The sequence below is a fragment of the Eretmochelys imbricata genome, chromosome 3 (assembly GCF_965152235.1).
Source record: "Eretmochelys imbricata isolate rEreImb1 chromosome 3, rEreImb1.hap1, whole genome shotgun sequence".
Lineage (NCBI taxonomy): Eukaryota > Metazoa > Chordata > Testudines > Cheloniidae > Eretmochelys > Eretmochelys imbricata.
Window position 1 is genome coordinate 11247780 of NC_135574.1, and position 72089 is coordinate 11319868.

At 44.6% G+C, this 72089-nt stretch overlaps 1 long non-coding RNA gene across 1 annotated transcript; it reads right to left on the reverse strand.

Annotated features, from left to right (window-relative positions):
• Positions 1-32161: 32161 nt before the first annotated feature.
• On the reverse strand, positions 32162-44501 carry LOC144261936 (uncharacterized). Its single transcript, XR_013345477.1, has 3 exons — positions 44414-44501; positions 37363-37493; positions 32162-32352 (listed from the first exon to the last, which is right to left on the reverse strand). It is a non-coding gene; the product is annotated as an uncharacterized LOC144261936 (long non-coding RNA).
• Positions 44502-72089: the final 27588 nt, after the last annotated feature.

The following is a 72089-nucleotide window of genomic DNA, read 5'->3' on the forward strand; positions in this document are numbered from 1 at the left end:
GCAGCCTCGTCGCCCACCCAGGGATGCCAAAAGCTGTTGCCGGCACCCGGTGCCGAGAGGCTGAACAACAGCTTGAGTGGTTCGTTACCCGGTGTGCTGCACCCAATAATCACAACGGGGTGGAGAAGCAGAAAAGTTTATTTGAAGCTTCAAAAAGGTACAGGGAGATTTGAATCTCAAATCCTGTACAACAAAGCAGGAAGTTACACAGGCTTTTATACATCCTTTTTCCCAGCATACTTATCCAATAGTAAGCTGCTCCAAGTATCCATATAGCCAGCCAATCCAGTTCCCAGCTAGTTCCCTGATTCTCTGTATCATTTGTTAAACTATACATAAAGCTGCTTTATTCAGCATTGTTCTTCCATATCTCCCCTGTTTGGCCTTGCTTAGTTTCAGGCAGTCTGACTCTACAACATACTGTTGCAGATTCTCAGCATAACTGCTGTGTGTGCCTCCAGGCGGGGGGGGCCAAGGACACTTGGGCCTAGCACGCAGAGCTGCTGCGAGTGCCTCCAGGCAGGAGGGGGGCCAAGGACACTTGGGCCTAGCGCGAGGGGGCTTCATCGACACTCGTGGTCTTCCATCCCCTCGAGTTACCTAGTGGCCATGCCCCAGTGTTCCCAACAGGGGCATGAGATATTACTTAACAAAAGGGACATTAAAGCCCTGAATAATTGTCATAAATATAAAGGGAAGGGTAAACCCCTTTAAAATCCCTCCTGGCCAGAGGAAAAATCCTCTCACCTGTAAAGGGTTAAGAAGCTAAAGGTAACCTCGCTGGCACCTGAACAAAATGACCAATGAGGAGACAAGATACTTTCAAAAGCTGGGAGGAGGGAGAGAAACAAAGGGTCTCTGTCTTTCTGTATGCTGCTTTTGTCAGGGATAGAACAGGAATGGAGTCTTAGAACTTTTAGTAAGTAATCTAGCTAGGTATGTGTTAGATTATGATTTCTTTAAATGGCTGAGAAAAGAACTGTGCTGAATAGAATGACTATTTCTGTCTGTGTGTCTTTTTTGTAACTTAAGGTTTTGCCTAGAGATATTCTCTATGTTTTGAATCTAATTACCCTGTAAGGTATCTACCATCCTGATTTTACAGAGGTGATTCCTTTACTTCTATTTACTTCTATTTCTATTAAAAGTCTTCTTGTAAGAAAACTGAATGCTTTTTCATTGTTCTCAGATCCAAGGGTTTGGGTCTGTGGTCACCTATGCAAATTGGTGAGGATTTTTACCAAACCTTTTCCAGGAAGTGGGGTGCAAGGGTTGGGAGGATTTTGGGGGGAAAGACGTGTCCAAACTACGTTTCCCAGTAAACCCAGTTAGAGTTTGGTGGTGGCAGTGGATATTCCAAGGACAAAGGATAAAATTAATTTGTACCTTGGGGAAGTTTTAACCTAAGCTGGTAAAAGTAAGCTTAGGAGGTTTTCATGCAGTTCCCCACATCTGTACCCTAGAGTTCAGAGTGGGGGAGGAACCTTGACAATAATTAACTTCTATAATCTCCTTTAATTTCATTAAAAACTTATCTGGAGTGCTTTGCAGCACCAAGAAGAGGACAGCAAAGAGAAGGTAGAGAATCTTCATAGTTGAAGTTTGGCTTGGAACTCACTGTCACTGGAGAGAAGAGACACAAAGATAGACAGGAGACAGAGTCTCTATTTATAGGGTGCTGGGAATGGTGATATGCTGACCAGCTGAAATCTTGTTTTGATGTAAATCACATTTATAACATGTATGCTGCAATCACTAATTATAATTATTATTTGTACAGCACCATAAAAGTTCCTTGGGAATTTCAGGGAAATACAAAAGATAAGTCCCTGCCTTCAGGAAGTTACTAGAAACAAGTTATACCTAGCAAACAGGTACTTCTTGGTCGAAAGCCCTTTTAAATTCAGTGGGAGTCTCCCTGTTGTCTTCAATGAGGGCCCTACTGCAGAGAGGAATTCCAGAACACAGTTCTACCTGGGAAGTGATTGGCAGTAGGGAGTATGTGTGTTGGTTATTTATTTTGAAAAATATAAATATTTCTGTGGATGGAGTCTGCTGTCTGAAGCCCCTCGGCCAGAGCCTGCCACCCCAGGGCTGAAGCCCAAAGCCTGAGCCCCACCGGCCCTGGGAAGGTGAGGAACTCGCTGGCTAACTGCTCCTCCAGCGTGGTTCCCCAGGTGTCTCCAGAGCGGGGCAGGGCCCAACCCCTGCTGCTGGCCCCAGCAAGCAACACCAGGGCAGTGCATCCAGGAGCAACAAGCAGAGGGAAGGAGCTGCTACTTTGCCCCCTTCCCTCAATCACAGCCAAGGAGGCTGTGGCCACAAGAAAAGACTCTAGTGGCCACATGTAGCTACGGTGGCCGCATTTGAGAAATGATGTGCTATGTTAACTGTGTCTCTGTCCATGGAGGTTACAGGTCTTCTCACCTGCCACTTTCTCCATGGAGAAAGGACACGAGGCTCTGGATGCTTCCCTGCCCAGTGGGGACACAAGGCGTGAGCACATCACCCTGGCTGGCCACCTCACCCTTCTTTCCCTGTCATGTTCTTGCCATACACACAGAGAAGTTAGATAAAAGCAGCAATTCTCTTACAGGAAGGTGGCTGATAGAGCCACAATTGATAATGGGTTTATTTGATCCTGTATGATTTATACTGTGGTTAAGGATAAACACTGTACACTGCTTTTATAGATTTAAAGAAGGGCATTTGATTCTATTAATCGAGAGAAATTAAGAAGGACAGGTATCAGTCTAAGACTTCTGCATATTCTGGAGGCTCTTCACCAGGGTAATAGGGGTAGAGTAAGAACTAAAGCCAATGGAAAATGTACTAATGTTTTCCCTATTTCTGGGGAAGTGAACCAGGGATGCCTCCTAGTAACTCTTCTTTTTAATTTATATATTAATGATGGGTGGATGTTTTAAAGGAAGATCATTTTTTCCACCACATCTTAAGGGTGGATCTACCCTGGTATTGTTATATGCCAATGACATGGTTGTTGTATCACAAACTCCACTAGGCCTCTGAAAGCTGTTATACCATTTTTCCTCTTATGGTAACTCTCAAGACCTGATTCTCAATTATAATAAGACCAAGGTCATGATTTTGGGGCAGAACACTCTGCAAATGTTGTGGAAGATAGAAGACCACCTGTAGAACAAGTCTCTGCTTTTATTTATTTAAGGATAAAGTTTCATCTTTCAGGCTGTTGGTCCCCTTACCATAAAGACTTAAAACAAAAGACCCTTAACTCTGCTCAAGGGGTGCTCTGTTTTACCTGCTCCTATGGTGGGAACAGAGTTGCCCCAGCACTAAGAATTTATAATACAAATATATTATCACAGATGCTCTATGGGGTGGAAGTTTATTTTGGGGGCCAAATTTCAGCCTTAAAGATCATTCAAACTAATTTTTGAGGAGACTTTTAATTCTCCCAAATGGAGGAACAACCTGTGTACTCCTTATTTCCTTGGTATAAGACACTCCAATGTACTATAGCTACATGGGGTTTCTCTATTACTCGCTTATTGTTGATACCTTTTAATCAACATAATCAGCTACTCAAACAGAGAGTGAGATATTATCCACCAAGTATATCTGGCTAGGATTGATTATGCTGAGTTTGCCTTTTGGTTTTCTTCTTTGAAGATGGCTCATGTTTTTGAATCATATTTGAATGAGATATCAAATCCTCATTTACGTGTAGCACCTGTCATCCTCAGGCAGAGGAAGTGCTGGTTATTCCAAGGGGAGGAAGTGCTGGTTGTTCCAGGGGGGAGGGGAATGGAGAACAGGAGAGCGAGGGGCCAGTGTGTGTCTATAGCTCCAGACGAGAGGGCTTATAGCAAACAGGCCTTCATGTAGCAAAGCAGCTGAGAATCATCCCAAAGCCTGTGAGGGACAGAGCAGCTGACGAGGGATGCCCGAGGATGGGAGCCAGTCAGTAGCACCGTGCCATGGAAGAATCACCTGAGAGGAAAAACCGGAGCTGGATCCAGTATCACTGTCACCCAGAAAAGTGGGGCTTGTGACTTTGCATTAGGAATAAGGAGGGAGGTTGCAGATAGTTCAGTGGGGAGGTTGTCGCTCTGTGTGGGTTTGCAGAGAGGTTGGAAGACGGCACCAGAGGGGTTTGCTGAGGAAAGTTCACTGGTGCTGAAGATGACCAGGAACACCCAAAAGTCACTGCTGGACTTGAACTCTGCCCAGGATTCCTGAACTCTGAGTCTAGATGCATTGTTCGCAGTCTGTCCTTCTGGAGTCCTCGTGGTGGATGTAACCCTGCTTCCCCTATTGTTTTTCTCCATTCATCCCTCCATAAATAAATATCTCCCTTTCTTATATTCATTGTACTATTCCAGTGTGTGTGTGTTTACTCCAAAGGTTGGGAATAAGTGCCCCTGGGGTGGAAGGGAGTTTCCCTGCTGCATTCCTGCATGAGCCTTTTCTTCGCTGAAGCTGCCCTGCAGAGTGGACTCCCTTTTGTCCATGATAGCACTACAGTTACATGCATAAGGCATATACTCAGTAACAATTCAAAACCATAGAGCCTGCTGTCCTTAGAAGTAGCTGTGGAAAATTTCTTCACAACTTTATTGTTGCCCATGGAAATCTGGAGCACTGGAAGATCTACCTCATTATCTTTTGGACTGTAGAATTCCAAGCTTCAGAGTGCACACTGGATTTTGCCTCTCATACACAAAAGTATTTTGTCACTATCTCAACTGGTAATGTTTTTATTTTTTTCTGAGTCCCCGTCATAATCACATCAGTGGCAATTTTTGCTCGTTTGGCATAGTGCTGAAGAAGAGAGTTTTTATTACATTCTGAATGACATTTTAATGTATTATATGGATGTTACTGTTGTTTTAGATTGTGCATGTTTTTCTTTTTATATTGCCAAAAGACATGTCATATGCAATTTAATAAAATTGCATTGAATTTAATTGAAAGAAGGTGGCAATATAACAGTCCTTTACTTTCAGAACAAGAACACACAAAAACTCAAAAAGAGAAGGACAAAGATAGCTGCTCCCTAAAACAGAGTGACACAACTCACCCCAAATTTCTCGAAGATGGCTGGCTGACTTTGCTAAGCCCAGAACACATGCTTCCCTATAGAACCCTCTAGCCTGAAAGCAGGACCAAAGAAAAACCCTGAACATTTAAAGTGATAGTTCTACAATTGTAATACAATTTTCAATACACCATTCTTTCCCCACAGATGACAATGATCCATCTGGGTCCCATCCAGCTGCTGACTGGAACTCAAAGATCTTCCCTTAATTGGCACATGGCTGTTACACTGATGACCACACCTGGCTTTGGGAAAGGCTGGAATATGTGGGGTTCACAGGTGGGGATGATTGAGGTAAAAGAAACACCTCCCTTCACAAAAAAATAAACAATGCCTTCTCTTCCCCTTCTGCTGCCAACAAACCATACCTTGACCTCTTTTCAGAGCCAACTGCAAGTTGGAGTGAAACTTGGCTGAAGTTTAAGGAAGATTCACTTACCCACAGGCACCCATCCATCTTACTTACCCATAGCTCTATCCCTAAGGGAGACAGGGAGTCTAAATATTCTCCTTGTGTCCCATAAAACCTCATCTCCCATAGGTTTTTGATGGTGGAACCCTCTCTCCCAACACCTCTATGTTTCCTCCTTGCTTTATGCCCTGCTCTTGAGGGAAGGCCTGCCTATCTCCTACCTCCCCCACAGCATCTTGAGGAGCTGGCCCATCGTTCTGCTGACTTTCCGAGGGTGGTTGGTGGCCTACTCCTCCTCCCACTATCTTAGAGGTCTGGCCAGACCCCCTTCACAGACTGAAGTTACCAACAGTTTCTCAGGAACAGGTGCCTTCATCCTTTAGTAGCAGGATGTGGCTATTCTTTTGCACACCAACATCAGTGATTGATTGACCAGATCAGCTATTTCCTAATACTCTAATGCACTGTCAGTATTGAACCCAGGTTATTGCAGATTAATTTGAAAGGGGAAAACAGCACTGGGCCTCTGCTCTTTTCTACCTTTTTATAAGGTATCAAGAGACCAGAAGGGATATATGTTTTATAAAGTTTTTTTGTTTTAATCTGTTTTGTTTTTTTCTCCTTGTTATTTACCTTAGAAGTATCAGGAAAACAAAGTCTGATCTTCCATCTTTTGCTAGAAGGTTCTTTGGAAGCCCCACAGAAATGTCTTCTGGGTTCCTCAAACCTGAACTGAAGGGTGGGGTTCTTGAATCTTTAACAAGGAAAGTTTTTCGCTCAACTGGTTCAAAAACATTTGAATAAAATAGTTGTTATTAACAATACAAAAATATACAAAGAATTTTAAACTCTTCTGTAGTACCTGTTGTGTCCTGACCTTACTGGTTCTCAGCAGTGTCATGTCATAGCCCCCTCCACATGGTTCTGGTGTCCCTCCATTGGGAATATTGAGTTGAGTTGAGTTCTGAATCACTCCTTACCTGACTGCTAGTCACAAACTGGAGGGAGCTCAGAGAATAATAAAAATTACCAGAGTGCTGGAGAGGATTTAACTGGAATTGAAAACAGAGTCTGTACATGTATTGCTTGACAAGGCAGCCCCTAAAGCAGGGTGGGACAATACTAAAAGCCTACAGTTCTTTAGAGGATGTAAACACCAAGCAGGGAGAGCAATTATTTTTAGCCTGATATAAGGGGGTCTTCTGAGAATAATTAAGACTGGGAACATTTAGGCTGAATCTCAGTGAGAATTCATTGAGTTCAGTGACATCTGTGAGTGGGGGAAGAGTCCCACAAAGCAGACCCTGATACTGGCTCCCTGGGAGCTGTGGCAGCCAGGCCCTGTGGTCCCTCTCTTTATGTTTGAGACTCTCCAGCTCTCAGGGTTGGGAGGCTGAAGCACTCAGCCACTGCTAGATCTTCCTCCATGTGGGCAGCATTTCCAGCAGTCCTCTGTTTCCAGGTCTGGCTAGTCCATGCACGAGTATCTGGGGGGTCTCATTTCACACAGGTCCGGCCCCACTCTGATCTTCAGGCCATTGGCAGCTATTGAATATCTAGCTTTAAATGTACCCTATGATGATTGTTCACTACCTCCTGGGGGAGGGGAGGAAAGGGGGCAGCTGGCCTGACCTCAAGAACAGAGCACAAGGTGAGGGGGAAGCATGGCCTGTTGGCAGAGAGAGCTCTGTTGGGCGTGGCCTATGGGACAAGAGGTTGGGAAGGGACAGAGAGAATGTTTAGATCCCGACCACCTCCCTGATGGGCTGGAGATGTGAGTTGAGGGGTCAGTGAGTAACTAAAACAACTTCTCAAACTTCAGCCAAGGTTGGCTCCAACCTCAATAATTGTAGATAATCCTGTAATAAACTATCTAAAGATTTATTAATTAAGACAAAGAAATAAGAGATTTATTTATATGGTTAAAGCAGGTACGCAACACACAAAGGTACACAATGAAATTGTAACAGGAGTTTCTGTAAGAAGTAAACTCTGTATATCCCTTCTGTTACCCGGGGTTCTTTCAGCCCAAAGCTCCTGGTAACTTTTACTCTGTGTGAGGTGGTGTCAGGAAATAAATCAGGGGAGACGTGGCCGTCAGACCGATAAATGGCTGGCACAAACAGGACAACACAAGAGTGCTTTCACTTAAAGCTAAACTTTACTTAGTCTCAAGCACTTCATAGAATCATAGAATATCAGGGTTGGGAGGGACCTCTGGAGGTCATCTAGTCCAACCCCCTGCTCAAAGCAGGACCAATCCCCAATTTTTGTCCCAGATCCCTAAATGGCCCCCTCAAGGATTGAACTCACAACCCTGGGTTTAGCAGGCCAATGCTCAAACCACTGAGCTTACACACGTCCGCAACAGGTTAATAAAACACCCCCAACCCTCGATAATTACCGAAGCTGAGTGTGGCTCTTGAGTGGCACAGAGGCAGTCCATCTGCCGGTGGGGAACACAAGATGCATCCAGAGAGAGAGTCCAGTCCTGAAGAGTCCCCCTACCTCAAACTTTCCCCCCTTATTTATACATGAGTAATAGAATGACATGTCCCTTAAAGAAAACTTGTTAAGCAAGCAGTTCCAATGGGCAAGCAAGAGGCTCCTTCTGATTATTGATTAACCAGGTGTGGGTTTTTCCAGTGTTTGCAGCCTTGAGGCCCCAATAGACATTCCTGGGGCACATCCTGCTCTTCTAAAATGCATGTATCAGCAACTTCAATGCAATTCTTATCAGGAAGGATGCAGGGTCAAGCTGCCCGCTCTCTGGCAACCCAAACCCCCTCCCCTCCTGCCTTGGTCAAGCTGAGGCTGTGACATGGCCAATTTACAGCCTGCTGACTTGGTTGCTTTTAGCAATAAGCCATCGTGGTTTCAGGCACTCTACTGGTTTGCCAAAATCTCCCCATACGCTTCAGGCTAATCCAGCAGCTCGAGATCCCTTGAATTTACGTAGAAATCTTGTGTCAAGTATCAGGGGGTAGTCGTGTTAGTCTGAATCCACAAAAACAACAAGGAGTCCGGTGGCACCTTAAAGACTAACAAAGAGTTATTTGAGCATAAGCTTTTCATGGGATGCATCTGAAGAAGTGAGGTTTTTATCACAAAAGCTTATGCTCAGATAAATCTGTTAGTCTTTAAGGTGCCATCGGACTCCTTGTTGTTTTTCTAGAAATCTTGCCCTTACAGAGGCCAAACAGCATAGAGATACCATTTCTTCTTGTTAGGGATTTTTATTCCCTTCCCTCAAGCTGAAGGGATGAGTCCATTTGCATGTCTTCTCTTTGGGTGGGAGGAGATAAAGCAATTATCAAAGCATTTGTTCTTTGATGTTCCACAACAGCTGGTTTGGTTTCAATGGGCCTTCCTGGTGGGGAAGCACCTACCAGCTTCTGGAGGAAGCCAGCATTTTACATACATTAATGTTTCTTTCCTTTCTGGTGATATACACAGTTCCCGAGGTTTACAGTGCAAATGCTTAAATGTTACCCTACAATATGGGATACAGATGTTATAAGTGAGATCAACACATGCAGCAATTTACAAGCATTCGCATCTTTATGATCCTAATGCATATTTTAACAATACTAACACAGGTGAGCCAGAGTGGTTCTAGGTATTGTGAGGGGGCAAGGCCAGATGGCTATAGAAAAGTAGTGGGAGATAGCTATATTAGCTCCAGGCTAAACAAATCCTTGGTACCAGGATAAGTGAAATGGCAGCTGCTCCAGGTCAATTAAGACACCTGGGGCCAATTAAGAACTTTCCAGAAAGCAGGGAGAATGCTAGATTGATAGGGACACCTGAAGCCAATCAGGGGCTGGCTGAAACTAGTTAAAAGCCTCCCAGTTAGTCAGGTGGGGGTGCACGTCAGGAGCTGTGGGAGGAAGTTGCGCTGTTGGAGAGGCTGAGTAGTACACACCATATCAGGCACAAGGAAGGAGGCCCTGAGGTAAGGGTTAAGTGGAGCTTGAGGAAGTGAGGTCTGCTGTGGGGAAAGTAGCCCAGGGAATTGTACATGTCATGTTTTTAACAGGTCAGATACCATAGCTGATACTATTAGGGTCCCTGGGCTGGAATCCGGAGTAGAGGGTGGGTCCAGACTCCCCCCCCACCTTTGCCCCCTGATTAATCACTGAGACTGGGAGACAACAGAGACTATGCAAGGAAGGATAACTTCTCCTTACCTCCCTTGCTGGCTTATGATGAAAATGGCTCAGTAGACTGTGACCCTTGTCTCTAGAGAGAGAAGGGTTATGTGGAGGGTCACAGTGAGCCTCTGAGGCTAGCGAAATCCGCTAGGAAACGTGGGACCCACGGAGGCAAGGACAGAGCTTTGTCACAGTATGTATTTGTTAGCGTTCAGTTGAGACACAGGGACCTTGGCATGAGCTGGCACCTGGTTTGCCAGCATCATCACAGTGTCAACAGGAAAACTTGAGTGAGTGAGGGGGGCAGAATGCGGCCCTTTCAGGGGAGGCTTTCCTGAGATGCTGCAGTAAATGCCTTGAAGAAATTGAAACACGTTACCTCTATTGCGTGCTGCTGGACCCCTAAGGTTATAACCGGTCAGGTGTGTCTGGCAAAGATTGTTCTTTCCAAACCCAAGTGGTGCTCCTGCTCATGGTTCCATTATCCACTCTCTAGAAGTGTTCTTCCCCTCCCCCCCACCCCGGCTTTTACAATTTGATAGAATTGCTTCTCAGATAGTAATTTCCAGGATGGCTCTGTTTTCCTTTTCTGTAAAGCTTAGGAAGGAAGGATGGTCTCATTGTTCAGTCATGAAATGGGAACTTCTAGGGAAAACAGACCCATGACTCCTGCCAGTCACTGAGGGGGTCATAATGGGTTAGCCAGGAGATGACCAGAATCAGGGGAAAATGTGGGAAGTGTTTCCCATTAAACTTCAGTATCCCTCAGTGCCCCTGGATTGTGATCTCCAAGGGGAGTGTTTCAGTGACTCAAGACCTGGAGGATAGGGGGACCCCTTAATCATTTCTATCAGATCTGAGATGGACTTGGACTGCAAGGGGACCAGTAGGATCTGGGCTGCTCTCATCCATAAAGTTATCTGTGGTGCCAGAAACAATGAGGTCCCACTGCACAGATAGTTACTGAGGCTGGCTCAGGATCCTTGGCCTACTGGGTACTTGTAGCTGTGGCATCACCTGACAGGATCTGGTGCATGTCCTGGTCAGGACTAGGGTTTGGGACTCGGGGTTATGCCTGGCTTGCATGCCCATCTTGGACCAAGACTTGTGTCAGCTTGTTCTCTGCAATCTTTAGGTCCAGGCTTCAGGCCAGGCAGGTGGAGATGGAATGGCCCAAGTGCCTGCAATTGAAGCACAGACTGGGATGTTGCTGACTGTCTTTTTCTTTGGGAGTAAGTTGCTGGTGGGCAGAATCTATCTGCCTGTACTCAGCATGCTGAACAGGGTGTGGTGCTGGTGGTAGGCGCAGGCCAGGCAACTGGAATCACCCCTTCTTTCTTCGTGCCACTCACACAACTGATTCTCTGATCATTCAGTCAGCTCAATAAAGGCATCTAGGTTTGCTGGGGTTTCCACTTCGGCCAAACTGTCCTTGAGCTCCTCAGACCCCATCAGAAGTGGGACAGCTGGGCAGCTTCATTCCACTCTGTGTCTGATGCCAGTTGGCAGAAGTGGACCACACAGGCCACAGCATTACCCTGCCCCTGCCGGAGCTTCCTCAGCACAGCCTCAGTTGCATGGCCAGAGCAGGGGTTGTCGAAGATTGTTGACATTGAATGTAGGAAGCCATCCCAACTGGTTAGTACCAGGCTGTTGCCCTCTAGTAGGCAGAGGCCCAATCCAGTGCTGCCCTGACTAGCAGGCTGACTACCAGACCTACCTTGCCTGTGGGGAGAGTGCACATGGAGGTGCAGTAGGAACTGGAGGCAACACTGATTTATAAACCAACAGAATATCTCATGGTGCCCACTGAAACGTTCTGGTAACGGAGTCACGTGTCCCTTCTCCAGGGGCACTGCAGTGGGATCCAGAGACCAGCATGCTGTGTGAGGAGTTGAAGAGCCTGCAGGCATAACACCTGATTCTCTGCAGTCAACTTGGTAAGATGGCCCTGCGCTGCCTGGTAGACTACCCAGAGCCAGGCTACCTACTTGGGTTTTCCAGTTCCCTTTGGGAAGGAAAGGTGAGCCCTGCTGGTTCTATTCTGCAGGACCCTCCCTCAGGGAAGTGGTCTGAGCAAGCTGTTAGGTACTGGGACATCGAAGGTCAGGCATAGAGGTCAGAGAAGTCAGGCATCCACCTTAGGGAATGAAGTGGCGGGTCCTAACCAGAGACAACTGCTGATTACCAGAGCCAGGGGTCAAAGCTGAGGGTTCGCGCTGGGATCAGATACCAAATGCCTGAGTCAAGGATCAAGCCAGAGTCAGTCAGAAATCAGAGCTCGAAGTAGTAACCAATAGCTGGAACAGAGGCGTAAGGGCAGGGACTGGAGGTGAGGCAAGGATCAGGCATGGAGTGGGCACACGGTGGGAACTAGGAATGAAGGCAGGGGTGAGGCAGGAGCTAGGAGCAGGTTGGGGTGGAGTGGGAACCAGGGATAGGGTTGGGTGTGGAATTCAGGAAGCAGGAACAAGTAGCAGTAACAGGAAATCACCTCTAAGCACAAACCATAATATTAACAGGTGAAAATAGGATTTGACTGTAGAGGATCCCATAGTGGCGTAATAATCACCATTCACCATGACAAGTTAATGAAACAACAGCTGGGATAAAAAAAAGGAGCGTACTAAATATTTCTGCTCACACTGTAACGTCTCCCATCTGGAATCCTAAACTGACTTTTGCTTTGTACGGCAATAGCTCCTTCAACTGCAGCATCCAATCAATACGGTTTGATGGGGGATGGGGGAGGGAGGAGGGTTGACAGGCATCATGGTAACAATTACCTCCTACATGTGTACATTACAAGATGTCTCCAGCACTCTGGGTGAATCCCACAGAAAGAGAAAGAGTCTAATTTTCATACACAGAGCAGCATTATTAAGAGTTGTGATTGTAGCATCCCTGGCATTTCCCCTTCACTCAGACTCAGCCAAGTCAGCCCAACTATCTTCCCGCGCACCATTTCACGACAGCTTGAATTCGTCAGGAACAGCCGTGATTCAGTACAATTTCAACGGCCACCCCTTAGAAGAGAACAGAGTGAGTTAAACAGACAGGTGTGTTGGCTTGGTGGCTGCAGAGCTGAGAATCACAGATGTGAGCATGAGTGTCTGTCACCTCTCCATGCCTTTTAGGGATGGAAAGCAGGTAGCTGCCTGCATCACCAACTTCCCTTCCTGGATGCTGTCTTGATCCATTCTGACTCCTAACAGTGATATACCAGGCAGCATCATAAATGCTGATTGGCCTAGCAGGGTTGAACTGGCTCAACACAGCATTGGATGGTGACAACTTTTAAAAAGAGAAAGGTTTGAACAAGGCCCTTCCGGTCACATACCTGATTGTCTGTGACTTTGTGAAGATGTTCTTGTGAAGATGCAGCTCTCAGGAATAGTTTCTTCATGGCCAATTGCCAGTTATAGAGATGCCAAAAAGGCTGGTGCTTGTGAGAATGTGGCTCGAATGTTCATCTCCTCGCCCTTTAGGGTAGGCAGGTTAGAATATTTTAAACTAGATTTGAGCTATGCTGTCATTAACATCTGAACAGTAGCCACAGCCCAGGAGTGAGCTGGACTTACACCACATAGACAATCTGCCACCCTAGGCAGAACATCAGTGTGTTGTCCCTTTGCTATGAACTCCTTACAGCAGCATGCTCCTCCATCAACAGGCTCCCCTGTAAGGCCCCCCACTGTGGTCCCCCACACCAAGGAGCCAGCTACCTTTCCCAACCCCACATTAGGGATCGAGCACCATGGGCTGGGACTCGATCTGCCCCCCACCCCAGTTGGATCTGTCCCCCACCATCCAAAGCAAACACCTCTGGGTGTCCATCTGAAGGGCACCAGGCCAGGCCAGGGAGGACACAGGTGACAGCTAACATGGGGTTCAAGATGAAGTGGAGGATGGATGATCTTGCACACACACATACACACACCTCTGAGGTGTAACTAAGCTCAAAACTCTTAGACTTTTCTTTTTTGTGTTCTACAATTTAAGTTCTAAACACTAGCTAACATACATATCTATTAAACATTAAGAACACATTAAAATATAGAAGTTACATAGCTCAAATTAGCCTGTACATTTGTTCACTTATGCTAAGCATCCCATGACCTTGCATTATCTAAGGTAAGCTTTGCTTAAGTAGATAGGAAAACAGTCAGTATCAGGACATACAATAGTTTCCTTATAGTAACAGAAAGGGTGTTACCCTCACAAACCTATTTATCGTGGTAAAGACCTAGGAGATGTCTTCATGCACCGTGGTACCTGGAATGCATGTACCCAAAACAAAGATAAGGGTGCATCATGACCTGGAATGCATGGTTGGTTCAGAACAAAGATAAGGGGTACACATGGTACCAAAACAAATGAAATAAAAGCTAGTTGGTTGAATCTACTTTCCAATGACTCATACATTACCTTTTACAGGTAAACAAGTAGGGTGGCTTTAGAGGCATAACTTTGGTGGAGCACACCTGCATAAGGTGAATGTGACATCATTGCACGGGATGACTCTTTGGAGACTGGTTCATAAAGAACTGCACCTTATTAATAAACCTGACTGACATTAGTTATTTGGACTCTTAAGTATATTTCATAACAAACCAAAGTGTGGTCAAGCAATTGAATATACAATTTATCAACAACACACTGCCTATCTACAGAGAGCAGCCACTTTGGTCTCAGATTTGCTGCAGACTGGTCCTGAGGTGAAACACAACCTGCACAATGTGCTGGGGATTTTCCTTTGATTCTTCCTTATTGCTTTCTCTATTCTAAACAATGTAGACAATGGAGTTGTTTCTTGCCCAGCCTGTGTCTGTATAAGATGCTCCAGCAAAGTATTAGGGTTGAAAAAGTCCGGAAAGGGGCTGAGAGAAGAGTGGCATCAGTGCATGAGCAGGACAGAGTTGTAATTGGCCCTACATGGCCAGTCTTGCAGCCCCTGGCATACAGAAGCTGGGGTTGGCAGGTCTCAGAGGGCCTTTCTCTATAGCACTGAGCACTATGGAAATTCTGGGCTCTTCCAAGCTGTGGAGCCGGCCATAGGTAGCCTGGGTAAGGAAGCAGTAAGAATAATTGCCAGGGTTATTCCAACATACTGGAGACACTGCAACCCCAAGGCATCCCAGAACCTGGGCACTTGAGAAGTAGCTTAAAGCCTCCTTTTCCACCTCTTTCTGTGCGGAGCCACTGACAGCATTAAACAGAAAGCTTGGTTGGAAATAGGAGAATAACAAATATTGCTTGCAATGCGGTAACGTCTCCTTTGTGCCATCCTGAATGTACATTACACAGCAAATGCCCAGTGGCGTGCAGCATCTGTAGGGTTGCCCTGCAACATTCACCCCCAATGACATTGCAATAGGTAGCTCTGAGCTTGGATGAATCTTGTACAAATAATGAACCTTAGTTATACTTCAGCAAAGCAGGGCAAATAATAATTGCTATTTTAGCATACAGAGCATTTCCCATTTACTGATTTTCCCCCCATTATTGAGACTTGGCATCCTAAACTGTATTATTCCATTGAGCCTCTAGGTGGTGCTGTGTATCACCTTATTTAAACTAACCTCCACCACACCTGGCAGAATATTAAAGGATCTTACAGTGAACACATCTGGCTTGTATCTCTCTGAGAAGGAAGCTCTGTGGCCAGTTCATATCTGGTACAGAAGCCTGACCTGCTAGTAGCAGCCCTGCAACCTACTGTTTACAAGAACTACATGACCTGGTATCAGAAGTAAATTAGTGGTACCAGAGGAGAACAGAAACAGAAGGAACAAAACAAGAAAGGATCCGGACAGGAAAGAAAAAAGCAACAAGGGTTGCAGTATCTCATAAACATGCCATTCTTCTATGCCCCCAGAGAACTTCAGCTTTGATAAATCTTCACAATGGACAGACTGGAAACAGTATTTTGCAAGATTTCAAATGGCTACAAAATGCCAAAAGGAAATTAAAGTTATATAGGTATGTTCTTTAATTTATGCTGTGGGGAACCAGGCACAGCATATCCTTAAATCTTTTGACTTTCCTGAAGACAGTCACAAAGATGACTATGAAAGCATTCTGGCTATGTTTGGTGCATACTTTATACCTCAGGAGACGAGTCTATGTATAACAAAATAACTCTTTTATTAAAAGGAGAGGGAACACAGCATTTATTTGGGAAAGCATGACAACAATTATTCAAAAGTATGCAAATAATAAATAAACACCCAACCCAAAGTTTGCTGGGTAGTACCCTTTGCCTCAGTTTCCCACCTTGCAGTGTGAAAGTCTGATGTATGAATATTCCTCTAAAATTCCATTAACCTTTCCTTCCACTGCACCCACACTCACAGTGAAGTTGTGCAAAGTCAGAGGAGTCCTAGAATTCAGGGGTGAGTTCACCTAGGTTCCCCCTAAAGGGAGGGAAGGGTCAAATAATGTCTTTTTTGTTGGCTTCTGTCTCTGCTGCTGCTTGCCACTCACTGCCGCTGTTATCTCAACCACTGTTTGCTGCTGCGTTCTAAGGGTCCACAACTTCCCTCAGATCTTCGTTATTTCAGCTGCTAGTTATCTCACTGAGGGAACCTCACTACTACTGTAGCCTCTGCCACGTTTCTCACTACAACACTATCCCTTTAGTATAGCTAAGGCTCAGTTTCTAGATCTGCTCATCAGCAATTTCATCTGTAATAATCACTAAGCAGAAATAAGGACTCTGAATTGAATCTGATTAGCTCCCTCTTTAAACACTGAGGAGAAAAGGATCAATTAATATCTAGAACTTTTTCTACAAAGTCCATACTACCACACAAAAACAGCTGTTTCTAAGACCATCTGACTTTTACTCAGCATTGGCATTGTGACGGGTTCGGTCACAGAGACCCCCTTGGAACTGTCACCTGATGTGCTGAGATTACCTCTGAGCCCGTTTTCCCTGTCAGCTTGGGACTCCAGAACCTTACTTTGTTGAACCAGACACGCTAGTCTGCTGCAACACAGACCCAGGTCTGGTCCACGCCCCCAAAGCTGCAGACTTTAACCAAAAACTGCTCAGCAGGTCACCTATCTCTAGCACCCAGACACCCAGCTCCTAATGGGATCCAAACCCCAAATAAATCCGTTTTACTCTGTATAAAGCTTATACAGGGTAAACTCATAAATTGTCCACCCTCTATAACACTGATAGAGAGATATGCACAGCTGTTTGCTCCCCCAGGTATTAATCACTTACTCTGGGTTTATCAATAAACAAAAGTGATTTTATTAGGTATAAAAAGTAGGATTTAAGTGGTTCCAAGTAATAACAGACAGAACAGAGTAAGTTACCAAGCAAAATATAAGAAAACATGCAAGTCTAAGCCTAATATATTAAGAAACTGATTACAGGTAAATCTCACCCTCAGAGATGTTCCAATAAGCTTCTTTCACAGACTAGACTCCTTCCTAGTCTGGACTCAATCCTTTCCCGTGGTACAGTCCTTGTTAGTTCCAGCAGGCATTGTAGGTGAAAAGCAGGGGCTTTCTCATGACTGGGACCCCCCTTGTTCTGTTCCACCCCCTTTTATATCTTTGGCACAAGGTGGGAATCTTTTGTCTCTCTGGGTTCCCATCTCTCCTTCTAAATGGAAAAAACACCAGGTTTAAGATGGATTCCAGTATCAGGTGACATGTTCACATGTCCTGTGAGACCCCCTCCATTCTTCCAGGGCTGGCCCTCATGTATACAGGAAGGCTAGCAGGTAAATAAACCATTTACAACCAATTATCCTAGTCAATGGGAGCCATCAAGATTCTAAGCCACCGCTAATGGCCCACACTTTGCATAATTACAATAGGACCTCAGCGTTACACTTCATATTCCTAGTTTCAGATAAGAATGATACTTTCATACAAATAGGAGGAACACATTCAGTAGATTATAAGCTTTGTAATGATACCTTACAAGAGACCTTTTGCATAAAGCATATCCCAGTTACATCATATTCACACTTATAAATGTATTTTTATATGGAGTGCAATGTCACAGGCATCACTACCCCCTGCTTAGTGAGTGAGGTTACTTTTAGGGTGACCTCTTCAACTAGGACATGCTAAGAACAGTTCTGCTGCCTTTTATTTATGCAATAAGGATAACAACATTTTACTACCCCTGCATTTTACACTAATGTGAGTTTTAACCTAAACCAGCTGTAAGCAGGGTCTTACTGATCTCTGCCCTGATACCTAGTGGCAAACTGGTGGAAAAGACATCAGGAGCAGACTGTATTTGGATAAACGCAACCACTCTGCCCAGCGGATCAGCAGACAGATGTTTGTTTCCAAACTGATCAATTTTGGCTGTTTTGGATTAAAATTCACTTTAGTATGCTAATAGCTAAACTGTATCATTACTTTTAAAAATCTAAATTTGGGTTATTGCTGATTATGTACTATATGTATTGTATAACTTTTAAACCAATCTTTGTACTTTTGGATAATTTAAGCACTATACCCAGATGTAGAGACATTCTTTCCTTAACCTGTGTATTATGTAATTTTAACATTAGCTTTAATAAAAAAAATTTTTGAATGCAAGAGTAATGAAATGTTTTTATCCTTATTGTACGAGGAAAGGGAAGAAGCCCTAATTGAGGAGGTTACTCTAACATGAACATCACTTGCTAAGTAGTGCAGTGAGCCAAATCCAAGTAAGTGCTGGAGAGTATTAGAGAGAGGCTTTCCATCCTGGAGAATCTGGGTCATTTTAAGGAGTTTAGAAGCTATTTGACTTTCCCCCCAGTGTTTAAAGAGAGAGCTGAGTAGCCTCTTTTGAGAGCCCTGATTCTTCCTCAGTGATCACTAGACCTGAACTTGCTGATAAGCTCATCTAAGGGGATTGGATCTTAGATGTGATATGGAGAGAGCATTTTGGTGAAAAGACAAGGTGGAAGAGACAGCTGTAGGGAGGTTTTCCACTACCCCGTGAAAACACTGAGACTTGGGCTAAATGGTGGAACCTCAGAATGCAAGTTGTGGAGAGAGAAGGGAGTGATGGTGACTGCAGAGACAGAGGCAGAGATGAGCAGAGGTGGCATCATCACTCAACCACCATCTCCCCTCAGGAGCAGGAGACAAACCCACCGAAACACACTCCTGGACTTTGGGGCCATTGCTGCTCTTTGACAACAAACTGTGAGCGTGGTGCAGTGGAGGGAAAAGGGGAGTGGCATGTTCAGGAGACATTCCTTCCATGGACTTTCATACTGCGTGGTGGGAAACTGAGGAAAGGAACACTGATCAAGATAATGCGGGATGTCTGTTTTACTTATTGGTTGGATACTTTCAAATCCTTGTTGCAATGTCTTCATAAATTACTGGCTGTGTTTTCTTTTGTAATAAAAGATTGTGGGTTTTTTTGTTATAGATGGACTTAGGGGCTGAAATTGGGGAAGTATTGCCTCTTCGAGGTACCTAGGGGTGGTTATTTTCCCTAGATGGTTGGGTGGGGGCTTGATCCGGTTCTGTTTCATATTGGTAGGAGGACCCCCTAGATATTGAACCTGGCCTTTTTTGCTGCCTACGCCATGTGGCAGAAGGGTTTCACAGCCAAAACTGATCACTTTGGCAAAGCTAGGCTGTCTGCTGATTACCCAGGCAAAATAGGTGTGTCTATGCAGATACAGTATTCTCCTGAGATCTTTTCCCCTATGGGTTTGGAGAGAACTAGCTTTGCCAGGCACACCTCACTTTATTTCTTTTTTTTTAAATAGAATTATATACTTGTGGCTGAGCAGCATACGATAAATGTAATGTGTTTGAATTTCTCCAGAGAATTTAGTCCAGTCAAAGGGACATTGTCCATTGACTGCAATGGACTTTGAGCCAGGCTGTAGGTATTTACCAGGTATATTCAGAGTGTAACTTACACAAGAGAGGCACTTGTGAGATGTCATTATTAAAAAGAAAATATGGAATGTCATACTACTAATGATGTCATACGCATCCATGAATAGGCCAGAATCCTTGGCATGATTTAGCCCTAAACCTTAAAAACACGTCAGACTACAGAGGCTGTTTCTGATTTTCATGGTAGGGTTAGACTAAGAAACAGCAACAGCTGCTATCTAAGCTGACCACACACTCTTGTTAAAATGGGAAATGGCTTCCTCCTTTATCTTTTTTCTTCCAGATTGTATACTATATAACAAGAAATCCATAATAGAAATACAGTAGATCCAGCTCTTACTTGATAAGGCAGTATACTGCATCAATGTTTTAATAGGAAAAGAGAGATATAAAGGTTGTCAATAAAAGTTTAAGGAACGATATAGAAATGTGAAAGCTCTAATGAGGGTTCTGTAACCAGGGTGCGCAGTTTGAGGAAGTTTTATTACCAAGGTCATGCTGGTGGGGGAGAGACAATATATGTGAAAGAAAGCGCAGAATCAAATGAAGTAAAAATCTTAAATGAACCAAACTGTATAATAGACTCTCTATTGATAGTAATTCTATGCTTGAATAAAACGAATATAGCAGTAGGGATCTATTACTGACCACCTGACCAGGATGGTGATAGTGACTGTGAAATGCTCAGGGAGATTAGACTATTAAAATAAAAAAAAACTCAGTGACAATGCGGGTTTCGACTATCCCCATATTGATTGGGTACATGTCACCTCAGGATGGGATACAGAGATAAAGTTTCTTGACACCTTAAATGACTGCTTCTTTGAGCAGCTAGTCCTCGAACCCCCAAGAGGAGAGGCAATTCTTGTTTTAGTCCTAAGTGGAGCACAGGATCTGGTCCAAGAGGTGAATATAGCTGGACCGCTTGATAATAGTGATCATAATATAAGTAGATTTAATATCACTTGGCAGGGAAAACACCAGAGCAGCCCATCATGGTAGCATTTTATTTCAGAAAGGGGGACTACACAAAAATGAGGAGGTTAGTGAAACAGAAATTAAAAGGTACAGCGCCAAAAGTGAAATCCCTGCAAGCTGCATGGAAACTTAAAAGACACCATAATAGAGGCCCAACTTAAATGTATAACCCAAATTAAAGAACATAGTAAGAAAACCAAAAAAGTGCCACCGTGGCTAAACAACTAAGTAAAAGAAACGATGAATGGCAAAAAAGCATCCTTTAAAAAGTGGAAGTTAAATCCCAATGAGGACAATAGAAAGGAGCATAAACTCTGGCAAATGAAGTGTAAAAACATAATTAGGAAGTCTAAAAAAGAATTTGAAGAACGGCTAGCCAAAGACTCAAAAGGTAATAGCAATTTTTTTTAAGTACATCGGAAGCAGGAAGCCCACTAAATAACCGGTGGGGCCACTGGCCAATCGAGATGCTAAAGGAGCACTCAAGGATGATGTGACCGGAGTCCTAGGGGTGCCAACTGAAGTCACTCAATTAGGCTGAACTGCAAAGAATGGGGCAGACAATCCCCAAATCTGATGAATATTCCAGTACTTAGATTTACCAAACCAGCACAGAACAGCTTCTTTATTACCTTACTGGTTACCCAGAAGTCAATAACACAGTTCCCTTAAAGTAACCCAGCATCAGGCCTCCACCCAGACACCCAAGTCAGATATGATGAGGATTACTGAAAATCTTATCCATCATATAAAAAAGTTCTACCAATCCCAAAAGATAGGACACATTAACTCCCAGGTTAATAAATATTCCAGATCTTACCCATATACATGCTACAGCCAATTCTTATTAACGAAACTAAAATTTATTAAAAAACAAAAGAGAGAGAGAGTATTGGTTAAAAGATCAGTGTACATACAGACATGAGTACAATCTTGAAATTCAGAGATGCTGAGCTTTGTAGCTGCAAAGAGTTTATTTAGAATTTAATCGATAGGTTATAGTCCAATGTCCAATATGGATATCAATCTTGCGACTCAAATTTCCCCTGATGAAGCTTAAGCAGATCAGAGATGACAGGATCAGGACCCAAGGGTCTTTTATAAAGTTTTCCAGCAGCCACTTGACCATACAGTCCTGGCTGAACAACTGTCTGTTTACATGGCTTATCATCTAAGATAATAGTAAACACACACAATTAGTATCACCTTTAATTCTCTAATCATACAGGTTTGCACTTCAAAGTTCTAGCCTATCTAGCAGAGAATGTCCTTAATTATCATTTCTAACATGTCTCTTTCAGCTGGGTCAATTAGCTTGCAGGATGCTTAACCCTTTCTGGCTATGTGTTACACTTTTTATAAGTGGGGAGGGATTGCTCAGTGGCTTGAGCATTGGCCTGCTAAAACCCAGGGTTGTGAGTTCAATCCTTGATGGGGCCATTTAGGGGTCTGGGGCAAAAGTTGGGTATTGGTCCTGCTTTGAGCAGGGGGTTGGACTAGATAACCTCCTGAGGTCCCTTCCAACCCTGATATTCTATGAACAGGCCAGGGAAACATGTAAATACTTTGTATAAGAGTCATTGCAATTATATAACAATGGTACTAATAATGATTTGCACAATTATATTTTAATTAGATAACATCACAGATGATAAGGACGTTGCGGAGAAACTAAATGAATTCTTTGCATCGGTCTTCATGACTAAGGATGTGAGGGAGATTCCCAAAGCTGAGCCATTTTTTTTAAGTGAGAAATCTGAGGAACTGTCCCAAATTGATATGTCATTAAAGAACGTATTAGAACAAATTGATGAATTAAACAGTAATAAGTCACCAGGACCAGATGGTATTCACCCAAGAGTCCTGAAGGAACTCAAATGTGAAATTGTAGAACTACTAACTGTCATCTGTAACCTATTGTTTAAATCAGTTTCTGTACCAGATGACTGGAGGATACCTAATGTGACGCCAATTTTTAAAAAGGGCTCCAGAGGTGATTCTGGCAATTACAGGCCAGTAAGCCTGACTTCAGTACCGGGCAAACTGGTTGAAACTATAATAAAGGACAGAATTATCAGTCACATAGATGAACATGATTTGTTGGGGAAGAGTCAACATGGTTTTTGTAAGGGGAAATCATGCCTCACCAACCTACTAGAATTCTTTGAGGGGGTCAACAAGCATGTGGACAAGGGTGATTCAGTGGATACAGTGTACTTAGATTTTCAGAAAGCCTTTGACAAGGTCCCTCACCAAAGGCTCTTAAGCAAAGTAAGCTGTCATGGGATAAGAGAGAAGGTCTTTTCGTGGATCAGTAACTGGTTAAAAGATACAAAACAAAGGGTCAGTTTTCAGACTGCAGAGAGGGAAATAGTGGTGTCCCCCAGAGGTCTGTACTGGGACCAGTCCTATTCAACATATTCATAAATGATCTGGAAAAAGGGGTAAACAGTGAGGTGGAAATATTTGCAGATGATACAAAACTACTCAAGATAGTTAAGTCCAAAGCAGACTACAAAGGGATCTCACAAAACTGGGTGACCTGGCAACAAAATGGCAGATGACATTCAATGTTGATAAATGCAAAGTAATGCACATTGGAAAACATAATCCCAACTATACATATAAAAATGATGGGGTCTAAATTTGCTGTTACTATTCAAAAAAGAGATCTTGGAGTCATTGTGGATAGTTCTCTGAAAACATCCACTCAATGTGCAGCAACAGTCAGAAAAGCTAGCAGAATATTGGGAATCATTAAGAAAGAGTTAGATAAGACAGAAAAAGGCAACAAAAATGATTAGGGGCATGGAACAACTTCTGTATGAGGAAAGATTAATAAGATTGGGACTTTTCAGCTCGGAACAGCGGCGACTAACGGGGATATGATAGAGGTCTATAAAATCATGACTGTTGTGGAGAAAGTAAACAAGGAAGTGTTATTTAGTCCTTCTCATAACACAAGAACTAGGGGCCATCAAATGAAATTTATGGGCAGCAGGTTTAAAACAAACAAAACACACAGTCAAACTGTGGAACTCCTTGCTAGAGGATGCTATGAAGGCCAAGACTATAACAGGGTTCATAAAAGAACTAGATAAATTCATGGAGGATAGGTCCATCAATGACAGGTTTCAGAGTAGGAGCCGTGTTAGTCTGTATTTGCAAAAAGAAAAGGAGTACTTGTGGCACCTTAGAGACTAACCAATTTATTTGAGCATAAGCTTTCGTGAGCTACAGCTCACTTCATTGGATGCTCAAATAATTTGGTTAGTCTCTGAGGTCCATCAATGGCTATTAGCCAGGATGGGCAGGGATGGTGTCCCTAGCCTCTATTTGCCAGAAGCTCTGAATGGGCGACAGGGGACGGATCACTTGCTGGTTACCCGTTCTGTTCATTCCGTCTGGTGCACCTGTCATTGGTCACCGTAGGAAGACAGGATACTGGGCTGGATGAACCTTTGGTCTGACCCAGTGTGGCCATTCTTATGTTCTTGTTTTAAGGAGATCTGACCTCAAAGAATATTGCAAACACCTCCTACAATGCTATCTTATTTAAATACAATTATGATCATTTAATATATATTTATGTCTGATAAATCAGAAAGAGAAAAGGCCTCCGTTTTATATTGTAGAAAGTGATACATTCAGTCGATATGTTGAGAAGTGAAAATCTCTAAAAATGAATCCAACTGAAATGTTATAAAGTCTAAACAACCTAAAGGCCTGATCAGCTGTGGACAATCACAAAGGCAGAGCTGTATTTATGAGGTGAACCTACCGTACGGAGGGTCTGAATGAACCCTCCCCTCACATCGAGTGACGAACCGGGGGAAAAGATCTCAGGAGAAGATTAGTTGCACAGACTCTCCTATTTTATAGGGAGAGCCTGATATTTGGGGCTTTTTATTATATGGGCAACTATTACCTCCCACCCCATCCCAATTTTTCATACTTGCTATCTCATCACCCTGTTCAGCAGTGAAAAGAAGGCCTCGGTTGCCTGATTTCCAGCTGACACACCCATGACCTCAAAATGCAAAAGAGTCCTCCACTCATGCATGAGACGAGCCCCTGACTACCACCTCCCCAACTATCAAGCCCTCCCTGCCTCTTCAGACAGGACTCGAGCACTTCACACCCCCCTCCTGCCTCCACCTCTATTCCCTCCTAATGCCAATATGCCCTGTTCAGTGTGGGGGTTGAGAAGTTCTGTACATCTGGGGAAGGGAGAGATTATGGTCTCCTCATTAAGGGAAGGGTGGGGGAGGTGGAATCTATCTACATTTATAATGTGCTCTTTACTTGCCCTCTGACTGTGAGTGCTGTGTGCTAACCATTAGACCAAGGTGGCAGAAGGCAGCTGCTCCTCTATATGGAATATCTGTCTGGGAGGAAGGACCAGCACAGTGCAGCCTGCTGGACTTTAGTGGCAATGCAATGGAGACAATCATGGAAAGAGGCACCCTCTGCTAAGTTAAGTCTGTGATAAGACATTCAGTTTATAACCCATATTTCTAAATTTTGTCTGCTTGATCCAATGGCAGAGGTTAATTTCTCATCACCACTGGTCTGACATTATCAAGGGTGCAATAGCAAATATCCCAATGTACAGGAAAGACGGTAAGAGACCACCCTGGCTGAACCAGGAGATCTTCAATTACTTGAAATTCAAAAAAGACTCTCACAAAAAGTGGAAACCAGGTCAAATTACAAAAGAAGAATATATAGAATCAAGCCATCTGATGTTTCTCATGCGTTTTCTACTGACAAGGAGCTAGCTAATATTTTGGGTTTGGTCCCCAATTGTGGTATCCGAAAATCACCTTCTCAGCAGACATTACAGGGGGGTTCAAATTCTTGTGTCTATACACGGACATTGTAGAACAACTGTTTGTGGGGGACTTTTCCATCCCCCTGTTTATCTGCATCCCTATCCGAGGAAGGAGCAACAAGTTTGTCACCATCATATATGATAAACCTCATTACATCCCAGTCAGTAAACACCACATTGACACCATCACCACTGTCAGAACAGACACGTCTCATTTCACTTTGAGAAGGTGGTCATCAAGCTACACCTGCGCTCCCAGAGGCAGCAGGGATTTTAAAAAGCAAAACATTACAGTGACCTACACTATTAAGAGGACCCCCTGAGTACAGAAACTATTACAATGCAAGGCTGGATATGCCCTTTCTGGATATCACGGAGGCCCCATGATGTACAGGGCTGGCGTGGGTGGAATAGTCCATAGACTCTTTCAGAAAGCTGTACTTCTTCGAAGACTACTAAACCTCATTGAAAAAGAGATGCTCAAAACACAGCCATTGTCCTAAGCTGTTCTGGAGAATGTTAATAAACAGGGTACACCGGAAGGATCAGGTATGTTATATATTGAAAGGAGGAAGCTTTAGAGAAAGAGAAATTCATCACAGCTGCAATACAGAGGTCACCCAAAATCTTTAATAGAAGGGCATTGACACAGAGGGCCAGCCATAAGTGAAAGACTAAGAGGAAGACTGGGAGAAAGAGGAGGCACTTTCCACATGTTAAAAGAGAGATATTTTAATCAACCTGGCTTTAGTTCACTGCAGGTCTGAAGACTGTACCAAAATCAAACTAGACTTGTTCTAAATAGCCCCTACAGAGACCAGCATCAAGAAAAGCATCTACAGCCATTATGAATGCTGCCCACCTTGATTTTCTTATAGCAGGGAATGGTGTAGATTATATGCATGTAAACAACGTGCCACTGTACCTTTGTTGAGATATTGTAAAAGAAGATGGAACCACTCTCAACAGGGGGGACTCTGGCCTCTGGTTGAATTACCCTGTGGCCTTATTTGCAGTCAGTTGGATGTCACATTGGCAGACCACCTCATAAGACAAAGCAATATCTGTTACCCTAACAGGGTCTTTATCGAATCAGTACTAAATTACAGCGACGACACACTTACCACACAATCTTCCGCTGGCCTGTTATACAAAGACATTCCTGGACAAGGTGAAGCAATGGAGCTGGATGGTGAGAATCAAGTGTTTGTGAGACAGGCAAAGCAGATGAACCAGAAGAGGAAGCTACAGTGGATTGGTCATCTACATAGCAACCTGTTTTCTCAAGGAAAACTTCTGTTGAACAGTTTGAGTGTGAAAATTAAACTGACACACAGTAATGATGCCTTCTGATTAATGGGTGATGAAATCAAAGTTAAAAACTGCAGATTATATCAGCAACCCATTTTTTGAAGAAAGTACCGGTGGCCTTGGGTACCCTCTGGATCACGTGGAGGCCTGCTTAATGCTAATGCTAAAACGATAACTGAGAATGAGGAAATGGCAGAAGTGCTAAATGACCTTTTTGTTTCGGTTTTCACCAAAAAGGTTAGTAACGATTGGACGTCTAACATAGTGCGTGTCAGTGAAAATGATGTAGAATCAGAGGCTAAAAGAGGGAAAGAACAAGTTAAAAATTTCTTAGACAAGTTAGGTGCCTTCATGTCACCAGGTCCTGAAGAAATACATCCTAGAATATACTCAAGGAGCTGACTGAGGAGATATCTGAGCCATTAGCGATAACCTTCAAAAAGTCATGGAAGACGAGAGAGATTCCAGAGGATTAGAAAGTGGCAAATATAGTGCCAATCTGTAAAAATGGAAATAAAGACAATCAAGGGAATTACAGACCAGTCACCTTAACTTCTATACCCAGAAAGATAATGGAGCAAATAATTAAGCAATCAATTTACAAACACCTAGAAGATAATAAGGTGATAAGTAACAATCAGCATGTATTTGTCAAGAACAAATCATGTCAAATCAACCTAATTGCTATCTTTGACAGGGTAACAAGCCTTGTGGATGTGGGGGAAGCCATAGATATGGTATATCTTGATTTAGTAAGGCTTTTGATGCTGTCTCACATGACCTTCTCATAAACAAACTAGGGAAATACAACCTAGATGGAGCTACTGTAAGGTGGGTGCATAACTGGTTGGAAAACCATTCCCAGAGAGTAGTTATCCATGGTTCACAGTCAAGCTGTAATGGCATATTGAGTGGGGTCCAATAGAGATCTGTTCTGGGTCCAGTTCAGTTCAATATCTTCATCATTAATGATTGAGAAAGTGGCCCAGAGAGTACACTCATAAAGTCTGCAGATGATACCAAGCTGGGAGGGGATGCAAGTGCTTTGGAGGATAGGATTAAAATTCGAAATGATCTCAACAAACTGGAGAAATGGTCTGAAGTAAATAGGATGAAATTCAATAAGGACAAATGAAAAGTACTCCACTTTGGAAGGAACAATCAGTTGCACACCTACAAAATGGGAAATGACTGCCTAGGCAGGAGTACTGCGGAGAGGGATCAGGGGATCACAGTGGATCACAAGCTAAATATGAATCAACAGTGTAACACTGTTGCAAAAAAAGCAAACATCATTCTGGGATGTATTAGCAGGAGTGTTGTAAGCAAGGCATGAGAAGTAATTCTTTCGCTCTACTCTGCGCTGATTAGGCCTCAACTTAGGGTTACCAGATAGCAACTGTGAAAAAACGGGATGGGGTGGGGAGTAATAGGCGCCTATGTAAGAAAAAAATCCCAACAAACGGGACTGTCACTTTAAAAACGGAACAGATGATCACCCTATCTCAACCGGAGCATTATGTACAGTTCTGGAAAGATGTGGGCAAATTGGAGAAAGTCCAGAGAAGAGCAACAAAAATGATGAAAGGTCTAGAAAACATGACCTATGAGGGAAGGTTGAAAAAAAATGGGTTTCTTTAGTCTGGAGAAGAGAAGACTGAGGGAGGAACATGATAACAGTTTTCAAGTACATAAAAGATTGTTACAAGGAGGAGGGAGATAAATTGTTCTCCCTAACCTCTGAAGACAGGACAAGAAGCAGTGGGCTTTGTCAGGGTTCCTTCCCCACTCTGAACTCTGGGGACCTGCACGAAAGACCCCCTAAGCTTATTCTTACCAGCTTAGGTTAAAACTCCCCCAAAGCACAGATTTCTTTTTTGCCTTGGGATCGCTGCCACCACCAAGTGATTTAACAAATAATCAGGGAAAGGACCACTTGGAGTCCTATTCCCCCCAAAATATTCCCCCAGGCCTACACCCCCTTTCCTGGGGAAAGCTTGAGCATATATCCTCACCAATTGGTTACAAAGGGACTACAAACCCAAACCCCTGGGTCTTAGAGCAATGGAAAATTCAGTCAGGTTCTTAAAAAGAAAGATTTTATTTAAAGAGAAAAAGGTAAAAGAATCACTTCTGTAAACTTAGGCTGGTAGTTAGCCTTACAGAGTATCAGAAAATTCAAAGAGCACAGAGGAACCCCCTCTAGCCTTAGTTGCAAAGTTACAACAAAATAGGGATAAACCTCCCTCTAGCAAAGGGAAAATTCACAAGTTGAGAAAAAAAGATAAACTACTATGCCTTGCCTGGCTGTTACTTACAAGTTTGAAATATGAGAGACTTGTTCAAAAAGATTTGGAGAACATGGATTGATGTCCGGTCCTTCTTAGTGCCAAGAGCGAACGGCCACAGAAACAAAGAACCCCGAACAAAACCTTCCCCGCCCCACCCCAGATTTGAAAGTATCTTTTGTCCCCATTGGTTCCTTTGGTCAGGTGCCAATCAGGTTACTTTAGCTTCTTAACCCCTTACAGGTAAGGAGGAAGTTAGGCTACCCCTATGGTTATGACAGGCTTAATTTGCAGCAAGGCCAGTTTAGGTTGGACATTAGGAAACACTTCCTAACTGTCAGGGTGGTTAAGCACTGGAATAAATTGCCAAGGGACGTTGTGGAATCTCCATCACTGGAGTTTTTTAAGAGCAGATTAGACAAACACCTGTCAGCAATGTCTAGATAATACTTAGCCCTACCATGAGTGCAGGGGACTGGACTAGATGACCTCCCGAGGTCCCTTCCAGTCATACGATTCTATGATTCTAAATGCTACGTGGACACTGTGACAATGAAAGTGTTTAGTATCCCTGCAGGAAGCGGGGTCAGTAACCAGGAGAACCTGTTCTTGGGGCAGTTACCCAAATTGCTTGCCCTTGCCTTTGTGGACAATGATCCCTTCAGTGGAAATTACACTAAAAACCCCTTTCACTTTTAACATTATGATATTAGTTTTGTGGCTTTATACGTGGATGGTGAAGAGATAAGAGCTAAGCTTCTGCAACCACACTTTGTGGGTGGGAACTGTTGAGACAAATATGGTACACACAGACAGCTGGTAAACACATGAAAGATTCGCAAAAAGAAAAGGAGTACTTGTGGCACCTTAGAGACTAACCAATTTATTTGAGCATGAGCTTTCGTGAGCTACAGCTCACTTCATCGTTCTCTGTTCATCAACCATGAGGAGTTTTCACAGGGTTACATATGCTTTGCCTGTGGCCTGTCTCCCAACCAGGAATGTGCTGATCACTATTCCCTGATTAAAACTGGGAACCTGAGAGGGAAACATGTTTTGAAAAGGCTTAGACAGTCACAAACCCACCAAATACCAGCATCATGGGGGATCCTGACAAACTCTTTCAATACCTATTTTCCCCCAATTAGGAACTTTCATCCTGTGACTTGACTGTAGAGTGGAGGGAACAACATTTAGTAGAAGAACACATGAAAGCTCAAACGCATCCCGTAGTTCTTTTGGATGGATCAGTCCACCCAGAAACTTTCCCTGTTGGCTCAGACCTGCTCTTGGGGTGGTCCTATTGTGCCACCTGAATGTTTGGATCTAATTATATCAAGCCAATTATATTACCTAGAAACAAAGCTTTTAATTTGAAACCTTAATTTAGAATTTATTTGAATTGGTAACAAAGGTTGTGATCTGCCCTAATGGAATTTCCAAGATATTACCAGGGTGCTTGTCTCTGGGCTCCTCAGAGCAAGTTAGCCTTGCTGTTCCTTGAAAGGTCACGGATACAGCCCTGCGATCAAGAATAGGCACACAAGCAGTAATTCTTCGAAAACGGAAATAATATTTATTTAGAAATGAGTGGGAGGAGTTTTTAGAGGGATTCACATGCCACCTCTTGATTCAAGGTACATGTCAGTCTCTGCCTCGGGACTTGCTCTAATTGTTCAAAGTCCTCTTGGGGCAGGCCTGTGGGTCACCGAACAGTCCCCAAGACAGACACAGAATCCAGGTCGTCTATGTCCCAGGCCTGTGCTGTAACCACTAGGCTGCACAGTCTTCCCAGTTCATACATTAAGCCCTTTTCTCACACAATGCCTTTTCCCAGTAAAGACAAGTCCCTCCAGGGCTGGTCCCTGAAAAGGTCACTGGAAGAGCTGTGAGGGGGTAGCTAGCAGCTGTGTGCAGGCATGGAGGTACTCAGGTTCCAGGAGGGGGTGTACTTCAGGGGCCAGGCAGGAGGTTGCTAGGGGCTGTGTTCCTGGAGGGGGGTAGCTCAGGGTGCAGGTAGGGGGCAACTAGGGGCTGTATACAGGCAGGGGTGTAGTTCAGGGTGCAGGTAGGGGATAGCTATGGACTGTGTGCAGAGAGCGCGTAGCTCCAGATGCAGGGAGGGATATAGCTCTGGGTGCAGTGAGGGGGTAGCTAGGGAATGTTTGCTGGGAGGGTGTAGCTCAGGGTGCAGGCAGGGGGTACGTAGGGGCCAAGAAGGGTGTAGCTCAGGGTGCAGGCAGGGGTTGTGACCAAGGAGGTGCTGTTGCTTCAGAACCAGCCATAGATCAGTCCCTAGTTGGCAAAGTGGGGGCAGCTCTGCGGGTCAGTGGCTGGGGTGAGGGGCGTGCGCTGGCCACCGACTTCCGCAATGGGTGGGGGGAAGGGAACACCCCAACATCAGCCCCCACCCCGTTCTACACGGCATATCAGCAGGCGAGGAGTGATGCCAGTGGTGGCCCCATGGTGGGGGGCAGGGAAGCATGGCTCCAAACAACAGCGGAGCAGGGCAGCAGGGGGTGGGTGGGAGGAAAGGCAGCATCTTCCCTTCCGCTGCACATTTCCCTCAAATCTGGTACAAAACTGGGGGGTGGGAGGCCTCCCCTAAATGGGTAACAATATTTTGCTGCTGTACGAAATGGCAAAGCAGCTGGGAGCTCCATGGTTTCTCCCTCTCCAGGGCAGCACCCCATGTGGATGCCTCAGTTAAACGCTCACTGGCACATTTATTCAGGTTTCTAAGCCTGGGTCTTTGGGATTTGTGCTGCCATTCTGGTTCCTGCAGAGGAGCCTGCTGGACAGGGCACGGTCTGGATGCTCAGGCATAAGAGAAGGGACCTCGCGATGGGGAGGCGAGGGGAGCAGAGGGAGGGTCGACATGCCGTGGAGCACTGCTGTGGGCGTTGCACACTGTGCAGCCAAGCTGGGATGGAACCCAGCTCCTCGGACAACCCCACCAACCAAATGGCTTTGTCAAAGGACCAAGGGAAGGGAAAAGATTTATCCAGGGGAGCTCCCTGAAACAGATAAATATGTATGTTGCCTGGTCTAGGACATCCCTGGGTGGACTTAACATATGGCAGGGACCATTTATTTTATTTATATTTCATTAAAATAAAAGAGGGAAGGGATATTTGTGGGAAAGAAATACCAAAACAGCCCCCGTGTGCCAAACAAAACACTCACAGGCCTGTTTGCAATGCACCACAGCAACTAGCTACTTTTATTAAAGAGAGAAGAACAAACTCTTAGGGGTGACACAAGGGCTCCCTTGTGGGTTTTTTCCAGCTTGTGAGATTCTTTGCAGCCCAGATGAAAAGCATCCAAGGATTTTAGAAGCAAGGCGCCGCCTGCCAGATTCTCAGCGATCCTGCATTGACAATTTCTGCTGCCATCGCTCACTCTCTCTATTGCAAAAAGGGAAGAAACTCTCACATTCTATGTTTATAACCATTAAAACAAGGACAATATAACATTCCATTTCAAATGCAAGGTAGAGCAGGAATTTCCCCATCATTGAATAGTGTGTGTATATGAAACACCAACAGACCTTGGTCACTGTCTGGTGGGATTGAATCTGGGGTCTCTGGAGCTTTGTGCATGAGCCTCTTACCACATGAGCTAAAAGTTAACTGGCCATTAGCTAAGGCTGCGGAGCAGACTCAATCTATCTATTATATCTAAATGTGTACTGGCTGTCCACCTGGCTTCTGAAGTAAATATGCCGGACTTCTGAACATGGATCTCCCCTCCCTTTGCCCCAACTCTCCAGTAAAGGAGGCAGATTCTCATTTTCTTACAAAAGTCCTTCCTATTAACAGTCTACACAGTTAAAGTGATAACCACAAAAAATTAAGTCACTGGGTGATTTAAATAAGAACCCCGGCAAATTAAATATAAAAACTCCTGGAAATATGATGTACAATATCATAGAAGTGTTGAAATTTGAAATTCCATTGAGGGAATTAATCAAAATTGTGAATTTTAAAAATATTGATGATCTCTATGATAGATAGAAAAATAAAACCAAAAACATGTAAGATGTAGAACAACGTGACTCATGTCCATGTTCAGTTTTCCTTTCAAACACATTTTTCTCCATACCTAAAAACTAAAAGCATAAATATTTAATTAGAGGATAAATAAGTTATTCTTAAAGAATGCATGGACTATTCTGTCTGCCAGCTCATGTAAGCCTGAAGCCTGACCCTGTTCGCCTGGCAGTTCCCTACCTGATGATGATCTCTGTAGGTGCTCAGTGAAGCAGCCAGGTGAGTAGCAGCGCATGGAGCTCCTATCTTCACATCTCCTACCCCAAACTGCCTCTCTGGTACTTTATGCACACTTCAGACAGCACTGGGTTGATGGGAGCATTCTCCCATTGACGCACCTCCGGGGGAGGGGCCGTGCCTACACAGATGGGAGAACCCCTCCCCTCGCTGCAGGTAACGTCTCCACTGCAGCGCTTTGGCTCAGCTGCAGCAGTGTTGCTGGGTCACTGTAGCAGTTTAGATGTAGAGAACAAGCCCACGCTGCCTGGGAAAGCCTCTCACCCCTCCCCACTTCCTCTCTGAGTCCTGTCCCTGCTGCGACACTAATGTGAGCATGCTGGGCACCTTGTACAGGTTATGGGGAGATCCAGCAGGTAACAAGAAGAACACGAATAGAATTGACTACAGAGAAGCAATGAGACCAAGTTAACTTAACTGGAGGAAACATGATGTTTAAACCAGTAAAAGGAAATTCGGAGCAACGCAAGCACTGAAGTCACCAAGGTTTGTAATTGCTCTAGAATTCTAAAAGGAGAAATGCAAAGGCTCCAAGTATGTGCTGAGCTACCTTAAAGACTGAACGTAGCATCAGTCCTTAAAGTGCACTAGTGCTTATTGAATTGTATTGCAGAGTGAGCGCATCTGAAAATATACGTGTGTGACCCACTGGTCAGTGTGTGTTACAGATTCCCCTAGGTGGAGGCTGTGAGTCTGTTACAGGCTCCATCTAGAGACTGGCTCTTTTGTTCAAGCTGAAGATACTTGCACATTTAGCTCCGGAGGTCTCTGGTTCAAACCACAGAGTCCTGGTCCCAGAAGGCATGGCTGCCTTCACACGTGTGCTCAAAATCGCCTCTGTCCCACAAAAACACACAGGGGCAACATTATGCTCAACATGGCTCCTCATGTTTGCAGCATCTGGACTCAGATGTTCTTTAACACAGCTCCAAGATTACCGCAAAGCACCTGGTTATCTGAAATCCTCACATGTTCATCACTGTGTTCATTTCCAGTTTTTTACACTGTGTCATTCTGGAGGGACCCTACAGTGAGGTCCAGGTCACAAATTGAGTTTAATTGTTCTTCCATTTTTGACTGGAATGATTTGAAAAATACCTTTTCTTCTATGGGAAAATCAGGGTTGTATCTATACTGTGTGGGTGCAGCTTACCTTCTCAGCATCAGACTTGGCCAGTGCCTCCGTTTCTCCTGTTGGGTCAGTAGTTTAGCCCCCATGATGAACCAAAACCTCCCCCATCTGGGGCAAAATAACATTAAAAAGAAAAACAAAAAAAATCTCTGGGCTAGAGATGCTTCCTCAGGGGCTGAGTGACCATTTCCTCCCCTCAACTGCTTTCATGTAGGGCTCCCAAATTCTCCTCTGTTCAGCTCTTCTCTGAGCTCCTCTCAGTTTGCTTTTGCAGGCTTCATTTTAAGTCATTTATTTTTGTCAAATCACCCTCCCTGCTCTCTTTCTTGCCAGAGACTCACAACAGGTCCTACCAACTCTAGTAAATCTGAGGACAGCAGGCCTTTCAAATGCAAAAATGATATCCAGAAAGGAGACCTTTCCAGAAAAGGATGAGTGTGTGAGAAAAAGGGGTTATAATGGAATCAGATTGGCAGCTGTCATTATGGTGAGTGCTCCCAAGAAAATTCCATGCTTGAATGTGTCCTCGGGTAGTTATTGAAATTAGGATCCTTCTGTCAGTGACTGGAAGAGTGACATAACATTTCTGAACGGCTTAAAAGTATAAGAGTCAATCTGAAGCCGTGTTGCTAGTTATTGTAATTTTTCTGTGACAGATTTGATCATTTTACACTGGGATATGACCCCTCCCCCCCCGAAACATAGCTCCACACTTGTACACATTTCTTTTTGGTAAATGAAGTGCTAATGTTGTAAAGAGCAGCCATTTTGATCTCATAGGTGGTGCACAATGATACAAAGGAGACACATCCCCCACACTCAGTGGTGAAGCAGTTTTAGAACCGGTTGTTAACCCGCTTCCCTGGAGGGGGCGCTGAGGTTTTGATGGGCTCCGGCCAGGAAGTGGTGTAACTCCTCCTCCGGCCGCCAGGGGCGCTGCGCTGCGGGAGCCACGTGGGCTGCCGCCTGGCCCTGACCACAAGCCCTGGTGCTGCTGCTGCTCCCCCGACCCCTGGCCCTGGGGCTCCCGCTGCTGCCTGGTGCGTCCCCGGCTGCTCTGCTGGGCCTGGGCTGCTCCGAGCCACTCTCCCCGCGAGCACCCACCACCCTGCCCGCAGCCAGCCCCTGCCTGCTGCCACCCCCTGCCTCCAGCCAGCCCCTGCCCTGCCCACACCAGCCCCTATCTCCAGCCACCGCCGCACCTCCTGCCTGCAGCCAGCCCCTGCCTCCAGCCACTCCCTGCCCTGCCCGCAGCCAGTCCTGCACCCCCTGCCGTGCCCGCAGCCAGGCCCTGCCGCACCTCCTGCCTGCAGCCAGCCCCTGTCTCCGGCCACCCCCTGCCCTGCCTCCAGCCACCCCCGCACCCCCTGCCTGCAGCCAGTCCCTGTCTCCAGCCACCCCCGCACCCCCTGCCTGCAGCCAGCCCCTGCCTCTAGCCACCCCCGCACCCCCTGCCCTGCCTCCAGCCACCCCCGCACCCTGCCTGCAGCCAGCCCCTGCCTCCAGCCACCCCCGCACCCCCTGCCCGCAGCCAGCCCCTGCTTCCAGCCACCCCTGCACCCCCTGTCCTCCCTCCAGCCACCCCCGCACTCCCTGCCTACAGCTAGCCCCTGCCTCCGGCCACCCCCTGCCCTGCCTCCAGCCACCCCCGCAACCCCTGCCTGCAGCCAGCCCCTGCCGCACCCCCTGCCCTGCCTCCAGCCACCCCTGCACCCTCTGCCTGCAGCCAGCACCTGCTGCACCCCCTGCCCTGCCTCCAGCCAGCCCCTGCTGCACCCCCTGCCCTGCCCGCAGCCAGCCCATGTCTCCAGCCAACCCCGCACCCTCCTGTCTCCAGACAGCTCCGCACCCCCTGCCCTGCCCTCAGCCAGCCCTGCACCCCCTGCCTCCAGCTAGCCCTGCCCCACGCCCCTGTCTGCAGCTGGCCCCACGTCCACTGGTGCCCTGCAGTTCCCAGGGCAGTAACCCTGCACACCTGCTTCAATGAGGGGGGCAGGGAGCAGCTGGGACCCACACATGTGCACATCCTAGGGTGACCAGACAGCAAGTGTGAAAAATCAGGATAGGGGGTGGGGAGTAATAGGAGCCTATATAAGAAAAAGACCCCAAAATCGGGACTGTCCCTATAAAATCGGGACATCTGGTCACCCTAGCACACCCCCAGGGAGCGGCGGGGACCCACACATGTGAAACGGAGCTCATTTCTAGTTCTGGCCCATCTTTTTAAAAAAGAACTTTAGGCAGGGTTAACACACATCCATATTTTCCCGGACAGGTCAGACTTTTTGGTTCTTAAATCGCTGTCCGGGAAAATTTAAAAATTCCTCCTGGGAAAATACGGACGTATGGTAACCCTGTTGGTACAACAAATACATACTGGGGCACATCCCTTAAATCAGAACTTTTTATAGGGAACTGGTTGTTAAGATTTTGGCAGCTCATCACTGCCCGTACTCTTTCCTGGGAAATTTACTTTAGTCCTTCCCCGTTGTTTTCCAAATTCTTAAATGAAACACCAGTATAGACGTACGCCACAGACTGGCCACAGACCCTGTCTGTGATGCCATGTTGGCAAGCCAAAGGGGCTTCAAAATGGGTTGGGGAGAGAAACTGCAATACAGGAGCAATACCTGGCTCACAGAATTGCCCCTATTCTGCCCTCCTTGCAAGCACTATCCTGGGGAGGTGCTGGATGTTACTGGGTCTCACAGGGGCAAGCTCTGTAGCACTGAACACGATGGAGACTCTGGGCTGCTCTGGGTTGTGGACAGAACATAGGCAGCCTGAGTAAAGCAGCTATAAGATTCCTCTAACTCTAACATTTAAACCTCAGATAGTCCAGTATCCGGACAGCACAAAAGATTTCTTTGTCCCATGTCCCAGGGTTTTGCCGTGTGCTCTGAGCCTGCAAGGTCATTAAACAGCAGCTATAGAAAGGAGAGACACAGATATTCTGTTTACACAGTAATGTCTCCCTTGTGGCATCCTGAACTTACCCATCTCCTTCTACAGCATGTCTGCCCAGAACCGCAGCTTCCAAACCAACTGTACTTGGTGTAACATGTATAGGTGCAGAAGCCCCCAGCACGTACACAAGCAAAGGGGTTATTGATAAACTGAGTGAATCCTGCATAGAGAAAAAGAGTCTTGATTTTCATGCACACATAAGTGTAAACAGGAGCTGTGACTGCAGCATGACGGGTGTTTCCCATTAGCTGAATTTCCAGTTCACTGAGACAAGGCCATGTCAGCCCAGAGATCTTCCTGTGCCCCCTTGCACTCGATCTTTGATAAGATATAAATGTCTGTAGTTCTGTGCCCGTTCAAAGGCTGCCGCTAAGAATTGAGCAGAGTGAATTAATTCAGCAGATCTGCTGGCCTTCTGGCTGCAGGCTTTAGAACTGTAGCACAGAGCATGGGAGTCCTTCACAGCCCCACAGCTGTACAGGATGGAAAGCAGGTAGCTGCCTGCATCACCAACTTCTAATAGTGGGGCAGTGGTTTTGCTGCAATGGTTTGGACTCTTTCTGATTCCAAACACTGATATACTAGGCAGTATCTGAATACTGATTGGCTGAGCAGGGTTGAACTGGCTCAGGACTGGGCTGGGTCGCTGAAACTTTTAGAAAGAGAAGGGTTTAAACCAGTCCCTTGCAGTCTGAATGCCTGATTGTCTGTGAGACTCGGCACAGACATTCTTGTGAAGATTCAACACTTGGGAATACTTACTCAATGACCAATTGCAAAATTAGACATTCTAAACAGGCTGGTCCTTATGAGAATGTGGTCCATATGTTTTTTAGAATATTAATATTAAACTATTTTAAACTAGATTTTAGCTGTGCTTTCCTTAAAGTATCCACTGTGACATTCCCCAGGGTACAATCTGGACCACTGAGCAGCCGTATTCCCTCAGTTCTCCAACCTGTGGGCCGTATTCCCTCAGGGCCTCCTACACTGTTCTGCTATGACAGCAACCACTTCTGGTCCTGCTCATGCACAGCCCCTAGCATGTAAAGTCACTCCCAGCTGAATTATAGGAAAACTTCCAGTAAGACCTGTTAGGATATAGATATTCAGGCCTGTCTGTAAAGGCCTGTACTCTAAGAATTTAGGTGTATTCTTATCACTTGGCTAGTTCTAGAGGTATAAAAGAAAGAATCAAAATCACAGTCTGCCGGTGTATGGGCCTTCTCTTACTGTGACAGTCTGAGGCCCTGTTCTTAGGCTAAGGCCTTTGGCTAAGCAGCAGAGGCAGCCGTAAGCTGGGAAGCGACCGGTCACATCCTCACATTCCAAACTAGTCACATTGAAAGAAGGTGCTATTGGGCTGTTAGGAATACAATCCTGTCCTGATAATGCCTATCGCCTCCAGAGAAAGGGAAGTGCCTAGAAAATGTAAAAGGAAACTTAGTTTGATAGCATCCTGTCTGGCAAGAACTCACTTATCAATAGCTGGGATGTGAAATCCTCACTTCTGTATTCGCAAAAAGAAAAGGAGGACTTGTGGCACCTTAGAGACTAACCAATTTATTTGAGCATAAGCTTTTGTGAGCTGTAGCTCACTTCATCGGATGCATACTGTGGAAAGTGTAGAAGATCTTTTTATATACACACAAAGCATGAAAAAATACCTCCTCCCACCCCACTCTCCTGCTGCTAATAGCTTATCTAAAGTGATCACTCTCCTTACAATGTGTATGATAATCAAGTTGGGCCATTTCCAGCACAGATCCAGGTTTTCTCACCCCCCTCCCCCCCCGCACACGAACCCACTCTCCTGCTGGTAATAGCTTATCTAAAGTGACCACTCTCCTTACAATGTGTATGATAATCAAGGTGGGCCATTTCCAGCACAAATCCAGGGTTTAACAAGAACGTCTGAGGGGGGAGGGTAGGAAAAAACAAGGGGAAATAGGTTACCTTGCATAATGACTTAGCCACTCCCAGTCTCTATTCAAGCCTAAGTTAATAGTATCCAATTTGCAAATGAATTCCAATTCAGCAGTTTCTCGCTGGAGTCTGGATTTGAAGTTTTTTTGTTATAATATCACAATTTTCATGTCTGTAATCGCGTGACCAGAGAGATTGAAGTGTTCTCCGACTGGTTTATGAATGTTATAATTCTTGACATCTGATTTGTGTCCATTTATTCACTTCATCCGATGAAGTGAGCTGTAGCTCACGAAAGCTCATGCTCAAATAAATTGGTTAGTCTCTAAGGTGCCACAAGTACTCCTTTTCTTATTGTAAGGAGTGTGGTCACTTTAGAAAAGCTATTACCAGCAGGAGAGTGGGGTGGGAGGAGGTATTTTTTCATGCTTTGTGAGTATATAAAAAGATCTTCTACACTTTCCACAGTATGCATCCGATGACGTGAGCTGTAGCTCACGAAAGCTTATGCTCAAATAAATTGGTTAGTCTCTAAGGTGCCACAAGTCCTCCTTTTCTTTTTGCGAATACAGACTAACACGGCTGTTACTCTGAAACACGTCTGTATTGTTTTGTCATTATAGTTCCCACTTTGCTATAGTTTGTCTGTATAATCTCTGTCTGGTTCTGTGATTGTTACTGTCTGCTGTATAATTAATTTTGCTGGGTGTAAACTAATTAAGGTGGTGGGATATAATTGGTTACATAATCATGTTACAATATGCTAGGATTGGTTAGTTAAATTTCAGGAAAATGATTGGTTAAGGTATAGCTAAGCAGAATTCAAGTTTTACTATATAATCTGTAGTCAATCAGGAAGTGAGGGAGGGGGTGGGTGTGTGGATGGGGGAGATGGGAACAGGGAATGGGGGTTAGGAAATTGGAATCATGTTTTGCTAAAGGGGGAAATGGGAACAGGGAATGGGGGTAAGGAAATTGGAATCATGTTTTGCTAAAGGGGGAAATGGGAACAGGGAATGGGGGTAAGGAAATTGGAATCATGTTTTGCTAAAGGGGGAAATGGGAACAGGGAATGCGGGTAAGGAAATTGGAATCATGTTTGGCTAAGGACAGGAATGGGAACAGGGACACAGGTGTAAGGCTCTGTGGTGTCAGAGCTGGGAAGGGGGATACTAAGGAAGGAAACTGGAATCATGCTTGCTGGAAGTTCATCCCAATAAACATCGAATTGTTTGCACCTTTGGACTTCGGGTATTGTTGCTCTCTGTTCATGCGAGAAGGACCAGGGAAGTAAGTGGGTGAAGGAATAAGCCCCCTAACAAGACCCTCCTGAATTATCGTGCAGAGCGACACCATCAAACTCCCAGTCCCAGCCTCGTCCCCCAGAAATGTGCATCTCGTTCTGTTCAGTACCATCCTGGATAACACAAGCTCCTAGAAAGTCTGTCATTTCATCAAAGGAAAAGGATATGCACAGAGCCTGTTATCTCAAGTGAAGGTTGCCAAACACTTCAATCCAAACACTCCCCTGGACCAAAGGGAATTTTCATTGGGTTAGGCCAGAGGACGAGGACACAAGCTGAAAATGTCCAGTCTTTTTAATCTCTCCTCATATGGAAGCTGTTTCATACCCCGGATCATTTTAGTTGCCATTCTCTGTAACTTTTCCAATAAGAATATATCTTTTTTGAGATGGGGTGATCAGATCTGCACACAGTATTTAAGATCGGGGAGTACCATTGATTTATAAAGAGGCATCATGATATTTTCTGTCCTATTATCTACCCCTTTCCTAATGGTTCCTAGCATTCTGTTAGTTTTTTCTGTTTGTGCCACTGTGCATTGAGCAGATGTTTTCATGGAACTCTCCACAATGACTCCAAGATCTCTTTTTTGAGTGGTGACAGCTAATTTAGAACCCATCTTTTTATATGTATAGTTGGGATTATGTTTTCCAAAGTGCATTACTTTGCATTTATCAACATTGAATTTCATCTGCCATTTTGTTGCCCAGTCACCCTGTTTTTTGAGATTTCTTTGTAACTCTTCGCACTCTGCTTTGGACTTCACTATCTTTGAGTAATTTTGTATCATCTACAAAATTATCTCCATCACTTTTCCCCCTTTTTCCTGATCACTTATGAATATTTTGAACAGTACTGGTCCCAGTACAGACCTCTAGGGGACACCACTATTTACCTCTCTCCATTCTGAAAACTGACCATTTATTCATACTCTTTGTTTCCTGTCTTTTAGCCAGTTACTGATCCATGAGAGAACATTCCCTCTTATGCCATGAATGCTTATTTTGCTTCAGAGCCTTGTCAAAGTCTTTCTGAAAGTCTAATTGCACTATATCCACTGGATCACCCTTATCTACATGTTTGTTGACCCCCCCGTCAAATAATTCTTCTAGATTGGTGAGGCATGATTTCCCTGTGCAAAAACCATGTTGACTCTTCCCCAGCTCATCGTGTTCATCTATGTGTCTGATAATTGTGTTCTTAACTATAGTTTCAACCAGTTTGCCTGGAACTGAAGTACGTTTGGGATCAAGTCTGAAGGGACCATTGTGATCATCTAGTCTGAAGGTACTTCCCCAAAATATTGCTTAGAGGGTATCTTCTAGGAAAAAAGCCCCCCAATGTTTCTTGATTGAAAAAGTATCAGGGATGGAGAATACATTGGTAAATTGTTCCAATGGTTAATTACTTTCACTGTTAACAATTTACATCTCGTTTCTAGACTGAATTTGTTTAGCTTCAGCTTCCAATCACTGGATCACAAAATACCTTTAGTTACTTGATTGAAGAGTTTCAGAGTAACAGCCGTGTTAGTCTGTATTCGCAAAAAGAAAAGGAGTACTTGTGGCACCTTAGAGACTAACCAATTTATTTGAGCATGAGCTTTCGTGAGCTACAGCTCACTTCATCAGATGCATACCGTGGAAACTGCAGCAGACTTTATATATACACAGAGAATATGAAACAATACCTCCTCCCACCCCACTGTCCTGCTGGTAATAGCTTATCTAAAGTAATCTTCAGGTTAGGCCATTTCCAGCACAAATCCAGGTTTTCTCACCCTCCACCCCCCCCCACAAATTCACTCTCCTGCTGGCGATAGCCCATCCAAAGTGACAACTCTTTACACAATGTGCATGATAATGAAGTTAGGCCATTTCCTGCACAAATCCAGGTTCTCTCACTCCCTCACCCCCCTCCAAAAACCCACCCCCATACACACACAAACTCACTCTCCTGCTGGTAATAGCTCGTCCAAATTGACCACTCTCCAAGTTTAAATCCAAGTTAAACCAGAACATCGGGGGGGGGGGGTAGGAAAAAACAAGAGGAAATAGGCTACCTTGCATAATGACTTAGCCACTCCCAGTCTCTATTTAAGCCTAAATTAATAGTATCCAATTTGCAAATGAATTCCAATTCAGCAGTTTCTCGCTGGAGTCTGGATTTGAAGTTTTTTTGTTTTAAGATAGCGACCTTCATGTCTGTGATTGTGTGACCAGAGAGATTGAAGTGTTCTCCGACTGGTTTATGAATGTTATAATTCTTGACATCTGATTTGTGTCCATTTATTCTTTTACGTAGAGACTGTCCAGTTTGACCAATGTACATGGCAGAGGGGCATTGCTGGCACATGATGGCATAAATCACATTGGTGGATGTGCAGGTGAACGAGCCTCTGATAGTGTGGCTGATGTTATTAGGCCCTTTGATGGTGTCCCCTGAATAGATATGTGGGCACAATTGGCTGATGTTATTAGGCCCTTTGATGGTGTCCCCTGAATAGATATGTGGGCACAATTGGCAACGGGCTTTGTTGCAAGGATAAGTTCCTGGGTTAGTGGTTCTGTTGTGTGGTATGTGGTTGTTGGTGAGTATTTGCTTCAGGTTGCGGGGCTGTCTGTAGGCAAGGACTGGCCTGTCTCCCAAGATTTGTGAGAGTGTTGGGTCATCCTTTAGGATAGGTTGTAGATCCTTAATAATGCGTTGGAGGGGTTTTAGTTGGGGCTGAAGGTGACGGCTAGTGGTGTTCTGTTATTTTCTTTGTTAGGCCTGTCCTGTAGTAGGTAACTTCTGGGAACTCTTCTGGCTCTATCAATCTGTTTCTTTACTTCCGCAGGTGTATATATAAAGTCTGCTGCAGTTTCCACGGTATGCATCTGATGAAGTGAGCTGTAGCTCACGAAAGCTCATGCTCAAATAAATTGGTTAGTCTCTAAGGTGCCACAAGTACTCCTTTTCTTTTTGATTGAAGAGCCCATTATTAAATATTTTTCATCATACACATACTTATAAATTGTGATCAAGTCACCCCTTAACCTTCTCTTTATTAAGATAAAGAGATTGAATTTTCTGAGCCTATCACTACAAGGCATGTTTTCTAATCCTTTAATCATTCCTGTGGCTTTTCTCTGAACTCTCTCCAACTGATCAACATTCTTCCTGAAGTGTGGACATCAGAACTGGATACAGTTTTCAAGATTTGGTCACATCTGGAGGTGCAAATACATAGGTAATATAACCTCTCTACTCCTATTCAAGATTTCCCTCTTTCTGCATACGAATTATGTATTAATCCTTTTAGCAATTTTAAGTTGATTAATCATCCACAACCCCCAACACATTTTTCAGAGTCACTGCTTCCCAGGATGGAGTCCCTCATCCTATAACTGTGGCCATCCTTCTTTGTTCCTAGATCCATACATTTAGATTTAGCTGTATGATTGTTAACTTGTTCCCAGCTTACCAAGTGATCCAAATCCCTCTGTATGAGTGACCTGTCCTTTAATTCTTCTCAACTGCTAACTTTATAAGTGGTTTTTTATGGTTTTTTTTTTCAGGTCCTTTATAAAAAGATTGACTCGTGTGGGGGCAAGAACCAATCCCTGTAGGATTCCACTAGGTAGAATGTTGGTGATAGTATGACAGGTCATAGTTCAGCCAAATCTGATTGGATCTTAATAGGAACTTTAAAGGCACCTTTCTCACCCCAGGACTATTCTCCTGTTAAATGTCAAGTATCTACTGAAAACCATACAACTGGAAAAATTACAATAAAAATGTTTAGAAATCTTAGTACAGACTCACAAATGTCCTTCTATATTCTCCCTTCATTTCATTAAGATCTTACCTGGAGTGCTTTGCAGCACCAGGAAAAAGACAGCAAAGAGCAGGTAGACAATCTTCATGGCTAAAGTTTGCCTGGGAACTCAACGTTGCTGGAGAGAAGAGACTGCAAAATAGACAGGAGATGGAGAGTCTCTATTTATGGGCTACCAGGGATTGTGAAATGCTGATCTGTTGAAATCTTTTTTGAAGCATGTCACATTTTCTAAGTTTGTGCTGCAATCTGTTTATAATTATCATCATAATTATAATTTGTACAGCATCATAAACATTCCCGGAGAATTTCAGGGAAACATAGTAGCCAAGTTCCTGCCTTGAGGAAATTACAATATGAATATTTACAACTAGCAAACCTCTACTGCCTGATTGATAGCCTCTGAAAAAATGGAAAGCCTCCCATTAAATTGAAATGAGGTCCTTTTGCAGAGGACAATTTCAGAATACAGCTGTACTTTGGAAGCATTGGCAGTGGGGCATGTGCATTTGTGTATTTGTTTTGTACAATATTTAATCAATATTTTACTTGTATTTAAGGAAATTTCCTAATTTCATGCATCAAAACCCATTCCAAAGAGGTTAAAAATCCTCTTAAAGAGAGATTTATGAGAAATAAAGTGAATAACATTATAAATACTGTGTGCCAGGAATCCATGGATTTTTTTCTGTTTATCTAAATTGAGGAATTTTACATTTAATGATGGGAGAAAACCACGAGTTTACCCTTTCTTTTCCCCCTCATAACAAGCATCAGCATTAACGATAACTATATAAAGTAGAGACAAAAAATGTTGATGCATCAAAAATTGGGAAATCAGTGGCATTTGCAGGTGCCAAGCACTTCTCAGGATTTGTCTCATTCTTTCAGGACAGAGAGAAGAAGTGACTGGGCTTAAACTGGATCCAGACACCTCCAAGTTCCCTGGGGGATTCAATCTAACCAGGATTCAGAGCCTACAAAATACAACCCCCTGCAAAGCTTCACAGACCCCTTCTGATTCACCTTCTTCCTCTTTCCCCCAATTTGGAAGCACCTAATAGAAAAGTTGAGGGGAGTGAATGAAGAATGAGAATCCATGGGGAGGAAGACATCCACAGGGCAATGAGGAGCTGTGACAGGGCAGTGAGGTGTCCCTCTCATCTCCCAGTCAGTGCCCTCTATTTCAACTGGCTCTGTGTTGTTGGAAGGTGCTGGTCTTCTCACCTGCCACTTTCTCCACAGAGAAAGGTCAAGGGGCACTGGATGTTTCTCTGCCAAGGGGGGACACAAGGAGTGGGCATGTCACCCTGACTGCCACCTCACACTTATTAATTTCCCTGCTATGTTCTTGCCCTATGCACAGAGAAGTTAGATAAAAACAGGTAGAGCCACAATTGATAATTGCTTTATTTTCTCCTCTGTGATTTATAAATATACTGTGGTTAAGGGTACAAACTGTATGCTACAATTAGAGTTTTATAGATGGTATTTGATTCTGTTGATCTAGACAATCTTTGGGCAAAATTAAGAAGGATGGGTATCGATCTAAGACTTCTGAGCATTTTGGAGGCTCTCCACCAGAGCGATGTGGGTCGGGTAAAGGCAAGGGAGAATGTTTTCCCAGTGGCCTGGGGAGAACACCAGGGATGCCCTCTAGCACCTCTTGTTATTAATTTATATATTCATGATGCGGTGGACGTTTAAAGGAAAATACATTTTCTCCACCACACCTTAAAGGTAGACTTATCTCGGTGATATTATATGCTGATGGCATGGTTGTTTTATTGCAAACTCCAAGAGGCCTCTTCTGAAATGACTTTTTCCTCTTATTTTAACTCTCAAGACCTGGTTCTCATTTATAATGAGAACCAGGTAGAACAAATCTCTGCTTTGACTTATTTAGGGATAAAGTTTCATGATTCAGGCAGGTGGTCCCCTTATCGTAAAGACTTAAAACAAAAGGCCCTTAGCTCTGCTCCAGGGGTGCTGTGTTTTACCTGCTCAGATGGTGGGAGCAGAGTGGCCCCAGTGCTAAGAGTTTTTAATATTAAAATAATATTGCAGATGTTCTCTGAGTACGTCTACACCATAAAAAAAAGGAAAACTGCAGCTGGCCCAGGCCAGCTGACTCAGGCTCTTGGGGTTGGCTGAGATGGTTTCATTGCTGTGTAGACGCCTGGCCTCAGGCTGCAGCCCAAGCTTTGGGACCGTCCCACCTCACAGAGTCCTGGAGCCCAGGCTGCAGCCACAGCCCAGACATCTACACAGCAGCGAAACCACCCCACAGCCTGAAGCCTGAGGCCCGCCACGGGGGTCTTGTCGCTGTGCAGACATTCCTTGTGAGGTCAAATTTGGATTAGGGGTCAAATTTCAGCCTAAGAGATCAGCTGTGCTGCTATAGCTCTTGAAGTGTAGACATACTCTAAGTATGGCAGCGCCTAGCTCTTAAAAACTCACAGATCTGCTTCACTGGGTGAAAAACTATCTGTTATTAGGGGTACAATTGTTCTCCCTCATTGATTCTACTTGGGCCCCCAGTGAGCACTGACTCCGTTACAGAAGCCTTCAAAATTTCCTTCAGTTTCCCTGGCTACAGCTATAGCCCAGCCACTTCTTGTTCTCTTTATCAGTGATTACTTATCTAGTATACCACGACATTTGTTTGTAATAAGGGAGCTGATACACTCTGTTGATATGTTGTGAAACCAATGAAAAGTGAACACCTGTAAAGTGAAGCCCACTGAAATCTCATCAGTGCTATTTGGCCATTTCGCCTGATGATTCATTGGACTGGCATTTCTGAAGAGATCTCATAAAGCCATCCTTCTAAGTAGCAGATGAAGTGTAGAGAATAACCAGGTAAGGGTACACAGAGGAGAACTGTTTTCTTTTACTGTGCATCTGAAGAAGTGAGGTTTTTACCCACGAAAGCTTATTCTGAAATGTATCTGTTAGTCTTTAAGGTGCCACCGGACTCCTTGTTGGTTTTGTGCCATTAATGTTACCAGTATTATTAGTGGGAAACCGAGCAACCTGAGTGAAGTGACTTTATATTGCAGCATGATGAGCTATGATCTATCTATCTATCTATCTATCTATCTATCTATCTATCTATCTATCTGTCTATCTATCTATTTTTTCTCTTTAAAATTCACCAATCCCTACCAGACCCCACTAGACATATACCACATCAGTGATGATACCTTGTTTACAATTACATTTTGAGAACTATCAGTTAGCCAGCTTTTAATCCATTTAATGTATGCCATGTTAGTTTTGTATAATTCATTTTTTTAATCCAAATGTCATGTGGTACCAAGTTAAATATCTTAGAGAACACTAAGTATATTGTATCAACAACATTATCTTCATGACCCAAACTTGTATTCTCATAAAAAATATATTTAGTTTGACAGGATCTCTTTTCCATAAACCCATGCTGATTGGCATTAATTCTGTTACCTGCCTTCAATTCTGTATTAATCCTGTCTGTATCAACTACTCCATTATCTTTCCTGCGGTTGATGTCAGACTGACAAGCCTATAATAACCCAGGGCTTCCAGTTCACCCGTTTTAAGTATGGCACGACAATAGCTTTCTACCAGTCTTCTGCAACTTCCCCCGTGTTCAAGACTTATTGAAAACCAACTTTAATGGTCCAGCCAGCTTCTCAGCCAACTCCTTTAAAACACACAACTTTCTCCAAAATGCTCTCAGTACTCTTTCAAGTGAGATCACCTGGGTAATGAAACTTCCTCAAACTGCAGGGCTCTGTTGTAGAAACCTCCAGATAGATTTTAATTTTCTATATAGTTTCTAAAATGGACATTATGCTTCCCCATCAAGTCCCAGCTTGATCTTGTCTATCTGCTCTGGACTTCTAGATATAAAGCAAATAATATAGGAGAAACTGATAAAAGATGAAGTTACTTCACAAGTGAGTGAGAGTTTGTGGTTACCTCCGCTAACAACTGTTGCTGTTACTCAATCTAACTCCTCTGTGAGCCACAGATGCAGCATCTGCTATTCGATATGTTTTAAGGGCTTAGCCCTAAGTTCTGCAAAGGATTCTTGCTCATCCCTGGACATATATGACACTTTTAAAAATAGTAATAACTTGGGACCAAACTCTGTGTGTGTGTGTGTGTGTGTGTGTGTTACTTGTGCACCTTTTTCATACAGTATTGATTAATATTCTTAGCGCATGTTTTTTTTTTATTTTTCCTATTTTTATGCATCCAATCCATTTCAGAGATGTTTCAAATTCTTCAAAAATAACAGAATAACCTTCATAATATTAGGTTTCAGAATAGCAGCCGTGTTAGTCTGTATCCGCAAAATGAAAAGGAGTACTTGTGGCACCTTAGAGACTAACAAATTTATTTGAGCATAAGCTTTCGTAAGCTACAGCTCACTTCATCAGATGCATTCAGTGGAAAATACAGTGGGGAGATTTATATACACAGAGAACATGAAACAATGGGTGTTACCATACACACTGTAACAAGAGTGATCAGGTAAGGTGAGCTATTACCAGCAGGAGAGCAGGGGGGCGGGGCAGGGGGAAACATTTTGTAGTGATAATCAAGGTGGGCCATTTCCAGCAGTTGACAAGAACATCTGAGGAACAGTGAGGGGGGGATAAACATGGGGAAATAGTTTTACTTTGTGTAATGACACATCCACTCCCAGGCTTTATTCAAGCCAAAGTTAATTGTGTCCAGTTTGCAAATTAATTCCAATTCAGCAGTCTCTCATTGGAGTCTGTTTTTGAAGTTTTTTTGTTGAAGAATTGCCACTTTTAGGTCTGTAATCGAGTGACCAGAGAGATTGAAGTGTTCTCCAACTGGTTTTTGAATGTTATAATTCTTGACGTCTGATTTGTGTCCATTTATTCTTTCACGTAGAGACTGTCCAGTTTGCCCAATGTACATGGCAGAGGGGCATTGCTGGCACATGATGGCATTTATCACATTGGTAGGTGTGCAGGTGAATGAGCCTTTGATAATGTGGCTGATGTGATTAGGCCCTATGATGGTGTCCCCTGAATAGATATGTGGACACAGTTGGCAACGGGCTTTGTTGCAAGGATAGGTTCCTGGGTTAGTGGTTTTGTTGTGTGGTGTGTGGTTGCTGGTGAGTATTTGCTTCAGGTTGGGGGGCTGTCTGTAAGCAAGGACTGGCCTGTCTCCCAAGATTTGTGAGAGTGTTGGGTCGTCCTTCAGGATAAGTTGTAGATCCTTGATGATGCGTTGGAGGCTGAAGGTGACGGCTAGTGGCGTTCTGTTATTATCTTTGTTGGGCCTGTCCTGTAGTAGGAACTTCTGGGTACTCTTCTGGCTCTGTCAATCTGTTTCTTCACTTCAGCAGGTGGGTACTGTAGTTGTAAGAACGCTTGATAGAGATCTTGTAGGTGTTTGTCTCTGTCTGAGGGGCTGGAGCAAATGAGGTTGTATCGTAGAGCTTGGCTGTAGACAATGGATCGTGTGGTGTGGTCTGGATGAAAGCTGGAGGCATGTAGGTAAGCATAGCGGTCAGTAGGTTTCCGGTATAGGGTGGTGTTTATGTGACCATCGCTTATTAGCAACGTAGTGTCCAGGAAGTAGATCTCTTGTGTGGACTGGTCCAGGCTCAGGTTGATGGTGGGATGGAAATTGTTGAAATCATGGTGGAGTTCCTCAAGGGCTTCTTTTCCATGGATCCAGATGATGAAGATGTCATCAATATAGCGCAAGTAGAGTAGGGGATTAGGGGACGAGAGCTGAGGAAGCGTTGTTCTAAGTCAGCCATAAAAATGTTGGCATACTGTGGGGCCATGCGGGTACCCATAGCAGTGCCGCTGATTTGAAGGTATACATTGTCCCCAAATGTGAAATAGTTATGTGTGAGGACAAAGTCACAAAGTTCAGCCACCAGGTTTGCTGTGACATTATTGGGGATACTGTTCCTGACGGCCTGTAGTCCATCTTTGTGTGGAATGTTGGTGTAGAGGGCTTCTACATCCATAGTGGTTAGGATGGTGTTTTCAGGAAGATTACTGATGGATTGTAGTTTCCTCAGGAAGTCAGTGGTGTCTCTAAGATATCTGGGAGTGCTGGTAGCATAGGGCCTGATGAGGGAGTCTACATAGCCAGACAATCCTGCTGTCAGGGTGCCAATGCCTGAGATGATGGGGCGTCCAGGATATCCAGGTTTACGGATCTTGGGTAGCAGATAGAATACCCCTGGTCCGGGTTCCAGGGGTGTGTCTATGCGGATTTGTTCTTGTGCTTTTTCAGGGAGTTTCTTGAGCAGATGGTGTAGTTTCTTTTGGTAACCCTTAATGGGATCAGAGGGTAATGACTTTTAGCAAGTGGTGTTGAAGAGCTGCCTAGCAGCCTCTTGTTCATATTCCGACCTATTCATGATGACAACAGCACCTCCTTTGTCAGCCTTTTTTATTTTGATGTCAGAGTTGTTTCTGAGGCTGTGGATGGCATTGTATTCTGCACGGCCGAGGTTGTGGGGCAAGTGATGCTGCTTTTCCACAATTTCAGCCCGTGCATGTCGGCAGAAGCACTCTATGTAGAAGTCCAGTCTGTTGTTTCGACCTTCAGGAGGAGTCCACCTAGAATCCTTCTTTTTGTAGTCTTGGTAGGAAGGTCTCTGTGGATTAGTATGTTGTTCAGAGGTGTGTTGGAAATATTCCTTGAGTCAGCGATGTCGAAAATAGGATTCTAGGTCACCACAGAACTGTATCATGTTCGTGGGGGTGGAGGGGCAGAAGGAGAGGCACCGGGATAGGACAGATTCTTCTGCTGGGCTAAGAGTATAGTTGGATAGATTAACAATATTGCTGGGTGGGTTAAGGGAACCACTGTTGTGGCCCCTTGTGGCATGTAGTAGTTTAGATAGTTTAGTGATCTTTTTCTTTTGTAGAGAAGCAAAGTGTGTGTTGTAAATGGCTTGTCTAGTTTTTGTAAAGTCCAGCCACGAGGAAGTTTGTGTGGAAGGTTTTTTTTTATGAGAGTATCCAGTTTTGAGAGCTCATTCTTAATCTTTCCCTGTTTGCTGTAGAGGATGTTGATCAGGTGGTTCCGCAGTTTCTTTGAGAGTGTGTGGCACAATCTTTCAGCAAAGTCTGTGTGGTATGTAGATTGTAATGGATTTTTTACCTTGAGTCCTTTTGGTATGATGTCCATCTGTTTGTATTTGGAAAGGAATAAATAAATGGACACAAATCAGATGTCAAGAATGATAAAATTCAAAAACCAGTTGGAGAACACTTCAATCTGTTTGGTCACTCGATCACAGACCTAAAAGTGGCAATTCTTCAATAAAAATCTTCAAAAACAGACTCCAACGAGAGACTGCTGAATTGGAATTAATTTGCAAACTGGATACAATTAACGTAGGCTTGAATAAAGACTGGGAGTGGATGTGTCATTACACAAAGTAAAACTATTTCCCCATGTTTATTCCCCCACCCCCGTTCCTCACATGTTCTTGTCAACTGCTGGAAATGGCCCACCTTGATTATCACTATGTAAGCAGAGTCAGGATGAGCTCCACTCTGACATCTGGTGGTGAGGTGTGGCAAGTTGTGGAAAAGAACTTCAGGGGTTGATCTCATTTGCATAGGCACACCCACCCCGCCTAGAATGAGCCCATAGCTGCCCAAATGGTCACTTTGGCTGCTGTGGAATCCCCAGTGTCTCTGTTATTGGGGCAGGAAGAATAAATTGTTATTATCCTGATTATGGGAATCAAGGACAGTGGAACGGTACTTGGCCTTTTGTTTATAATAGAGGGACTCGCCATCAACTAAATAGCACTCGCTAGGCAAGGGACATGGGTTCCAAAAGTCTGTGAATAGACAGAGACTGGAGGCAGGACTTAGTATTGGGTGGTGTGAGTCTACACCCCTCCTTCTCCTCTTGTGAGGGTCTGAAACATCAATTGCACTTCTGTCTCTCTCTACTGTGGAACATCAGAGCTAATTTTGGGTATATTAGGAGTCTAGCTACAGGTGCCTGAGCTGAATTCACTTTGGCGTTATAGTGCACCAGTACTGAAGCTCCCACTACTACAAGCTGAAATCACTGGGAGCTGTGTTAAGTAGTGGGGAGCCTGAAGATCTGTTTTGGAGCGGAGCAGTTTGTGGGATGGCGGGAGCTGCTTGCGGAGCGGTTTGTGGGACGGCTGGTGGAGCAGAGCGGCGTGAAGCGCTATGGAGCTGCGGGACAGTCAGCTTCAGATCATGTAAGGTGCCCCTTACCTCTTCCTGCCCCTCCCCCCACCCCCCCACACACACTTTCACCCAGACTGGGGAGTAACACTCTGCAGACGAACTTTTGAATTCTGGGGCTGGACTTTTGGGTTGTTGGACTTTTTGGACTTTGGGTGATTTTTGGGTTGCTGGACTCAAGAACCTGAGGGAAAGGACATGGCCCAATTTGCTGGGGTGGGTCTTTGCTTATGGTTTGGTTGATGAACCCTAGTTGTGGTGTTCTCCCAATTTAATGCTGATGTCGTTTACCTCATGTTATTAAAGATTCTCTGCTACACTGAGACTCTGTGCTTGCGAGAGGGGAAGTATTGCCTCTTTGATGTGCCCAGGGATGTGTGTAAGATTTTCCCAGGTCACTGGGTGGGGGCTTGAGCCAGTTTTGCATTTGCTTTGATGAGAGGGAACCTCTGTGTACTGAACCCGGCCCTTGCTGCTATCAACTCGGCCTGGCAGAAGGGTTACAACTACAAAAGGTTCCCGCCCCAGTCCCGCTCCGCTCTCCTGCTGGTAATAGCTCACCTTACCTGATCACTCTTGTTACAGTGTGTATGGTAACACCCATTGTTTCATGTTCTCTGTGTATATAAATCTACCCACTGTATTTTCCACTGCATGCATCCGATGAAGTGAGCTGTAGCTCACGAAAGCTTATGCTCAAATAAATTGGTTAGTCTCTAAGGTGCCACAAGTACTCCTTTTCTTCATAATATTGAGGATACTCTGCGTCATGAATGTATGTGTGTGGGGGGGGACATCATGCGGTGTATAAGAATTGAGTATTATCCTTTTAAACCATTGGGATCCCTCCAGTTGGCCTCCATGTTTCCTACTCATGCAGCCATCAAAATTGTTTGAGCAGAAGTCTCCATGGGAAGCCAGGCCTAGTGTTTTTGTACCTAGTAGTAAACACAGTTCTGTGGAATGCAGTGGGGCCTGCCTGGTTTTCCCTTAGCCTTTGTATGTCGTAGAGAGCAAGGGCACAACAGGTCCCTCTAAAATGACTTTGACAGTCTTTGCCATGACAAAGCCGGGATCTGAACATGACTATAGTTGATAGAGCTCCCTGCAAATCAGCAGAGCTGGCTCCAGCACAGCTGAGTCTTCAGGTAGGCTTGGGCCCTGTCCTTCCCCCTGAAAATCCGTCAGCCGCTCTGTGGATTAGGAGGGCAGCACCCACCCTTGGGAGCCTGCTGAAGAGTGGAGATGGGGGTTGCCTAGCAGCCTGGAGAGAGAAGGGAGGGAGAGGCCATTGGGGCCCCTCTGAAAAGACCCTGAGGTGAGAGGCAGGGGAGATTTGGGGTCTGGGGATTGGGAGTTAGAGGCAGATGGGGGGCGCTGAAGGAGAAGAAGGAGCGGTGGGATGAAGAGGAAAGGGACATGTGGTGGGATGTGGGGGGTCAGAGGCACATGGTGTGGAAATTAGAGGGGACAGAGTTACATGGGGCGATCCAGGAAACTGGGACTTATGAGGTGAGACTGGGGGGGACTCAGAGGCACACAGAAGAGATTTGGGGGCCACCAGACTGAGCTGAGCCCTTTTGGGGGGGAATATATTGGGGAGTCAGGGCTTTGAAGTGTGTGTGTTGGGGGGGAGGGATCTTTCTGAAGAGGGAAATAGCAGCCAGGCATTAGAATTGGGAGACCAGATACTGATGGGAGCTGTTGGCACAGACCTAGTCCTTATGCAATTTCCTGACCAGGCATAGAAGAGAGAGGTGGGATAGGAAGTGGTGAAGGGGATGTGCCTGGTGGGTTTATTGGGAGGGAGGGCACTTCCTCTGAAAACATGGAAAGCCCATATTTCCCCTGGACTTGGTAATAGGAGAACCTGTTGCAGAGTGTCTGGCATTGGAAAGGAGATCTGGGTGCTGCAGAGTTTCCAGGTGGGGTTACATAAAGGCTTTTTTTGGAGGGAATAAGTCCCAGGTGTTGAGGGGGTGAAAGGGGCAGAGCTAGGATGTAGGCACTGTATGGAGAGTGTTGCCCTCAGAGCTCTAGAGATACCAATGTGGAAGAGAAGTGGGAGGGCTGTGTGGAGGAGGTGCTGACAGCAAAGCAATGAGCAGTATAGAGGGGGCATACAGTGCAAAGGGCCCAGCACAGACACCCCTTGGTGTTTTCCTTTATTTCTTTATTATAATGATAAGACTGGAAATCTGGCTGCCACGTGTGGTGTATGGAAAACTGTTAAAAATACAAACTAACACTTCAAGTTTGGAAGAGGTATCCTGATCCCTCTTGCAGGCTATGGGGCTCTGAGGCAACTGTGCAACCTGTGTTGTTGGCAGTCAGTCTTCAGAGGAAAAGCCTAAAGTAAGGTGGAGTGAGTTGAGCCTCTCTGTTTTAGGGAGCAGCCTGCTTTGTCTCCATCTCTTTTGGAGTTCTTTTGCATTATTGTTCTGAATTCTAACAAGTAGCGTTACATTGCAACCTTCCAGCAAGATAATTTTGTTTTATTTCTTTTCCATTTGTATGCCATGAAAACAGTACCATGGAGCAATGCGATGGGGTTATAAATCAAGCTGTGAGAGAACTCGCTTCCCTTAAAAACAACAAATGAGATGGATTAGTAGCAGTGGTACAAAATAAATACTGATCTGTCCATGTGAGCGTGTAGAAATACAAACAGTTGCATAGACCATGGTGGCCTAATCACTCATGTGTGGATTTAACATTCAATAGGGATTAATGTTTTTATTTTTTTAATGTCCTTTCCTTTAAAAAAAATGGATTTCCAATGAGAAGGACAATAGCAGGCCTGCACCCCTTCCACCATGACAAACGTGCATTTGTTAGTTTTGTGTTTTCACAACAACTAGATTTTATTGTAAGTGGGGAAATCAGTCTCGTTCTGGGTGATCAAAGGCTCCTGTTTGGATTTTCCAGATCACAAGGTTCTTTGCATCCCCAGTAATGGTGTTTCCAACCAATTTTCATCAGAAAATTTCTGACCATCTCTAATAAGCACCTTTTCCCCAGTAGAACAGTGGCCCCACTATAGGGTTACACTGCTTTACTTTATGGTAATTAGAGCAGCTTAGTTCTAGCAGTACAATGTTTCTGTGTTTATAAAATTTGCACATGACATCAAACTGAAAGGGGTTGCAAACACTTTGGGGGATGAGATTAGAATATAAAAGGACCTTGCAAAAATGAAGAATTGCTCTTAATAAAATATAATGGAATTCAATAAAGACTAGTGCAAATTACTTCACTTAGGAAGGCAAAATTAAATGCACAACTGTAAATGGGGAATAACTGGCTAGGTGGTTGTACTGCTGAAAAGGATCTAGGGCCTATAGTGGATTACAAATGGAACATGAGTCAACAATGTGATGCAGTTGTAAAAAAAAGTTAATATAACTCTGCGGTGTATTAGCACACGTATCGTATGTATGACATCGGAGGTAATTTTCCTGCTCTGCCCAGCACTAGCGGGGCCACAGCTGGAGTGCTGTGTCCAATTCTGGGTGCCACACTTAAGGAAAGATGTGGCCAAATTGGAGAGAGTCCACAGGAGAGCAACAAAAATGATCAAACCTTTAGAAAACCTGACTTGGGAGGAAAGGTGAAGATACTTGGGCATGTTTAGTCCTTTGGAAAGAATACTGAGGGAGAAACCTAATAACAGTCTTCAAATATGTAAAGGGGTGTTTTAAAGAGGATGGTGATCAACTGTTTTCTAGGTCCACTGAAGGTAGGACAAGAAGTAATGGGCTTAATTTGCAGCAAGGGGGGGTTAGGTTAGATATTAGGAAAACTCTCTAAATTAAATTCTGGAATAGGCTTCCAAGGGAGGTTGTGGAATCCCTGTCATTAGAGATCTGTAAGAACAGGTGGGGCGAACACAGAGTCATATCAAGTTGACCAAGGAACATAAGACGGGCAAGCGAACGAGAAGTAGCCTACAGAAGTAAATTGCTGACCAGAGCTAAACCAGTAAATGTTCATTATATGTCCCAAGATGTTTTGCACAAGCCACTGTGGCTTAACGTGTACTATGCAAACTGGGATGGCACAAGATATTTTGCACAAAGATGATGGAATTTCCCAGAGACAAAGTTGCAACAATTCCAACGTTCACATTGAGGTTGGACATTTCAAATCCTCACTAGAACCATGGGTCATTTTCTGATTGAGGTCCTTTTCAGCCCTACATTTTCATGATTCTAAAAGACTTTAAATAAAGAATCTCTCCTGACTTCAAAATTGACCTCTCTGTGGCAGAAACAGCCTCATGGGGAAGGACATAGAGTCATATCAGGTTGGCCAAGGAACACAACACAGGGAGGGCAATTGGAAGTGGCCTGCAGAAGTAAGTTGCTGACCAGAGCTAAACCAATACATGTTTGTTATATGTCCCAAGATGTTTTGCACAAACCCCTGTGTCCTAATGTGTCCTATGCAAACTGGGATGGCTCAAGATGTTTTGCACAAAGATGATGGAATTTCCTAGAGACAAAGTTGCAATAATTCCAACGTTCAAACTGAAGTTGGACATTTCAAATCTTCCCTAGAACCATTTCTGATTGGCCCCCCACAGTTTTCCAAGTAGAAACCAAGCCTTCAGAATCTGTATAAAACAAGCTGTTTTGGTCAAACTGTCAGTCACTGAAGCAAAAATATCTGGCTGAGAGAGACAGCAAGTTGGGCTGTTATTATCTGGATACTGAGAGTCCCCCTTGTCTGACAACTGCTAAAATCACATCATAAATTCAGATAATCCCCCTAATAACTCTTCCTTTAAAGTACTGTCTAGGGAGTTGCCTTTGAGATCTAGAAGGAGAAGAACACAGCTGTCATAACCCCTTGAGTCAATGAACTAACTGAATGACCTTTCTAGCTATCTTCAGAAACCACTCAAGGCTCCAGTGAAGCTATGCTGGAGAACACGCCTTCCTGCCAATTTTAATGGATAAGTAGCAGTAATACATGTGATTTATTTATCCAAATGAAAATGTGGTGATTTTAAAACTACCTGAGTTAAAATAAATTTCCAGGATAATTCCAGTAATCCAAATTCCCTTTAACCAGACACACTAGTTATCCAAATGAATAGTGTGTGTCCCCTATAGTGCTGTGTTAGTTAATCACCAGCTAACTAACTAATGTTATGGCTGTGGGAACTTCAATTTGGGAGGATTTCTGGAATTAGGGATGAGGCCAGCAAGAAAAGGGGTGAGGAAATGAGGGAGAAGCTAGGGGAGGAGAGAAAAGATGGGGCATGGAAGAGAGTGAATAGGTAAGAAAAAAAGAAGGGGTTAAGATGAAGACTGAAAGGAGAAGTGTTCAGGGAGAGAAGGGACAGGGGGAGACAGGAGAGGGGAGAAAGGGAGGCAGAGAGGAGGGTAAAGGAGAGAAAAGGAAAGAAGGAGGGAAGAGCACAGGGAATTTGGCCAGCTCTTTTGTTAACATCCCCCTTGTGCTGACCCACAGAGCATGTGTCTCTCTCACATCCCTCTCCCCCCCAGGAGCCGACTTCGTACCTCAGTCTATGGAGACTCCTGCATGTCACTCTGGAGGTCTCTGCTTCTATTTGGTGATCAAGACAGTCACTGTCACACCTGTTCTGTGGCACTTCTGACCAGGACACTCTTACAGGTAGTATATGTACAACATTGTGCTTCTTTCCAGATACAGAGCTGCAATATTTATTGAACACTTCTGCCCTTTCTGTATCATTATTATTATTTTACCATCTCCATGGAGTAATGGGCCTGTACCAGTGTTAGAATCTCTTTTGTTCCTGAAATACTTATATAAAACCTCCTTGTTCTCCTTGGCCCTGCCACCATGGAGTCTTCCCTGATCTCTTGAGCTTCACTTATATTTATTCAGTTTATTACTTCTAATTTCTGCGCATTGCTATCTACTTCCGCTGGTCCCCAATTTTTAAATTTTTTTTCTAATTGTTGTCTATACTTTCTGTGCAGACTGATACCGGGGAGACAAACACACTGCACTCTCTTCTGGGGAATCTGCTGCATGACAAGCACAGTCTGCTGCACGTTAGTGGCAATAAAACAGAGAGAATCGTTGCAAGACTACAGCCTCTGCCTAGTTAAGGCTGTGATAAGATAAAAGATTGTAGGGTCCAGGCAGGAGTCATCTCAACCCAAAGGGGGAAGCCTGGGGTCCCATGCCTAATCCAGAAGGCTACCCCATTGTTGAACTCTTCGCCTATACCCTGAAAGCATGGACTTGAATGTGAGACCTGGCTGGAGGGCTGAGTCACTGAAGGGACAGATTGTTGCAGGGAAAGGGGGGCACCTGGAAAGAAAACAGCCTGTTGTGCCCCCTAACCTGAGGTGGTGCCGGGGTGAGTAGGGCAGGAGGGTGGGGGAGGAAGGGAGGAGGGTAAAGGAGAGAAAAGGAAAGAAGGAGGGAAGAGCACAGGGAATTTGGCCAGCTCTTTTGTTAACATCCCCCTTGTGCTGACCACAGAGCATGTGTGTCTCTCACATCCCTCACCCCCCGCTTCACAATCCTCCACACCTAAAGGGTAGATTTAAATAATAATCCCCCAATCTGTGTGACATTTCTGAGGTGTGGTCCAATGGCCAAGGTTAATTTCAGGGAGTCTTTAGGGTGGCGCTGGATAAGGCTTTTGGTCAATCACTCAGGGTTCAGTCTTCATCATAGTTTTTAAGATCATCACATCCCTCCTGCCTTTCCCTGCTCTCTTTTCCAGAGAGATTCCCAGCGGGTCCTACCAACTCCGTTCGGACTGAGGAGAGCAGGCCCTTCATACCCAGCAGCCTTTTTTAGTAGCCTACACCTCCCATGATTGCTGGACTACAAGTCCCAGAATTCAAGGGGTGCAGTCACTTGGGTTCACGCTAATGAGGGGTTGGGTAATGTCTTTCTTGCTGCGGCTGTCCTTGCTGCCACTTGGAGCTCTCTGCTACTGTTATCTGAGCAAAGATTTTGCTGCTGCATCCTAAGGTTCCACCACATGCCCCAGCTCTTAGCAATTTCACTGCGTAGCCTGGAGCCTTCCTACTACTGCAGGCTCTGCCTTCTCTCACAGCACAACACTGTCCCTGTGTTATATCTAAGGCTCCATCTCTCGATCCGCTCATAAATGATTTCATCTCTAGTAATCACTCAGAAGAAATAATTGAATTGAATCTTTTCAACTCTGTCTTTAAACACTGGGGAGAAAAGGATCCATTCGTACCTAGCACTCTTTATACAGAGTCCGTACTATCCAACAGAAACAACTGTCCCAGGTCCTCCTGACTTTTCCATAGATTTGGCATCACTCCCCCTCCTTAGTGAGCGAGGTCACTGTGACCCATTCAACTAGGTCATGCTAAGAACGGTTCTGCTGCCCTTTATTTATGCAATAAGGATAACAAGATTTCATTACCCCTGCATTCTACACTAGCATGAGTTTTCACCCAAACCAACTGTAAGCAGGGTCTGAATGAACTCTCCTCTGACGCCTAGTGACAGACTGGTGGAAAAGACCCCAGGAATAGACTGTATCTGCATAAACACATGATTCTGCCTAGGGACTCAACACATAGATCTGTATTGCCAAAGTGAACAATTTTGGCTGTTTGGGGTTAAAATTAACTTCAGTGTTGAATGGAAGGGTAATGAAATGCTTTTATCTATAGTGTGTTAGTAAAGGGAAGCAGAACTGTACTTAGCAAGCTCTAAATGAGAGGGTTACCCTAACTTGAACATCACTTGCTAAGTAGTGGGCAGTGATGCCAAAGCTGAGTAAGTGCTAGAGAGGATTTAGAGACAGGTGTTCCTTCCTGGGAAAGATGGGTTAGTTTAAGGAGTCCTACAAACCATGTGACTCTTTCCCTCCCCCACCCCAGCCCCCGCCTGTTTAATGACAGAGGTGAATAGCCCCTTTTAAGTGTCCTGGTTCTTCCTCAGTGGTTACTAGATCTGAATTTGCTGATAAGCTAATTTTAGGGGACCGGATGTTAGAAGAAATATGGAGATAGCATTTTGGCCACAAGTAGTGCAGGAAAGACAGTTTGTCATAAATGTAAAGGGAAGGGTAACCACTTTTCTATATACAGTGCTATAAAATTCCTTCTGGCCAGAGGCAAAACCCTTTCACCTGTAAAGGGTTAAGAAGCTAAGATAACCTCGCTGGCACCTGACCCAAAATGACCAATGAGGGGACAAGATACTTTCAAATCTGGAGGGGGAGGAACAAAGGGTCTGTCTGTCTGTGTGATGCTTTTGCCGGGAACAGATCAGGAATGCAGCCTTACAACTCCTGTTAAGTTAGTAAGTAATCTAGCTAGAATTGTGTTAGATTTCCTTTTGTTTAATGGCTGGTTGTTCCACCGGTTCTGGTTCTGGGACTGGCTCTGTCTGGGTTTCTGGGACTGGATCCACTACTGCTGTTGCAGACGTTGGCATGGGGTCCGGTTCCATCACCCCTGACCGGGTCCTGGTAGAAGTTTCCGGAACAGAGCTAGGTGTGACAGCTTGCTTGGCCTGGCTACGGGTGACCATTCCCACCCTCTTGGCTAGCTTCACATGATTGGCCAAGTCTTCCAAAAGATTAGGAACACTGTACATTTTTACAGTTTTTGGTAATAGCAACACATTAGTTACAAGAATTACCATTAGCAATAACAACAAATTCATTGCAAGTGTCCATTTACAATCATTTTTGTCATGCCACACCTTTGGCTCAGTACCACTGGGGGTTTGGGCCTTTTAGGGTTAGCCTATGGCTTTCCTTTGCAAAATTAAGGTCTCTCTTTCCTTCCCGTCCTGAAGGATCAAAGCCTGATTTCTCTTGCTTAACAGAATTCACTGGCTGATTGGGTGTGCTCTCTGTGCTAACAGCCATTAGCAAGTCCTTCTTCTCCCTGCCAGCCAAGTAATTTGCATCACCATAGACCTTAGCTTTTAGATTCTTAGCTGCTACCAGTTTCAACGCTGGACACTCATTCTTCCCTTCATCAGGATGGGGTTCTTTCCGCCAACACCTTTTTCTTAGAAGGTTGAAAACTGAAACTTCCTGTTCACATGAATTCCTTTGCTTGCTAGGTGTGTTCACCAACTGCAGACCCTAAAGCACAGATTGCTCACTTAAAGAATTAGCATGGAGACATTTCTGTCCCAACACCATTGTCTTCCCAACAAGCTGGCCATACACAGCCACTTGGTCATAGGGCAGTTGCAATGGGTGAGCAAAGAGCATAGGAGGGCCTTGAAAGCCCTGAAAGATTTGTGTTCAGAAAAGGAAATCTAATGCATTTCTAGCGATATTACAACTCCTGTTAGTTAGTAAAAAGAAATGGAGTACTTGTGGCACCTTAGAGACTAACCAATTTATTTGAGCATGAGCTTTCGTGAGCTACAGCTCACTTCATCAGATGCATACTGTGGAAACTGCAGCAGACTTTATATATACACAGAGAATATGAAACAATACCTCCTCCCACCCCACTGTCCTGCTGGTAATAGCTTATCTAAAGTAATCGTCAGGTTAGGCCATTTCCAGCACAAATCCAGGTTTTCTCACCCTCCACCCCCCCACACAAATTCACTCTCCTGCTGGTGACCAGACCACACGATCCATCGTCTACAGCCAAGCTCTGCGATACAACCGCATTTGCTCCAACCCCTCAGACAGAGACAAACACCTACAAGATCTCTGTCAAGCTTTCTTACAACTACAGTACCCACCTGCGGAAGTAAAGAAACAGATTGATAGAGCCAGAAGAGTTCCCAGAAGTTACCTACTACAGGACAGGCCTAACAAAGAAAATAACAGAACGCCACTAGCCGTCACCTTCAGCCCCCAACTAAAACCCCTCCAACGCATTATTAAGGATCTACAACCTATCCTAAAGGATGACCCAACACTCTCACAAATCTTGGGAGACAGGCCAGTCCTTGCCTACAGACAGCCCCGCAACCTAAAGCAAATAGTCACCAACAACCACATACCACACAACAGAACCACTAACCCAGGAACTTATCCTTGCAACAAAGCCCGTTGCCAATTGTGCCCACATATCTATTCAGGGGACACCATCACAGGGCCTAATAACATCAGCCACACTATCAGAGGCTCGTTCACCTGCACATCCACCAATGTGATTTATGCCATCATGTGCCAGCAATGCCCCTCTGCCATGTACATTGGTCAAACTGGACAGTCTCTACGTAAAAGAATAAATGGACACAAATCAGATGCCAAGAATTATAACATTCATAAACCAGTCGGAGAACACTTCAATCTCTCTGGTCACGCAATCACAGACATGAAGGTCGCTATCTTAAAACAAAAAAACTTCAAATCCAGACTCCAGCGAGAAACTGCTGAATTGGAATTCATTTGCAAATTGGATACTATTAATTTAGGCTTAAATAGAGACTGGGAGTGGCTAAGTCATTATGCAAGGTAGCCTATTTCCTCTTGTTTTTTCCTACCCCCCCCCCCCCCGAGATGTTCTGGTTTAACTTGGATTTAAACTTGGAGAGTGGTCAGTTTGGACGAGCTATTACCAGCAGGAGAGTGAGTCTGTGTGTGTATGGGGGTGGGTTTTTGGAGGGGGGTGAGGGAGTGAGAGAACCTGGATTTGTGCAGGTTTCAGAGTAACAGCCGTGTTAGTCTGTATTCGCAAAAAGAAAAGGAGTACTTGTGGCACCTTAGAGACTAACCAATTTATTTGAGCATGAGCTTTCGTGAGCTACAGCTCACTTCATCAGATACATACCGTGGAAACTGCAGCAGACTTTATATATACACAGAGAATATGAAACAATACCTCCTCCCATGGCCTAACTTCATTATCATGCACATTGTGTAAAGAGTTGTCACTTTGGATGGGCTATCACCAGCAGGAGAGTGAATTTGTGTGGGGGGGTGGAGGGTGAGAAAACCTGGATTTGTGCTGGAAATGGCCTAACCTGACGATTACTTTAGATAAGCTATTACCAGCAGGACAGTGGGGTGGGAGGAGGTATTGTTTCATATTCTCTGTGTATATATAAAGTCTGCTGCAGTTTCCACAGTATGCATCTGATGAAGTGAGCTGTAGCTCACGAAAGCTCATGCTCAAATAAATTGGTTAGTCTCTAAGGTGCCACAAGTACTCCTTTTCTTTTTGCGAATACAGACTAACACGGCTGTTACTCTGAAACCTGTTAGTTAGTAAGTAAGGCTGCATTCCTGATCTGTTCCCGGCAAAAGCATCACACAGACAGACAGACCCTTTGTTCCTCCCCCTCCAGATTTGAAAGTATCTTGTCCCCTCATTGGTCATTTTGGGTCCCTTTTTAGGTGAAAGGGTTTTGCCTCTGGCCAGGAGGGATTGTTTTGCACTGTACACAGAAAGGGGGTTACCCTTCCCTTTATATTTATGACACAGCTGAAGAGGGTTCTCTGTTAGCCGGTGAAAACACAGAGACTTGAGCTAAGTGGTGGAACCTCAGAATATAATGTTGTGGAGAGAAGTGGCAGTGATGGTGACTGCAGAGACACTCATGTTCAGAGGTGGAGGCATCACTCAACCACCCTCTCTCCTCAGGGGTGGAAGATAAACACACACCTGGACTCTGGGGACATTACTGATCTCAGACAAAAAACTGAGAGTGGGGGGCAGTGGAAAGGAAAAGGGATTGGCATGTTAAAGAGACATTCGTTCCTTGGGCTTTCACACCACAAGGTGGGAAACTGAGAAAAGGGACACTGCTCAAGATACTGTAGGGTGGGTGTTTTACTTATTGGTTGTGTACATTCAAATCCTTGTTGCAGAGTCTTCCTAAATCAATGTTGTGTTTTCTTCTTTAGTAAAAGTTTTCTTTCGTTATAGACACTCAGTGCTCGCAAGTGGGGAAGTATTGCCTCTCAGAGGCACCCTGTGCGGGGGGGTGTCATTTTTCCTAGATTAGTCGGCGGGATCTCAAGCCGGCTCTGTTTTGTGTTGTTAAGAGGAACCCCTAGATATTGGCCCCGGCCTTTGTTCCTGCTTACATTACCTGGCAGAAGGATTACATGGCCAAAATTGATCACTTTGGCAAAGCAGGGTTGTCTGTTCATTACCTAGGCCAAATAGATGTGTCTATTGAAATAGAGTCTTCTCCTGAGATCTTTCCCCCCATGGGTTTGGTGAGAACTAGTTTTGCCAGGCACACTTCACTTTCTTTTCTTTTTTTTTTTTTTAAATAGAATTATGTACTTAGTGGCTGAGCGGCACAAGATAAATGTGATGTGTTTCAATTTCTCTGGAGAATTGATTCCAGTCAAAGGGACATTGTCCATTGACTTCAACAGACTTTGAACCATGAGATAGGTATTTACCAGGTATATTCAGAGTGGAACTTGCGAAACACAGGTACTTGTGAGATGTGATTATTAACGAGAAAATATAGAGTTTACTACTAATAATAATGTGATATGCATCCATGAATAGGCCAGAATCCTTGGCATGATTTAGGCTTAGACATTTAAAACACATCAGATTACAGATGCTGCTTCTGATTTTCATGGGAGGGTTGAATTAAGAAACAGGAACAGTTGCTAGCTAGGCTGACCACACAGTTTTGTTAAAATGGGGAAGCAGTGTTTTTGGTGGTGGCCAGGATGTTGGACCATACTGCAGTGGTCAGGACTCTTGGTGTTGCCGTGGATTATCATAGCAGCTGGTGTATTGTTAACTATATGTGTGTTACATTGCATATGGAAACGATCAAGTGGGACATAACCCCCTAGAGAACAGCCACTAATTATAACCTATAAGTAATGTAGTAAGCCCCCCACCCCGTGTACTAGACAACCCGGACCCAACCTTCTCAGGCCCACTATACTGGGAAGTCTGGAGCACTAATTGGAATAGGTGTAGTATGCCTGTACAAGAGAAGGTGCAGGGCATGGTACTACACAGGGGGCAGTGGGACAGATGGAGCATCGACACCTTCCACCTTGATGCCTGGCCCTATCAGAAAGTGTGTCGCCATATGTCCTATGCTTTTCCAGGGATACCTGGGCAGGAGGATCCCAAAAGAAAAAAAGGGGGTGGAGTGTTAGGATATAGATATTCAGGCCTGTCTGTAAAGGCCTATACTCTAAGAATGTAGGTATATGTTTATAATTTAGCTAGTAATAGAGGTATACAAGAAAGAATCTGTGTAAGGGCCTTCTCTCGCTGTGACAGTCTGAGGCCCTGTTCTTAGGCCAAGGCCTTTGGTTAAGCAGCAGAGGCAGCCATAAGCTGGGAAGCGACCGGTCACATCTTCACATTCCAAACTAGTCAATCTGGGGCTGTTAGGAAGGTAATCCGATCTATCACCTCCAGAGAAAGGGAAAAGCCTAGAAGATGTAAAAGGAAATTTAGGTTGATAGTTTTCTGTCTGGTAAGAACTCACTTATCAATAGACACAGCTGGGAAACCCTTATGTCTTTATAGATGTAGTTGTGAAATCCTCACTTCTGTATTGTTTTGTCATTATAGTTCCCACTTTGCTATTGTTTGTCTGTATAATCTCTGTCTGGTTCTGTAATTGTTTCTGTCTGCTGTATAATTAATTTTGCTGGGTGTAAACTAATTAAGGTGGTGGGATATAATTGGTTAGCTAATCATGTTACAATATGTTAGGATTGGTTAATTAAATTTCAGTAGAATGATTGGTTGTGGTATAGCTAAGAATATTACTATATAAATTAGGGGCAAACAGGGAGTAAGTAGGGATTCGAAAATAAGGAAAAAGGAACTTGGATTTAACTTGCTGGAAGTTCACCCCAATAAACATCAAATTGTTTGCACCTTTGGACTTTGGGTATTGTTGCTCTCTGTTCATGCGAGAAGGACCAGGGAAGTGGGAGAGTGAAGGAATACGCTCTCTAACAGTGGCCTAATCACTCATGTGTGAATTTAACATTCAATAGGGATTAATGTTTTTATTTTTAATGTCCTTTCCTTAAAAAAAATCAAATGCGTTTCCAATGAGAAGGACAATAGCAGGCCCCCACCCCTTCCACCATGAGAAACGTGCATTTGTTAGTTTTGTGTTTTCACAACAACTAGATTTTATTATAAGTGGGGAAATCAGTCTCGTTCTGGGTGATCAAAGGCCCCTGTTTGGATTTCTCCAGAGCATAAGGTTCTTTGCATCCCCAGTAATGGTGTTTCCAACCAAGTTTTATCGGAAAATTTCTGACCATCTCTAATAAGCACATTTATCCCAATTAAACTGTGGCCTCACTATGAGGTTACTCTGCTTAACTAGACCAGCAATTAGAGTAGTATAATTCTAGCAGTACTATGTTTGTGTGGAGACACAAAAATGTAAGGGGAAAAAAAACCCCAACTATCATGTTTCTTGTGACTCTACATGATCACAGATGTGTTGTCTCAGGTGTATAGTTTGAGGTATATCCAAAATGTGATTTATGTGCTCTATTCTTAGTGGCTCATTTAAACACACAAGTTGCTATACTGCTATTGATATACAGGTACACCCTATCCCACAACGTCCCTGTAAGGCAGGGGAACAAAGTACTTGTGGTTCTAGTTAAGACATGATCTGTCTTGATTTTAGTAAGGCTTTTGACAGTCTGGCAAAAGATTCTCATGAGCTAACTAGGGAAATGTGGTCTAGATGACATTACTATACGGTGGGTGCACAGGTGGTTGAAAGATCAGATGCAAAGAATACATTTGCTGTCAAACTGGGAGGGTGTATTTAGTGGGGTCCCATAGGGGTCAGTCCTGGGTCAGGTACAATTCAATAATTTCCTTAATGACTTGGATAATGGAGTTGAGAGTATGCTTATAACATTTGCAGATGACACCAAGCTGGGAGGGGTTGCAAACACTTTGGAGGATGGGATTAGAATATAAAAGGATCTCGCTAAAATGAAGAATTGCTCTGAATAAAATACAATGGAATTCAATAAAGACTAGTGCAAAGTACTTGACTTGGGAATGTAAAATCAAATATACAATTGTAAAACAGAGAATAACTGGCTAAGTGGTGGTACTGCTGAAAAGGATCTAGGGGCCTAGTGGAGTACAAACTGAATGAGTCAAGAAGGTGATGCAGTTGTAAAAAAAGGTTACTAAACTCTCTCGTGTATTAACACAAGTATTGTATGTAAGACGCGGGACGTAATTATCCTGCTCTGCCCGGCACTAATGAAACCCCATCTGGAGTGCTGTGTCCAATTCTGGGAGCCACACTTAAGGAAAGATGTGGCCAAATTGGAGAGAGTCCAGAGGAGAGCAATAAAAATGATCAAAGGTTTAGAAAACCTGACTGTGGCAAGGTGCTGCAAGAGGCCATAATTAGCTCCTGCTACTCCAGCCCCAATCAGGCGGTACAGCTCGCTGTCAAATACCAGCCAAATACTGTAGAGGCCACTGTCAAATTCACCGAGGAATACACAGAGGCAGATGTTCCTCGAAAGGAGGATCAGACAGTCCGGGACCTTGACTAGGGGAAGAAACCCCGAGAATCCCTCCACACCCCAGGAGAAGCCCAGAGAAAAGAAAGGAGGAGAACAAGGGAGCCCCTAGTCGCCTGGGACAGTTGGTCTGCTGGCGATGTGGGTGGCCGGGACATAAATGCAGAGATTGCCCAGAAATGGAGTGGGTGGGGAGGAAGCCCCAGAGGAGCTTAGTGGACATGGCCTTGGCTCGCTCCCTCATTCCGAGAGGGCTGGTGAAGCCCTAGTGGTTTATTCCCGGGGCGAGAAAGGTGCTCAAGTGGATCCACGGGGATTGGAGGCCCTGCCCCATATCCCAGGTGCCTCTGGAGATCAAGGGCCGGTTTACCTAGCAACAAGTGGGGGTGGTAGAGGGGTTGCTGTACCCCATTGTACTGAGGACTGATTGTGGTCCCATCCCAAAGGGGAAAGGAGGCCATCGGAGGGGACCCCCTGGCAAGAAGGGAGGGGAGCCTTGAGAACTGGAGATACCTGGCATCCCCAGGGAGGGAGAGGACCCAGGTCCCCAGAAGACAGGGGAGAAAGACCCTAGACGACAGAGCCAGAGTGAAGACTGGAGAGAAGTAGAGGATGAGGGACCGAAGGAGTGTCCCATTATAGAACCCCAGGGGAAGGGGCCCGAGGATGAGAGAGGGGAGGGCCCCAAGGAATACCTGAAGATGGAGCTTCCAGGCAGGGAAAGCTGGACTCCCTTGGGTTGGGTATCTGAACTTGTGGGCCCGGGCAGCCGGGACAAGGTACAGGCCCACCTGGCTCCCGTGCTGACAAAAAAGTGGGAGCAGCCAAGAGGGTGACCGCGATGCAGCAACTGGTGTGAGGATCTGTGGGTAGCAGTAGACCTGTGGGGCAGTCTGCCCCTGACCCAGTGAGCCTTTTGTGGCAGGGGGATGGACCAACCCCACACAGTGGGCATCAGTGGGCCTCCCCAGAGCAGCCTCCCGGGTAGGAGGAAAAGGGGCTAGACCAGCCCCGCCCCAGTGGTAGTTTAAGGGGGGAGGTGTGTGGCAGGGTGCTTCTAGAGAGGCCTTAATTAGCTCCTGCCACTCCAGTCCCAATCAGGGGGATTTGATTGGGGGTGGGTAGATAGCCTGACACTTACTTGGTAACAGACCACACCTGCCAGCTCATTAGCAGGAGTTATAAGGCTGGGAGGAAGTGAGAGCAAGAGCCGGGGGCAGAGACCAGGAGGGGAAGATCAGGCTCAGACTCACATGGGAGCCAGGAGCCTCCTAATCTGTTGCTGGCCAGGCCTGTGGTAGGCCAAGCTGTTGTAAAAAGCCTGTATATAATTGGAAACTGGTGGTGGGGGCTTGATCACAAATAAAGATCACGGGTGTTGCACCAGCCTGAAGTGTCCCTGAGTCTCGGGGGAGAGGGGCCAAACAGGAGCGGCATGGCATGTGCCCCATTACACTGACCGATGAGGAAAGGTGAAGATAACTGGGCATGTTTTGGAAGAATACTGAAGGGGGACCTGATAACAATCTTCAAATATGTAAAGGGCTGTTATAAAGAGGATGGTGATCAACTGTTTCTTAGGTTTACTGAAGGTAGGAAAAGAAGAAATGGACATAATTTTCAGCAAGGGGGATTTAGGTTAGATATTAAGAAAACTTTCTAACTCTAAGAGTAATTTAACTCTGGAATAGGCTTCCAAAGGAGGTTGTGGAATCCCCATCATTAGAGGTTTTTAAGAACAGGTTGGGTGAACACCTGTCAGGTATGGTCCAGGTTTACTTGATTCAGCCTCAGCACAGGGGGCTGGACTTGATCTCCCTTTGAGGTCCCTGTCAGCCCTGCATTTCTATGATTCCAGAATTCTAAAAGACTTTTACATAAGTAAACTCTCCTTACTTCAAAATTGACCTTTATGCAACAGATCAAAGTGCTGACAAAGAAACTGCCACGTGGAGAAGGACACAGAGTCATATCAGGTTGGCCAAGGAACACAACACAGGGAGGCAATGGGAAGTGGCCTGCAGAAGTAAGTTTCTGACAGGAGCTAAACCAATAAATGTTCGTTGTATGTCCCAAGAAGTTTTTCACAAACCGCTGTGGCCTAACGTATCTTACACCATCTGGGATGGCACAAGATGTTTTGCACAAAGACCATGGAATTTTCCAGAGCCAAATTTGCAATAATTCCAAAGTCCAAATTGTGGCTGGACATTACAAATCTTCACTAGAACAAATGGTCACTTTCTGACTGGCCCCCAGCAGTTTTACCAAGTAGAAACCAAACCTTCAGAATCTGTATAAAACAGGCTGTTTTAGTTAAAGTATCAGTCCCTGAAATGAAAATATCTGGCTGAGTGAGACAGCGAGTGGGACTGTTATTATCTGGCTACTGAGAGCCCCCTCCTCCATGTCTGGCAACTGCGAAAGTCACATCGCAGATAATCCACTTAACTCTTACTTTAAAGTCCTATCTAGAGAGATGCCTGTGATGCTTGGACCCTACAGCCTGGTTCAGAGCCCATTGAAGTCAATGAACAATGTCCCTTTGATTGGACTAAATTCTCTGGAGAAATTCAAACACATTACATTTATCGTGTGCTGCTCAGCCACAAGTGTATAATTCTATCATAACCTGCCCATGGCTCCATTAGCCTCTCCACTGGCACTCTTCTTTTACTCTTTGATTTGGTAGGGTAGAAGTTAGACTTAATGGACTGTAATTGCCAGAAAGTAAAACACCCCAGGAGGATGGTCTGATGGTTTACTGACTAGACTGGAACTGAGAAAGTCACGGCTAAGTTCCGAGCTCTGCCACCCATTCTTTGTGTGACCTGGGGCAAGTCACTTCATCTCTCTGGGCCCCCGTTCCCCACCTGTAAAAAAGGATTCTGTTGCTGCATAGAAATCTGTCCTTGAGTAGAAGAAGCTGCAGGTTGGGAGGACCTTGGGACAGGCCCACGGAACAAACTCACGAAAGAACAATGCAGTTATTAGGTAACTGTAACCACTGTGTTTGGCACAGGCTGGGATTCACTGATGATGCTGCATGATCCCCAAATCAGTGTGAGACACATGAGATGAAAGTAAGGGATAACCTTCACTGCTAAAAGCGTTTTTTCTCACCGTGGGGTGACTAACCGGCATGAGCTATTTCAAAGTGAAAACACATTGAAGACAGTGCTCGTTAATTCTACTGTGAGGTAAATTCATCAGGTCAACAACAGGAGGGGGTATAGGGCTGACTTTGCCAACTTTACCTTGCAGTAGAACTAAAGTACCTTGTCTTCACTGTGTTTGACCTTGGGACAGCTCTCGTGCATCAGTTACATCAGGGTAAACAAGGCAGCTTGCTTAGCAGTGAAAATAAAATCTCAATTACCTGATTTCCAGCTGACACCTACAGCCTTAAAACACACCTGAGTCATCCTCACATGGACAGCCAAGCCCCGGACTCCCACTTCCCCAACCATCAAGCCCTCCCTGCCTATTAAGACAGGACTCAACCACTTCCCACTGCCCAACTCCTCCCACCACCAGCCCCATTTCCTCATAATGACAAGTGTGCCCAGTTTGATGTGGGGGTTGAGAAGTTCTGTACATCTGGGGAAGGGAGAGATCAGGGTCTCCTCAATAGAGGAGGAGTTGAGAAGGTGAAATTTATCTACCTTTCTAATGTGCCCTTTAGTTACCTCCTGGCTCTGCGTGCTGTGTGCTAACCATTAGACCAAGGTGGCTGAAGACAGCTGCTCCTCCTCATGAAATATCAGCCTTGGAGTAGGAACCAGCACAGCGCAGCCTGCTGGACTTCTATAGCAGGGCAATGAAGACAATCATGGGAAGAGGCACCCTCTACTTAGTTAAGTCTGTGATGAAATGTTCAGTTTACAGCCCTCACTTCTAAATTTTGTCAGTGTAATCCAATGGCAGACGTTATTTTCTGACCACCATTGGTCAGACATTATTAAGGGTGCAAGAGCAAATTATCCCAATGCATAGGGAAGATAGGAAGCATGGTAAGAGACCACCGTGGCTT